The following is a 72089-nucleotide window of genomic DNA, read 5'->3' on the forward strand; positions in this document are numbered from 1 at the left end:
TTATTAGTTTGCTGAAGCACCAGAGCACTCTGGCAGACAAGGCTCAATGTCTCATGAAATTACAGTTCCCAGAATTCCATAGCACTTAGCCAGGACAGTGAAAGTGGAGTTAAACCGGAAGCAACTGTTACAAAAGGAAGGAGAGTGGATTGGATTCAGGGAGGTGGTATTTTAGGGAGCATGGAGAATAAGGGAAACTGGATCATTTCTGCAGTCCTCCAAAATGGGTTTCCTTCAGATCCAAAGGATTTACTTCCAAGTAAACCTGCAGCTTCTACACTGATTATTTTACAGTGAATAATAATAATAATAATAATAATTCCATAATAATAAAAAATGGATGGGGGTTCTGACATGGAGGATAGATATAGATGTGGCTGAAATAGATGAGGAGAATGACAGGAAAATAGATGTAGATGAGGCTGAAATGGATGGGGGTTCTGACACAGAGGACCCTGTTTGAATTTGGCTGCCAGGGATGGGAAAATAGAAGGGAGGAAGAAAGGTGCAGCTGTCATTCATGTGAGGCTAGCATTCACATGAAAGTGGAACCAGGCTCCCTTCTTCACCCCGGAAGTGCAAAGGTTCAGGATGCCTACTGAGCCCCACTGAGCATGCGCAAGGGTCCAATCCAAATCAAGTTGAATCCACATGGTATGCATCGGTGTGATAATACAATGTGCACTCACTCTGCTTTGCATGAATCCACATCACGTGACTTGCCTTGGATTCAATTTCCCCTCGATTTGGAAGGGCAACGGAAGGGCAACCAGGTGTGATAAAACATTCACATTACAACATGAATTCGTATTGCTGAACCAGGAGTCACCCTGGATCTGAGCTGCATAAATCTCAGTGTGATAAACTCCCATGACTTCATAATATGCTGGCCGGAAGGGAGGGGGGTAGACTTTGATCATACAGTCAGTGTAGAGAGAACAGATATATTTTTTTGGATGTAGGGGCAGGACAAGGCTCACGAAGGACTCACAGGACTTTACGTAGGAGTGAAATCACAAATAGTGATCTGTTAGATAGATGAGACCACCTGTAATTTCATTATAATTCTGTATATAACAACATAAACAATATTTTTCCTCAGGAAAAGATTTTGTCTTCAATAGAACTACTTTTGTGACAGCAGAATGTGTTGCTTTGACACCTCAGACTCACTTGACTGCCTAACAGCCCAACAGTCTTTTTTATTAGCATACGGATATCAGCATGTTTATGTTAAATTGGCCCAGTGTTATAATTATCTTTTACTGTATTTGATTTCAGTGTGACTCCATCTTCACAACTATGGAACTCTGCACACATACCTTAGGTTAGAATACTGCACTCTGTCTATGCCTGTGAGGAAGCCAATGATAGTGAAAGATCATTCTGAAATAAATGTGGTAGTCTTAAACAGGGAGAGCTAGTGTGGTGTAGTGATCTGAGATTTGGACTACAACTCTGGGGACCAGGGTTGGATTCTCCAATCACCCCTGAAAACCCACATGCTGATCTTGGGTCACTCACACACTTTCACCCCAGAAAACTCAGTGATAGGGGAGGCTTTAGTGTTTGGATAAATTAGAAATGACTTCAAGGTACACAACAACAAAGTCTTAAAATGGCACATGGTTTCTCTTCCCTCTGCCTTTAATATTGAGTCAGAAAACAGCTATTTCCCTGTAAAATACTGTGATCTGTTTATTATGGTGTACAGTATTATAAACTGTGCTTGTTTTCAATTTTATCTGCCTTGGATCATGTATAGGGACAAATCAATTAACAAACAAACAAACAAATTTAACCTTCCCCCTTTCACTAGGGTTGCCATAAGGCAGGACCTCCAAACCGGGACAAATGTAGGACAAATGTAGGGCCACATTTTCAAATGTAGGACACGTTTTTATAAAAAATGGAGGACACATGAAAAAATTGATAATTTTTTTAAAATGTTAATATAAATGCATGTTTCTTAGGCATGCTCAAAATGGAGGACATTTTGGCATTATTCCTAGACAGAAGGCTGAAATGTACTTCTCTTTCTGGCCAAACACCCCCCCCCCCCATTCTACAAGAACATTTCCCACTCCCAAGCAGGCATAGCATTTAAAGACCACAGGCAGTCCCTTGTGCCATTGCAAACTACATTTCCCACTCCCAAGCAGGCATAGCATTTGCAAGATCACAGGCAGTCCCTTGTGTCATTGCAAACTACATTTCCCACTCCCAAGCAGGCATAGCATTTGCAAGATCACAGGCAGTCCCTTGTGTCATTGCAAACTACATTTCCCACTCCCAAGCAGGCATAGCATTTGCAAGACCACAGGCAGTCCCTTGTGTCATTGCAAACTACATTTCCCACTCCCAAGCAGGCATAGCATTTGCAAGATCACAGGCAGTCCCTTGTGTCATTGCAAACTACATTTCCCACTCCCAAGCAGGCATAGCATTTGCAAGATCACAGGCAGCCCCTTGTGCCATTGCAAACTACATAGAATCATAGAGTTGGAAGAGACCACAAGGGCCATCCAGTCCAACCCCCTGCCATGCAGGAATCCAGATCAAAGCATCCCACTCCCAAGCCTTCTTAGCAATTCCCCCCCCCTTCCTCCTTTTCCTTGCCCCCTCCAACCCCCCCAAACCCCTCGCCCCCTCTTTTTCCCAGGTATGTCTCAACTTAGGAGGGATTTATGGGACAGATCCAAAGCCTTTTTTCTTTTCTAATGGGGGCAAAGCCTTGAGAAGCCCTGAACCCCTGAGAAAAAGAGGAGGGGGGCTTAGAGAGAGGAAGAAAGAGAAAAAGAAGATGAGGAGGGGAAGAAAGGAAGAAAAAGGAGAGGAGGAAGAGGAGGGGAAGAGGAGGAGAAGAAAAAAAACGGAGTAACAAGAAGAAGAGAAGGAGGGGAAAGAGAAAGAGAAAGAGGGGAAGGACTAAAAGAAGCTTGCCTGAGTGCAAAGCCCTCCCTGCTTCGACGTTGGAGCATGCCAAATAAGGAGGCAGAGGGCTGGCCAATAGAGGCAGGGCAGAGCAGCAGACCCCGCCCCTGCTAGTTTCAGTCGTCCTGCTGCTTGCTCCAAACATGCTGCACTGCACAGCACTCTATAGAAGGCAGGCAGCAGCCCTGGGAGCTCAGAGTTGGGCAGCCACCCGGGGGCGGGGTCGGGGGCGGGACGGGACCGGGCACGCCCCCCAGGGGGCGGGAAAGTCCCGCCCACCACCGTGAAATGGCAACCCTACCTTTCACCCACCCACTTCTTTGTTTTTTCAAGACAAAATCCAGATAGAAACTATGGAATACATGGGACCATGTTGTATTGCCTTATTCCATTATTAAACCACAACAGAATAAATACATAAAGAAATGTTTAAAAATTGATGACAGAGAGGAATAATGTCAAGAAAGTATGAGTATACATGTCAGTATAATATTTCAGTTTAAATGTAGCATTAACCATAGCACTAAATATAGTGGGCAATATTAAATATATATAAATGGCTGCACAATGGGCTTCCATGTAATACCTATTTCCTGTATGATCTTAATGTGGCAATGTGTCCAAACAACACTAACAGTACTTAATAGTGCCCACAAACACATGTAGAAATGCTAAGACCAAAATCAGTCAAATTCAAGGAAGGAATAAAAGAATCACTCCATCTAATCTAATTACTCTATCAATTTCTGCAAGCCATGGTATCAGTTTTATTCCTGGAAAACTGCCTTTGAATTTCTAATAGGTATTGTACATTGAGATATTTAAAATAAAATACCACATGTCTCCTTGACATACTTGCTTTCTCTGTTTCAATGCATTTCAAATATATGGGTTCCTGCAGATTACATTTAGGGTTTGCCTGAAAAGATGTAAATTTGAAACAGGAAATCTGTGTGTTCCACCAGCATTAAGGAACAACATCTCATTTATTCAAATAACATCAAAGCTTATATAATCCTTTGCAGCACCAAGCTCCCCATCTCTCAAACAAAATTATGTTTCCTCCTTCTAAAGAAAGATTTTTTCCTACATAGTGGGATACAGATACATTTGAGTGGGTTAAAATAAAATGTTAGCTTCATAAGCAACTGGGCTCTTACTAATGGTTAGAATTGTCCAAATTTAAGGAAACAGCAAAGACAATTCAGAAGTTAAATAATACAGAAAATGCAAATGTTAAATAACAGCCTCTATTATTTCCTACATACACGTTTTCCCACATACTATTATTTGTTACATACACTTTTTCTTCTATGTGAACTGTTCACTCTACATTTCCTTACTCTATGGACTCTGCTGGATGGGTAACGGAGCTCAGTCTTCTAAACTTGTGCTTCAGCAGAGTCCTGTAACACAAACCCAGGCCAAAAGCCATTAGGGCAGCAGACAGGCCAAATAAAGTTCCTACAACAGTTCCTGCAATTATAGCACTCCTGTCTTCTGAAGGAGGTCCACTGTCAATGCTGCCACCATAGCCTTTACTCAAACAGTCAGGAGGTGCCCAGCCATGATCACAATGGCAATGTTTGCGAGAGTTGCACGTTCCCCGATTATGACACTTGGTGAAATTACAGTCATAGTTCAAGAGGGACACTTCCAAACACTCTCCACCAATACACATCATGTCTTTGCCACAAGGGGTGCCATCTCTCACTGTTCCGGTATCAGGTATTTTCATTCCAGTGTGGTAATCTAGACCCCAGCACTCCATATTACCAGCATACAACTGAATAATGGTGCTGTGCTCCTCAAAAGAAGGGAGATCATCCACATTGTCGCACTGGAGCCGTCCACACAGGTTATTCGGAATATTACATTTCCTATAAACCCCATGTAAAAGGCCACAGTTGCCAAAACGATCACCCCGAGCATTAATTATTCTGAAACAATCATCTGAGGCCACTGTTGCTTTGGAGCCAAAGATCTGTTTGCACTGCCTGTCGTGTGTAGTACAGTTTCCTTGATAACAGTATGCTCCATCTCTACACGGAGCCCCATCTTGAACATAAACATCTTCAGGACAAAATTCTGAAGTTCCATGACAATACTCAGGAAGATCACATATACTACTATTTTTCCTGCAAACAGAACGAGCTGGAGCGTATTGGCAGTTTTTGCAGCATGGTCCAAAAGCACAACTGGACCCTGGACGCAACATACAATTAGACTGACAACATGGATCAGATTCACATTCAGCTGCTGAGCCACAGTCACATTGCTCTCCGTTTTCCACAACTTTGTTTCCACAGTAGCTGAATTCATACAATTTTTCAGGATCTGGGGAAATTAACAAGCACTTTCTGTTCCTTAGGTTGAAATACTTCCCATAGCTACAATTGCTAAACCTATCAGTGCGGGCATGATATTCAGACATAATGCAGGCATGTTTATCACAACGACAATGTACTCCATCATGACTCATGCCAAGAATATGTCCGAGTTCATGTGCAAAATTGACCGAGAAATCTAATAAATTGTTTGTTATGTAAGAATTAACAGCATCTGCCCAATAGTTATTACAGATTGTTCCTACAAATGCCAATCCAATTGTTCTTCCAAAATGCTTATATAAAAATAAGTGAGCAGCATCATTCTGTAGACGCTTAAGAAGTGAAGTTCTTGTCCAAACAGCAAAATTCTCAAGCGTTGTCGCGATTTTGTCACTAATTCGTATGAGGTTTCTTTCTGACCAGATCTCTAGTCCAACTAAAGAAAGTTGAACAGAAAGTGGGTCATAGAATGAATTAGCAGTATGAAAAACATCCAGGACATGCAAAACAACCACAGTTTCATTTCTGCCAAACTTCACAAATCGTTCATAGTCCACAACAATTGCCACCTTTGCATACCGGACGTGTGTCCACCATGCATTTCCAGAATCCCTTTTGACCACTACTTTTTCTGTGACCTGCTGCATCAGAGTCTTTTGATGTCTTTCCTCTTCCTCTGTGAGTCCACACCTCATTCGGACAGCACTGTCCTTTTGTTCCAAACGATACACTGCATGATGGAAGGAAGCAGATGCCTCGACAGGTTCAATTTCATAAGTCGTGTTTTCAAACTGAAAGATACCCCTGAGTCCTCCTGAGCAAGTGCTGAGGGTGACCTGGGAGGAGGGCTGGCCCTGTACAAAGCCATGATAGAAACAGTCGTCCCTGATGAAAGGGTAATCTGCTTGGAGTTTCCCCACCTTATTGTATGTGAAGATGGGGAAGTGTTTCAGGACAAACCCTTTCTTCTGCTTCAGATGGACCATGCGGCCCTTCCCCTCAATCTGAAGTAGGTAGCTGATATCCTGAGGGTCTTCCTGACCATATCTGGGTGTCAGTTTTCTTGGGATGGTCACCTCATAAGAGACATATCTAAAGCCCTCTGGAGGTGTCTGGCCAGCAATCCACACATTAATTAAGGTCAATACTACTAAATAGGTGGAAAGAGTAGTCTTTCCTCCCCTCAGAGTAAGAATTCCCCTGAAGTATATACTCTGACACCACATTCTTGAAGACAGGAGAATTTCAGCTGCTAACAAGTTAGAAACTGAATGAGAATGAGGCAGTACATGGATTAGCAGAAGGAGAGGAAGATTCTGTATATAGCAACAGTCAACGGAAATTCTTTTAGAATAGGGATGGAGCTTAGAATCATAGAATCATAAGAGTTTGAAGAGACTACAAGCGTCATCAAAGTCCAACCACCTGACCCACATTCAAAGCAACCCTAACAGATAGCCATCCATTACCTGTTTAAAAACATCCAAAGGAGGAGACTCCATCACTCTCTGAGGCAGAGTATTCCACTGTTCAACAGCTCTTACTGCTGGGAAGTTCTTCCTATTGTTGAGGTGGAATCTTTTTTCCTGTAGTTTGCATCCATTGCTCTAGGTCCCATTCTCTGGAGCTGCAGAAAACAAACTTGTTCCATCTTCAGTGTGACAGCCTTTCAAATATTTAAATGGGGCTGTCATGACATCTCTTCACCTTCTCTTCTCCTAGCAAAACATGCCCAGCTCCCTAAGCCTCTTCTCATAGGGCATGGTTTCAGTACCTTTTCCGATTTTAGCCGCCCTCCTCTGGACACATAAGAGCTTGTCAACATCCTTTTTGAATTGTGGTGCCCAGACCTGGATACATTATTCTAGGTTACACCTGTCAAAAGCAAAATAGAGTGATACCATTACTTTCCTTCATTGAAACACTATACTTCCACTGATGCAGCCTAAAATTGTTTTGGTTTTCTTTGCTGCAGCATCACAGTGTTGACTCATGTTTACCTTGTGGTTTACTGAGTGCCCTAGGTCCATTTCACATGTACTGCTCTCAGGCCAGATGTCACCCATCCTATATTTTTGCATTTTATTTTTATTGCCTAATTGTGTACCTTACATTTTTCCCTGTTGAAAGTCATTTTGAATTCTGTTCTCATCCTCTGGGCCATTAACTACCCCTCTCCCTAATTTGGTGTAATCAGCAAATATGATAAGCATCTATTCCATTCCATCATTTACATCACTTATAAAGATCTTAAACAACACCAGCCCTGAGCAGCCCACTTGTCACTTCTCTCCATTGGTGAGCACTTTCCGGGTTCAACTTGTCAACTAATTATAGCTCTACCTATAACTGTAATACTGTCTAGCCCACTGTTAATCAGCTTGCCTAAAAGGAGATCATTGGGGAACTTATCAAAAGCTGCAATGTGATCCAGATATACTATAGTAACAAAACTACTCTGATCTACTAAGATTTTGAACTCTATAAAAAAAAGAGATAAGAGTAGTTTGGCATGACTTATTTTTTCCTAAACCCATGTTGGCTCTAAGTAATGACAGCATTTCTTTCTAAGTGTGCAAAAATTACTTCATAATCTGCTCTATTTTTTTTCCTGGTATCGACATCAAACTGACTGGTTGGTTGTTGCTCTGATCCTCTTTTTCCATCCCTTTTTAAAAGATGGGGACATTTGCCTTTCTCCAGTCTGCTAGGATCCCTCCTGTTCTCCATGATTTCTCAAAGATAATGCACATTGGCTTTGAGACTACATGAGCAAGTTCCCTTCATACTCAAGGATGCAGTTTATCTCAGACTTTTATTATTCCTTATACAGAGGTTCCCCCATATCCACAAGGAACATGTTACTGGACTTAACAAGTATGGTAATTATTTCGGGTAGTAGTAAACCATCCTGAAATAAATGACTTCTGCCCCAAGCATACTATGGAACCATACTGGAGGATCTAGGAATGCTTTAGGCATTCCTACATCCTACAGCATGATTAGTAGTATGCTAGGGGGAGACTGTGAGAATAGTATCAAAGAACATATTTTTTTGGATGGGGAGCAGTGTGAGGCACTATGAGGGACCCACAGCTCTCTGCAGATAAGTAAAATTACAGTGTTATAATTACTTTTTTCTTATTTGATTTCAATGTGATCCCATCTTTACAACTATGGAACTGTACACACATACCTTAGGCTTGAATACTGCACTCTGTCTATGCCTGTGAGGGAGTTAATAATAATCTGTGAAGGGACATCTGGCTGTGGAGGCAAGTTTCTGTCCATTTTCCTCAACTTTGTTTCCACAGTAACTGAATTCATACAATTTTTCAGGATCTGGGAAAATTAACAGTTTGTGTTCCTTTTTTAAAAAAATAGTCTCCATAACTACAATTGCTAAACCTATCAGTGTGGGCATGATATTCAGACATAATGCAGGCACTTTGATCCCATTGACAATACTTTTCATCATGTTTCATACCACGATTATGTCCCAGTATGTGTGCAAAGGTGACAGAGAAATCTAATAAATTGTTGGTCATATAGGAATTAACACCATCTGCCCATTAGTTACTTCAGATTGTTCCCAAATATGCCATTCCAAGTGTTGTTCCAAAACACTTATATACAAATAATTGAGCAATTTCATTCTGTAGACATTTAAGAAGTGAGATTTTTCTCCAATCAGCAAAAGTCTTAAGTGTTGCTCCCATATTGTCACTAATGTGTATGAGGTTTCTTTCTGACCAGACCTCTAGTCCAGCTAAAGATAACTGAACAGAAAATTCTCATAAAATGAAATAAGCTGAGTTGGTGTATTATTGAAACCAACAAGAACATGTATAAAAAGGCAATTTATAAACAATTAGTAGGACATGTCCAGCAAAAGATACAGTATGAAGCTGTCTTGGGGTGTCCTTGTATTTCTGAGCTGATATAAATTTCCCCTTTCCATCAAGCTTCCAAATTCTTACTTGCTTGATATTCCACATCAACAATGGACAATGTGTCTGATACAAGGGCAATGAGTAGGAATAGGATGTTGGACCCTGGGATTTATAGTCTCCAAGTCCTGCTATAGGCAGTAATAGGCAGATTTTCATAACCTCCCAATATGTTGAATTAAATGCCAATGTTTTTCTACTATCCTCTTAATTTGATGAGCCAATGAAGAAAATGTTAAGGACCACACAACATTGTTTTTGGAAGATTTACATTTAAGTTTAAAGAGGTCCTTCCATTTAACTTTATCAGCCCTCTGTAAAGCATGATGAACAACATGTGAAGGACAACCCCTATAACAAAATTGTTTAGCCATGTTATCTGTTTCATGATTGTAGTCATTTCCTCTTAACCCTTAAAATCTGTGAATAGGGCAAATTAATTTTCAAGGAATGACTATGACAACTAAGGAAATGTAAGGTGGAGTTTTAATCTGTGGGTTTTCTGCAATTACGTACCTGAATGGTATTATTGTTATTACATACAGAAATGTCCAAAAATGGAATACACATATTGTGTGTGTGGCTGCTAAATTTAATGTGAGGATTGATGTTACTAATCCATTTATCAAAGGGCTCAATGGAGAGGGGATCTGAATATATTAAAAAAAAATACCATCAATATCTGCTCAGAAATACAAGGACTTCATATTGTAGCTTTTGCTTGGCATGTCTAATTGTTTATAAATTGCCTTTTAATACATGTTCTTGTTGGTTTCAAATAATACACCAGCTCAGCTTGTTTCTCTGCATAGAGCCTAGGGGCAAATCCTTTCTTCTGCCAGATGGACCACGTGGCCCTTCTCCTCTATCTGCAGTAGGTATCTAATATCCTGAGGGTCTTCCTGAACATATCTACGTGTCAATTTTCTTGAGATGGTCACCTCATAAGAGACATATCTAAAGCCCTCTGGGGATGTCTCACCAGCAGTCTCCTTCCACATATTAATTAAGGTCAGTACTACCAGATAGGTAGAACAGGTAGTCTTTTTTTTTTTTTGACTCAGAGGAATAAGTACCCTGAAGTATATCCTCTGACACCTCATTCTTGAAAGAGAAGGGCTTTTCAGCTGTTAACAAGATAGAAACTAAATGGGAATGAGGTTGCATCTGGATTAGCAGGAAGATTCTGTTATTAGCAACAGTCAATGGAAAATCTTTTTACAATGGGGCTGGACCTTAGAATAATAGGATCATAGAGTTGGAAGAGACCACAAACGTAATCAAAGTCCAACCCCCTGACCTGCAGGATTAAACAATCAAAGTGATTCCAACAGATAGCCATCCAATGCCTGTTTAAAAACTTCCAAAGAAGGAGACTCCACCACTGTCCAAAGCAGAGTATTCCACTGTAGAATAGCTCTTACCATCAGGACATTCTTCCTATTGTTGCTGTGGAATCTCTTTTCCTGTAGTTTGCATCCATTGCTCTGGGTCCTGTTCTTTAGAGTTGCAGGGGGGAAAATGTTCCATACTCAGAATGACATTCTTTCAAATATTTTGATGCAGCCTAGATTTGCATTGGCTATTCTAGCTGCAGCATCCCATTGTTGACTCATGTTCAAGTCTACAAGGACTCCTAGACCTCTTTCACTTATATTTATGTATGTATTTATTTATTTTATCTTTAATAAATAATAATAATAAAATAATAAAAAATTTATTTCTATCCCACTTTTTGCCAGGCAATCAAAGCGCCGTACAACAAGTTAAAATGCATCCATATTCTGCATTTCTCCCAGAAAGGTACTCTAGGCAACTGAGAAGTTAAAAAATTATCCATGATGTATAAATGCTATTCACCCTTCATTCATGTTTGGCCTATTTTTCTTTAAAAGGTTATACCCCTCTATTGCTATATTCCAATCATGAGACTCATCTTACCAGGTTTCAGTGATTACTATTATATCATATTTACTTTGCTATGCTAGAAGTTCAAGTTCATCTTGTTTATTTCCCATGCTCTCTGCATTAGTGTAGAGACATCTAAGACCATGGGCCACCCTGCCAGCTGCCTATATAAAGTTTTTTCCCCTCCCACTGTTGAGTCCTTGCATTATTTGCCTTGTTCTCTCTATAACAATTTGACTATTATCTCCAGCTGTTTTGTGTATAACATGGATCACAGTCTGAAAGTAACCAGCATAATTTCACGTAAGAGCTCTCACTCTGTAAGGAAACCAAAGTCTGTCCCAAGAATCTTTTCCTGTGGTTTTGCTAAACCTGGCAATAGGAAAAATAGTGTGAAATATCCTCTAGTTCTCCCACACCACACATGCAGAACTTTTAATTTCTTGAAACGGTTCCATATCTCCCAACCAAGACAGACATTGGCCTAATTTGGACATCTAATTATGTAAATGTTGTTCTCAGAGGGGCAAAGGTAAGTGTTTGTAAATGTTGCATTCTTACGTGATTTGATTTCAGTAGATGAGACTGTGACGACCCTTTATTTTTAAACACTGTCCTTTTTGGCTGACAGCACCCTGGGTCTTTTATCCCACCGCTGTCACCAAGTTATGTCAAGATGTTTTGTTTGTAATCACTATTCTATTTGATTTGTGATCCTGCCACCTCTTTGTGACTGTTACTTTAACCCCAAAATATGTTTGAATTGTTAGTAGCATGGTAAATATTCAAGTTCCAGACAGGTCTTCCTTAAAAACAATAAAACTTTATTTAAACAATGGTTTGACAATGTTTTACTTATTGCTCGGTTCTATACGCTTGTTACTGTTATGGTTTACTTTACACACTCTCTAGAACAAATTAGTTATTTTTAATAAAAAAAAACCTCACACAATCTTTGTATTATGTTTCCTTTCCAAAACAACCAGGCTAACTAAATTCTACAGGATATCTCACTCCAGCAATTCTCTCTCTCAGAGTTCTGGATGTGCACCGGTAGGGAGCCCCTCACTTTTGGACTCTACCCCTAACCTCCCTGTCTCACACTGGAACCTTCACTACAACTGTCCCTCTCTGGACATGACAGATCCCGTATCTGGACATAACTCAAGCCCTATCTGGCCCTCTCTCTCAGCCCTATTTAAACATCCTATTGTCTGTCACCAGCTAACTCCTGATTGGCTGTCACTACACTGGCCCATCTATGTCAGCTCTCCATAGATACCAATGGGAAAAATGGAACATTGGATTGAAACTAAATCCAGATCATTATTCACCTTGAAGATCCAGTCCCTCAGCTTGTTTTTAACATCAGGCATTTTTTAAAAATCTATTGAAAGGGTTTTAAGGGTTAGTAAGTTTTGAACTATTTTAGCCCAGCCACCTTTCTTCCATTGTTCATCAAAACCAGGCCTGAACTCCATATGACCCACAGGCCACTTGCGACCTGCCAAAGTGACCCTTGGGGTTGGGGAGGATGGTGGTTTTCTTCCCACTTACCCTCCATCTGCCTGGCCCTCCTCCTCCTCCAAAGGCACCACCCCCTCCCCCAGTCCTCCAGAGTCCCATATGGTGGCCGCGATAATGGTGGCACCAGCATCAGGCAGCCACAGCCCTCTGGCTTCCTTAGCAACCACCCAGGGAGAGGAGGAGAAGGAGGAGGGAGGCTGGGCTCCTCTTTCACCTGGTGCTCAGCTATGCTATGTTGGGCAGATGAGGCAGGAGGAAACAGCGGCAGGAGGAGATATCTGTTAACTAATAACAACCTCAGTTGTGGCAATATTAGGGGAGCCAACTGGCAGCTCCACGGGGCAGGAAGAAGAGAGGAGAGGCTGAGAGAGTGGTGAAAGCAGGTTGAGGGGCTTTTTCACCCACCCTCTTTCCTTCAGCGCACTCCCTGGTGGTTGGGACCACGAGCCTTTTGCCCCAAGAGGCATCAGACTGAGGCTGGGTCTTAAAAGCAGAATTTTGTTGTTGTTTATTGCCTCCAAGTCGACTTTGATTTATGGCAATCCTATGCATTATTTTTATGTTCCTTTCAAATCATTTCTGAGTTATGGTGACCCTATCATGTTTTTTTTCTTTGCGGGATTTATTCAGAGTGGGTTTGCCTTGTCTTCCTCTGAGGCTGAGAGAGTGTAAATAGCCAATGTCACCCAGTGATCTGAGAGGGGATTCAAAACCTGGTCTCCAAGTTTAAAACTTTACACCAGCCTGGGGCTTTGTTATTCTTCTTATTGTTTTGTGCCTTCAAGTTGTTTCTGACTCATGGAGACCACCAGAGGGCACTACCTCACACACCCCCAATGTTGAGGGCACCAATTCACACATCTCCAATGCCCTCTGGACTCTAATCCCACGTAGTGTGCCCACAGCATGTCTGATGACTGCATCCATTGTCAGCCTCCCCCTGTAGTCCTCTGTGCTCCCCATGCACCAGAATGGGTGCACCCGAACACATGTGTACATCACTTGTCACTGCCCCTCCTGCCACCCTCAGATCTTGGACAAGTTTGCTGAGATGGGATTCCTGCAAGTAGTGGGCATAGTGGGGTCACTGTTTGATCGTGCCGACAGTGCAGAAGGGAGGCCAGTTCAACAACCGGAAAGACAGCTACTCCATCCTACTATAGGGGATCTGTGATCATAGTGGGTGCTTCATAAATACGGAGATCGGTTAGAGCAGGAAAAATCGCAACCCACATGTCATATGCAACTCTGCCATCTTTCAGACCACAGAAGATGACAGAGAATGTGCCTATAAAAGAAGGCTTTGTGAATCATGATAATCACCACTACCACTGCTACAGCTACTACATACAATGAACAAGACCTGAAATTCTCAGAGAATTTGTTTCTTGTGTTTATTTATGTATAATCCAAACATTTCTATTTCTAAGAAGTCAGGCATATGCAGGATTTCTGTTCTGCTCTGCTCTTTATTTCTGAGTGCACTAGACATGCAAAGAGATCGTTTGGGGAATTTTCTGTTAAGATGCCTTTTCGATGTGCTTTCCTTTGAGTAAAACATAGGGTAACAAAAAAAGTCTTCCTAGATTTTTCTGCAATCTTATGCATTTTACTCAGTGATAACATCTGAGGCAAACATATCACAGAGGTTTTTTGGCAAGAATTGTTCAAAAAGGGTTTGCCTTTGCCTTCCTCTGAGGCTGAGCGTGTTACCTTGCCAAGGGTCACTCAGTGGCTTTCCATTGCTGAGCAGGGATTTGATTCCTGATCTCCAGAGTCATAATCTGACACTCAAACCACTATACTTAGAAGCAAGCTCTCTTGCTTCTAAATATTAGGACTTTTGGTCCATCTGCTTCAGGCCACTAGTTTCCTGGCACACTACACATATTGTAACATTGGATACTCATAGCCAGTCAATATATCTCCTTTCTGGTTTCAAGCCTGCACACACAAAATGCCCAAACTCTTCACAATTCACATCCATCTGCCAACATCTTTATTGCTGCCCTTGTCCCTCAGTGACAAATGTTAAAACTGAACTTGTAACCTCACCACCATGCCCACAAATTTTGCTTTTCTATGGGTATTTATACAGTCTTTAAAGATCCTTCCTGGGCACCACTCCACTACATGCATCTGAGGAAGTAGACCAATTGTACGAAAGCTGGTGCTCTAATTTTTTTCTCATAGAAAGGAGATTATCACATGGACAAAAAACCCAACTGCACCCTAACAGGATGCAGCCAGGATGCAGCATGCAGGTGGGAATTATTGCATATACAGCCCGGCAACATCCCTGGTCCTAAGTGCACTTCGGAGGCTGCTTTTCAAAGCCAAGAGCTTTCCGACTTTGAAAAGTGGCCAGATAAGCAAGCCTGGGAAGCGGAATGCAGATGGGCTGTACTCCACCAGCGTAGGGTTGCCATTTCCTGCTTTTGGGTGGATTTTCCAGGGTTTTAGACCCTTGGGAAGGTCCCATCCCGGCTTTCCAGGTTTCCCGGGTTTTGGCCGCTGCCACAAAACCCATGGCCCCCTTCTGCTGCAGCAAGGCTTCCTTCTCCCTCAGCATCTTCCTGGACAGTGTGCAACTGGAGAAGGAAACCTCATGGTCCTCCTTCTCCTTCGGCTCTGCACTACCCCAGGATGGAGCCGATGGAGAAGGAAGCCTTGCCATGGTAAGGCCTCCTTTTCCTTCGGCTCTGCACCTCCAGTGACGAGCTGCGGGGCCTGGCCGGCTGGCTAGGCCCCCAGAGAAGGCCACTGCTGTGGCAAAGGCCTTCTCCAGTGGCTCGAAAGCCGCGTGGGGCTTGGCTGGCTGGCTAGGCCCCTGGAGAAGGCGGCTGTGGCGGCAAAGCCCTTCTCCAGCGGCTCAAGAGCTGCACGGGGTCTGGCCAGCTGGCTAGGCCCCCGCAGAAGGCCGCTGCCATGGCAAAACCTTCTCCTGTGGCTGAAGAGCCGCGTGGGGCCTGGCCAGCTGATTAGGCCCCCTCAGAAGGCCGCTGCCATGGCAAAAGCCTGCTCCAGCAGCAGGAGAGCTGTGGGGGTCTAGCCAGCCAGCTAGGCCCCAAAAAAGGAGGCCACCATGGTAAGGCCTCCTCTGGCAGCAGCAAGGCCACTGCAGACTGCAGCAACTAGTTGGCAGCATGAACTTTCCTGACTAAAGTCCACTTCCTCAGATGCATCAGTCTCACAGGTACAATCTCGATATCTTTGTATTCTACTGATGTGTGCCTTTTTATAAATAATTAATGTTTTTGGCTTGTAGTTGGTTGTGTCCTCCATTTTTCTTGAATGTCCTACATTTTCAGGCAATTTTGTCCTACACTTTGTCCCGGTTTGGGGGTGGCAAATTATGACAACCGTACACCAGCAGAATCAGTGGCAAATTATGTGCAATAATTCCTGCCTGCATCCTGCATCCTGGCTGCATCCCATTAGGATGCAGAATCTGAATCTGTGGATGCAGAATCTGTGGATACAGAGAGTGAACTGTAATATTTCTCTGTTACACTTGGGACTTTATCATACAAGCCCCAATCTCACTGCAATCATGTTAGAGAGAAGAACTGAATACATATTGGTATGGGAGCTCTCCTTATAATATGGCTGCCATCAATGTGACTGGAGCTGTTTCCTGGCATGGGTTCACTTTCTCAGTATGCTCCTTAACCCAACCTCCTTTTCCATTGCCTTATCATTGCCTTAGCCAGCATGCCTTTCAGTTTGTTTGTTTTTGTTGCTTCTTTCTTTCTTTCTTTTTTACTGAATCCAGCAATTATGGCAATGCAGTCTGGGGAGAGGGGAGAAAAGAAAGGAAAAAAAGTAAATAGTCTGTTTGGGAATAGCAGGGGAGGGGGAGAAGAGTGAGGAGGGACTGCCCAATTCCAGTATTGCAAATTAATATTCAGAAAGTAAAACAGGATGATCCAATGCACACACATGGAACAAAAAATGAGAAACAGCTAAGACACAGAGATATACCAAGGAAGTGCACACAAAAAAAGAAACTATATAGATGAATCTGATAATGAAGAACAATAGATAAATGACAGAGAACAACAATACAAATAATGGGATGATGATTCAGATATGGTAGAAGATACAGAAGTCATTGCTGACATGTTATTCCAAAGAGATTTATTTCGAAACTTGTTAAAGTGATTTTTAAAAATGTTAGATTTAACAACAGCCATAAATAACAACACACAAATGAAAAAAGATAAAGAGGGCAAAGTGGCATCAGTCCTAGTCAAAAAGATACCACAAACTGAGGAAATTACAATGCCATCTATGTTCAGAGATATAACAGAAACTGAATGGAAAACCTCACTAAATATTAAAAGCATGTGTAAATTTGCCAAAAATCATATACATTTACTAAAAATGAGATTGATTTCTTAAAGGTTCCTCTTATTGATGGCCCTATAGCGGCTCTGATATCGGGAGCAACTGCCCCTTATCACACTTTTTTCCTTAGAATTCAAGTGCAATTGGGAGGCATTCACAGAAGTTCCCCAATTAATGGCTAGAGATGCCCTAACCACACTTGAGAGACACAGCAGCAACTGGACAAAGATGACATTATCTGATAGTTAATACGAAAGGCACTACTTTCCTGCTTTAATCTCAATTCAGTAAAATCCTTGGATTTTGAAAGAAACATCCCTAGAGATTCCTTGCAAGAGAAGAAATAGTTACTAAGTTCAACAGCTTTTTCAAAAATTCACATGAGGGAAATAAATGAACATAAAACAGTTCTCTTTTTGAAAAAATGAAAGGTTTGCACATTCTAAATGTATATTTTTACAATACAACAACAATAATAACATATTTGATGTCCAGTATTTCTAATGTAAAGTTTTGGCACTTTGTGTATTGTCATCTTCTGTCAAAGACTGGTTTCTTTCTTATGCCAGTTCTGTTGGGTGGCAAACTGGACTTACTCTTGTACAGTAGTGTCTCAGTACAGTTAAACAACTCACACATAGCACAGTACCAAAACAAGCAGCAAATATAGCTTCTACAATAACTCCTGCTCTGGACCCAGGTTTACTTTTCTTCTTCATTGGAGGGGGGCCACTATCAATGCTGCCACCATACCCTTTATTTAGACAGTCAGGAGGGGCCCAGCCATAATCACAATGGCAATGTTTGTAGTTGTTACATACTCCCCGATTATGACACTTGGTGACATTGCAGTCATAGTTCAAGAAGGACACACTCATGCATTGGCCACCAATACACATCATATCAGTGCCACAAGGAGCGCCATCTATCACTGCTCCAATATCAAGTATCTCCAGCCCACTGTGGTAGTCTGTACCCCAGCACTTCCTGTTGTCAATGTGTGTTTGAACTACAGTGCTGTGTTCCTCCAAAAGTGGTAAACTATCAATATTTTCACACTGGATCCGACCACATAAGATATTCTCACTTTTACATCTTTTATATTCTGTGCCATTATTAATACCACAATTTCCAAAACGATCCCCTTGACTATTCACTTTTCTGAAGCAAACCTCTGAAGCCACTATTGCTTTCTTGCCAAACATCATTTTGCACTGTTTGGTGTGAGTAGTGCAATTCCCATGATAACAATATGCATCATCACTGCATGGGGCACCGTCTTGTACATAAACATTTTCAGGACACCATGCTGCTTTTCCAGTACAGTACTCAGGAAGCTCACAGGCATTAGTGCTTTCTCTACAAATTGTCCCAGCTGGAAGATACTGACAACTGCTGCAACATTGTCCAACAGCACAACTGGCTCCTGGTTTCAACATACAGTTAGACTGGCAGCATCTGTCTGATCCACAATGAAATTCTGAACCACAGTCACATTGTTCTCCATTCTCTACCACATTGTTGCCACAGGATTTTATTCTAAATTCATGGTCCGGTGGTATTCTCAAACATTCCGTATTACCCAAAGTCATGAGCCTGTAATAAGCAATGTAACTGCAGTTACTAAACCTGTAAGAATGGGTGTGATGTTTAGCCATAATACACATTGTTTGATTACAAGTACAATATGTTTTATCATGGACCATACCAAGGTTGTGGCCCAGCTCATGAACAAAAATTGAGGCAAAAGCAAACACATTAGGTTCATTATCTAATTCAATAGCAGATGAACTTTCAGGATTACAAATTTCTCCAACAAATGCTAATCCTAGTGTTTCTTCAGATACTTTATAAATAAATATGTGGCCTGCATCGTGCCCTAGACGTGGTGCAAGGTTATTTTTTCTCCAGTCATTGAAATTTTCAAGTGTGAGTTCCAAATCATCATCAATTGTTATGAAGTTCTTTTCTGACCATATCTCTAGTCCTGCAAGGACCACACGAATACCAAGTGGCTTATAGAGAGAGTTAGCAATATGAATAACATCAAGAACTCGCTCAGCAACAAGAGTTTCATTTTTGTGAAACCTGACATATAGTCCATTTTCCACCACAACTGCAATCTTTGCATATCTCACGTGTGTCCACCAGTTTCCTCCAGAAGAATCTTTGGACACTTGTTTCTCTGCATTCTTAATAATGGCTTCTTGACAACTTTCCTCTTCTTCTGTTACCCCACACTTTATGTGGGCACCACTCTCCTTTTCTTCTAATTGATACACCACATGTTGAAAGACTGCAGATGCCTGAACAGGCTCAATTTCATAGGTTTCATTTTCGAATTGAAACAGACCCTGGAGTCCCCCTGAGCAAGTCCTGAGGATGACCAATGAAGAGGGCTTGCCTTGTATAAAACCATGGTAGAAACAGTCATCCCTGATGAAAGGATGGTCCACCTGAAGTGCCCCATCACTGTAGGTGAAGATGGGGAAGTGTTCAAAGACAAAGCTACTCTTCTGTCTGAGATGAACCATGTGGCCTTTCCCTTTAATATGCAAAAAGTAGGTGGTATCCCAGGATTCTGCTTGTCCATATCTAGATCTCAGTTTCTTTGGGATGGTTACCTCATAAGAGACATACCTAAAGCCCAGAGGTAGTGTCTGACCAAAAGTCTCATTCAAGACATTACTCAGAAGCAGTACCGAGAGCCAGGAAAAAATGCTAGTTATTTTCATAGAAGGGCCAAAGAAGCATCCAAAGTGCGCCCACCCTGGCTTCTCATGTAGGAGTGGGAATTGGGTGCCCCATTCAGGAGCTGGCAGGCTATAAAGTGACATGGGTACAGGGCTGTAGATTCTGTCTACATCAACTGTTAGTATCTTTGGAATAGGGGCGGAGCCTGGTGAGTCAAGGATGGAACAGAATGCTTTCAGAATGGCAAGAGAAAGACAGGAAGGGAAAAACTCTGGAGGTTTGGCAAATCAAAGGGTAAAACCAAAGTGTTAAGAAATTGAAGACAAACCAGTAAGAGAGAGGAAGAAGGGGGGGGGGGGTAACATATGTTTAGAGCGACCATGTGTGGGCTCACGGGGAGTGGTTGGGAAAAGAGGCATACCTATCTACAGTTTCTTCCATTCAAACAATTAGACAAATCTGTTATGTGCCGTATATACTTGAGTATAAGTCAAGGGAAAGTTTTGGGGCCAAAATCATGGATTTTGAGATGACCTGTGGATATGTTGAGCGTAAAACCTAAATGCATGTAATAAGGGATGTAGAGGATGAAGCAAAAACAGAAAACAATGCCAAAGAACTTGCAAAATTCTATCAGGAATATCTGTTTGTACTGATAGTAGAGGGGAGATCAGTGCTTTCAAGACAAATTATGCTCTCAGGGTCAATTTTTCAAGTAAAAGTTCTAGACTTATACATATACAGTAGTTTTTGGATTGTTCCATAGTTTCTTCCCATGAAGAAGGGGGAAGAAAGGTCTCTGGCCAGAACTGTATAACAGTTGTGTCTAAAAATGCAAAAATTGTGTGTGTGTGTGTGTGTGTGAGAGAGAGAGAGAGAGAGAGAATACTTTCAAAACTAACAAGTGCCTTTTTTTTGTTTGTCTAACTCTTGTGTCGTAATAAAAATATTTTGCATCTTCACATTGTTGAATATCTTGTGTACATCAACTGGTAGTAATGCCAGTTGAAACTATTTCAATTCCAGCTTGTAACACAACAAAATGCAGAAAAGCCAAAGGAAGGGGTAAATACTTCTGAAAAGAACTTTATGGAAATGTATTAGGAGGCAACAGTCACACTTGTTGTATGTCTTCAAGTCTTTTCTGACTTGTGATGACCCTAAGGCAAATGTATCATGGGGTATTCTTGGCAAGTTTCTTCAGAGAGGTTTTTGCCACTGTCATCCTCTGAGCCTGAGAGAGTGTAACTTGCCCAAAGTCACCAATGGGTTTCAAGGCTGAGCTGGGATTTAAACCCTGGTCACCAGAATCCTAGTCCAAAACTCAAACCACTATGTCACACAGGCTCAACAATCACACAGAGTGTTGTAAATAAAATCAACTAAGAGCCTAAACAGACAGGCCAAAATATAGTTGAAGTGTGGCTTTGGTGCGGGTTCCGGACTCTTAGTACGCATGCATCATTTAAACAGCATACCTCCAAAGTGACCCAAATTGGCTTTATTTTGGGCTGTCTGTATGGGGCCTTAAACTACCTGAATGAATACATTTTATTGATATAAATATACACTCGTACCTCCACATTCGATGGGGTTAGGAGTACAGGACCCCCGTGAATGTGGGAAAACTGCAAATAACAAAAACACTATGTTTTTACCTGGGAGTACACCTCTCTAGTCCTCCAGGACAACTCTATGGTCAACATCTGCCAGACATTGACCGTAGAACTGTGTTGGAGGAGCAATAAATGCCTAGTGTCTATCTAGGAATCTCTAGATCCTTCAGTGAGACTTTTGGTTAAAGTTGACCATAGAGTTGAGCTGGAGGACCTAGATATTCCTAGAGAGAACATATTAATAAAATCCGTGAATAATCAAATCTGCTAAAGTGAAAGCCACAAATGTGGAGAGACAAATGTATTCATAAATATATAAATACATTCATAAATACTTCTTGGACACATCAGTGAAGTACAACCAGTCATGAAGAATAGTAGAGCCCTCTCACAAGTGCTGGAAGGCAGACCTTTAGTTGCCTACAGACAGCCCCCAAATCTTAAACAACTACTCACAGCAGGATACTAACATAGATGGTAACACGGGACAAGACCCTGCCACAAATCCATATGCCAACTCTGTTTCCACATCTACTCTAGGAGTAATATTACAGGAGCCAATAACATCACCCACAACATCAGAGGCACATTTACTTGCTTTTCCTCCAATGTGATATATGCCATCCTATGCCAGCAATCTCCCCTTACATTCTGCATTGGACAAACAGGTCAGTCTTTACGCAAGAGGATTAAAGGACACAAATCGAACATTAGACAGTCCTCACTAACTGACCACTGTAAAGGTCTGAAAGACCTGTATGTATTACCTTACTCAGCCCTTTGTAATCTTAGAGCAAGGGACATGATTCACATCTTCTGGATCCTATTACAGTACATTCTATTCCACTATCACAACTGTATGAATACATATTTTAACTTGAGGCTTTAATATCACTCTATACTAGATCTGAACAAGTGGTTTTAAATCCACAAAAGCTTGTGTTAAAACAAAAATAAGTTAATTTTAAAGGTGCTGTTTCATTCTTTTTTTACTCTTCCTCCCTCTTCCTCCATTTTATATTTTATTAAGTAATCTGAAATCATTCCTATGTAACAGGAATTCAGCCTTAGATGGGGTTAAACTCCTCCTTAAAACTCAGGTTCGTAGTTTGGGGGTACTTCTCGATTCAGTGCTGGAAGCCCAGGTTTCGGTGGTGACTAGGAGTGCTTTTGCAAAGCTAAAACTCGTGTGCCAACTGCACCCGTTCCTGGAGAAGTCAGATCTGGCCATGGAGGTAAATGCCTTGGTTACATCCCAACCGGATTACTGTAATGTGCTCTACATGGGGCTGCCTTTGAAAAGTGCTCAGAAACTTCAACTGGCCCAAAGAGCTGCAGCCAGGCTGTTAACTGGAGCTGGCTATTGTTTTAAATCTGCTGTTCACCACCTTGAGTCCATATATTGGGAGAAAGGTAGGATAAAAGAAAATAACAACAACAACAACAACAACAACAACAGTTAACTTGACTGTGCATCAATAAAGGGCAGTCTAAAGTTCTATATTGTACAATGGGACAAATTGAACTGTTATGTGATTTTTAAAAAATACATTAAACTCTCTGTTCAGATATCACTGCTCAGATCTACAAATCAACTCCTAAAAGAAAACCAGGTGTATAATCCATACAGTTCTGAAGTATTGATTATAAACATATTCAAAAATAAATCTTTTGGGTTAGATTAGTATGCAAGGCAGACTAGGAACGAGTCAAAAGGCAAAATCTGTAAATCAAGCTTTTTAATCAAATAAATTTCACTATAGTAATTCTGTTGACACCAAAGAGATCCACAAAGCATAACTGCTATAGCATATACAATATAAAGCACCACTAGTCTGCACTGTTGTCTCTTGTAAAATCATACAAGCAATCTGACTGAATTAACACTTGCCATTGCAAATCGCAAATATGTGTTGCTTTTGTGCTTGTGGGAGCATTTATGAATAGATGTAACACACCAGAACTATGTATAGAATAACAGTGTCACTTATTCCAATAGATACTGCGATTCCCAGCCCAATTAACACATGATTAAATATCACTGCAGTCAACGGAAGTGTTGGTCTGACTATAAAAATGTTTCCCTGCTACTCAAAAATTACACACACACACACACACACATATATATGGGGGTGAGCAGCAAGTTCAGCATATGAAAAAATAGTTATGCAGTAATTCTATGAAGTATTTGCTCTTGTGACTAAGACTTCTGTCAAATTCTAATGTTGATTATACATCAAAAAAAACTGAGAGAAGATTGTGAGTGTGCAGTTTTTGAGATGTTTTATGTTGTCTCTATAAGAACTTTCAGATGAATGGAGAAGATGACTGATTGTATTGCCATTATTTTGGTTAAAAGAACTGTTCATTACTCTATGAAAATGCATCCTCCAACTAGGTTTGTCTTGAATAGCATTCAAGTTAGTCCCAATATAAATGTTGCCTCCACAAAAAGGCATTTAGGAACCATCTTGTGGATTCACACATGTGTAAGTAATGTGTTGGAATGCATCACACATTTGCTTGAAGATACATACGTGTGAAAAAGATCTGTCCAGGAATCCAACTTAGTTCTTTGAGCAAACTCTGTAAATGCCCATTTCCAATGAAACTTTATCACATGCCTGAAGTCATGGAAATCATTTCAAGAAATACGCAGCCTCAAAATATTTTGTCCAAAATGGTTTTGTTTCTTAAATATGAATATACTTGACATTCAACAAGAACCTTTGGCCTCTCTATTCAGAGGGCAGCATTTATAAATAAAAATATATACAATTACTAATTAAAATAAGGGACAAAATTTGAACCGTTTTCTATTTTTTTAAACTAATATATCCCCAACAGCTGATTTATGTTCCCTCCATGTGACCTTCAAGTAATAACAGTGACACAGAACCCATTTAAGTAAGTGGAGCTGATCTATCTCAGAGTGTTATTCGTGATGAAGTAATTGTCCTAAGAAGCCTTGTGTGAAGGTATCCTCAGACATTAACAACTGCATGCCCCTTGTATTTCCTAAGCTGACACATCTACAAAACTAATTAAATGCAGAAATTGCTTTTTAAAAATTATCAAGCAGCCACTTTTATTTACAAAAAACAAAAATGCATTATTTACACTATAGTACAGTGCAACTTTTATATGCTAATTATTTTATAAGTATTTGCAATTTCAGATTAGGCACTTCGGGGGTTGTTCTCAAATGAGAACTTACTGGAGTTTGTCATCTAAGACATCATCGAGTGAACTATAGTAATTCCAATAATCCCATCAGTACATTTCTTACAAAATGCCAACTCAAGCAATAAGAAGAGCAGAAGCAGCAAAAATAACTATTACAGTGCTTCTAGTCATCCCAACATTGCCACTGTTGGGTGGAGGGGGTCCACTATCAATGCTGCCACCACAGCCTTCTTTTAGACAGTTTGGTGGGGCCCAGCCGTAATTACAATGACAATTTTTATGAGAATTGCATACCCCTCTGTTGTGGCACTTTGTCTGGTTACAATCATAGTTCAAGAGAGACACTTTGATACAATCCCTACATATCATGCCATTGCCACACTGGGTGCCGTCTTTTACCTCTCCAGTATCATTTGGGTCATTTGTACCCCAGCACAAGTTGTTATCAACAGAAGTCTGAATTATGGTGCTTCTCTCATCAAAATTAGGCACTTCGTCAATGTTTATGCACTGGAGCTTCCCACATAACACACCACTTTTGTCACATTTCTTATAAATATTACCAGCAGTGCCACAATTCCCAAAACGGTCACCTTGAGTATTTATTTCTTTGAAGCAAGTTAGTGGGGCAACTGCTGCTTGTTTACCAAAGATCATTTTGCACTGTTCATTGTGAGTAGAGCATTTTCCATGATAGCAGTAGGCACCATCATGGCATGGGGCTCCATCTTGTACATAAACATATTCGGGACACCATTCTGTAACCCCAGGTGCAGTACTCAGGAAGATCACAGATGTTAGTTCTTTCCCTACAAACTGTTCCAGCCAGAAGAAACTGGCAGTTGGCACAACACTTTCCAAAAGCACACGTGGCCCCTGACCGCAACATATAATTCGATTGGCAACAAGCATCCGATTTGCAATGGTTGCAATTTGCTGGTTGCAAATGCAGCCCTTCTCGTTATCTTGCATGCCGAGGCTGTGGCCCAACTGATGAGCAAAAGTGACAGCGAAAGAGAACAAACTGGACATAACAAATGCCTCGACGGAGGATGCCCAGCTGGGATCACACGCCACTCCTACGAAAGATGTCCCGAGCTTTGCCCCGAAACGCTTGTAGATGAAGAAGTGGCCGACGTCATGCCTCAGCCGCCAGGCAAGGACCATCCTCCTCCATGTATTGAAAGCGTCAAGTAATTCGCTCAGGCTCTCCAGTACGGCAATGAGGTTCCTCTGGGACCATATGTTCAGCCCAACGAGGTGCAGGCGGATCCCAAGGAGCCTGTAGAAGGAGTCCGCGATATGGATGGCCTCCAGCACTTGCCCAGCCGCCAGCGTTGCGTTCCCACCGAACTGGAGGAAGCGCTGGTGCTCCATCACGACGGCCACCTTGACGTACCTGGTGGGCTCCCTCCACAGAGCATCCTCACCTGCTAGGCCCTCTGTGCTTTGGGCCACAGGTTCACTTCCAGGGATGCCCTCCTCCCCCTCCTGGCCAGAGTTCAGCCCACAGCTCCCGGGCCCTCCTTCGCCGCCCTGGCCCTCTGGACGGAAGACCAGGTGCTGGAAGGTGGGGGAGCCCTGGAGGGGCTGGATCTTGTAGGCCTCCCCTGCGGCGACTTGGAGCAGGCCCCAGAGGCCCCACCCTCCACACAGGTGCTGAGGGTGGCCAGGGAGGCGGGGTGGCCGTGGGCCCAGCCCTGGAAGAAGCAGTCCTCCTGGAGGGAAGGCAGGTAGTCCCCCTGCGGCTCCCCGTCGGTGCCCTGGCTGAGGACCGGGAAGGGCCTGCGGAGAAAGACCCTCTCCTTCTGCCTCAGACGCAGCACCAGGACTCGCCTTGCCACCTCCAGCAGGAAGGCCAGCTCCTCACCGCCACCGCCTCCATGAGGTGCCATCCGCCTTGGGATCACCACCTCAGGGGAGGCCCAGGCCTTCAGGCCTGAGGCCCCGGAGGCTGCCAGCAGCAGAAGGGCAGCGGCGATTGCGATGAGGAGGGCGCCCTTGGGGCTCTCCTGGCCCATGGCTCCCCTCGGGGGCCTCCTCCTCACGGCGGGGGCCAGCAGCGGCAGGTGGCAACCACGAGGCTTCTCTTCCTCCTCCTCCTCCGCTGCCGCCGCCATCAAAGCCGCAGGAGGGCAGCCATGGAGCTAGGCCTCGGCCTTCATCCGTGGAACCGAGGGGCGGCAGGGAGGGGGCCGGGAGGAAAGGGTACGGCGAGAGGGAAAGGAGACACACGTCGCCGTGATTTAAGGGCATCCCGTGTTGTATTAAGTGGGCGAGGGTTGGACAGTGAGGGAGCAGAGGAGCAGGAGGAGGATGGCCTCGGGCCCAGGAGACGAAGAGGGAAGGAGGGAAAGGGAGGGAGAGGAAAGGCACACACACCATGGAGCCTCCACAAAAGCAGCCGAGCAGGAACACTGAAGTCTAGGGGAGCTCCTGCTGCCAACCTCCTCAAAAGGGCTACAAGAGCTCTCCACACACAACTCCTCTGTGAAACCCTGTTCTGTGCATCTGAGGAATCGGATACACATGAGGAAACAGACTGAAGTCTAGGGAAATTCATGCTGCCAACTTCTTCCTTTCATTTACTCCCAAAGGGGCTAAAGATCTCTCTACCTACAAATCCCTTGTAAAACCTTATTCTTTGCATCTGAGGAAGTAGACTGGAGTCTAGGAAAACTCCTCCTACCAATTTCTTTCAGTGAGTCTCAAAGGGGCTACAAACACTGAAATTCTGGACCATGCCAACCACTACCATGTCAGGATGCACAGAGCAGCCATTGAAATCCATACACATCTGGATAATTTCAACCAGAAATAAGAAACCCTTAAAGTGAACAAAATTTGGCTACCAGTCCTGAAGAATAGCAAAATAAGGACTCGGCAAATGGGAAACCATTCAGAGTCAGGGGCTTTCCCAGGAGATAATGATCACCAATTAGCAGACATTAATCCTTGTTTGCTTTAGCCTCCCAACCTGAGGCCAGCCATCAGCACAGAAGAATACACATGCAAATCACTCCTACATTCCCAGGCTCACACAGTATATATACATCCAATTTTTCCAGGCAAAGCATTCTCTGAAGATGCCAGCCACAGATGCTGGCGAAATGTCAGAAAGAAACTCTGCTAGAACATGGCCACATAGCACAAAAAACCCACAAAAAACCAGGGCTACAAGGTCTCTGTACATACAAATACCTTGTAAAACATTCTGTGCATCTGAGGAAGTAGACCTAAGTCTAGGACAGCTCCTTCTGCTTCCTTTCTTTCAGATAGTCTCAAAGGGGCTACAAGAACACTCCACATACTGATCCTACAGACTAACACAACTATACCTTTAATATTAAAGATAGGCTTGTCCAATGTATTATATTTCCCATCACCATGTAGGGATGTGAGAGCTGGAGAGTGAGGAAAGCAGATAGGAGGAACATCAACTTGGGCTCAGAAAAAGGTAGAAAGGGAGGGGGAGAAAAGACATATGTAATTGAACATTAATGATTGTCCAGTGTATTGTATTTCCCATCACTGTGTATGGATGACAATGTGGAAAATGAGGTATTTATAGAATTCCCCTGCATTGGATCAAACACTGATCACAGTGGAGATTGCAATCAGGAAATCAAAAGACTAGAATGGGAAGGGAAGTTATGAAAGAACTAGAAAAGATCCTGAAGAGCAAAGCTATCCAACTGAATACTAAAGTTAGGATTATCCAGAGTATTGTATTTCCCATCACCACGTAGGGATGTGAGAGTTGGACAGTGAAGAAAGTGGATAGGCGAAAAATAAACTTAGCTGGGAGGCTGAAAAAGGTGGAGAGGGAGGGAGGGAGGGAAAAGATGTGTACAACTGAAGACTAATGTTAGTATTGTCCAGTGCATTGTATTCCCCATCATCATATACAGATGACAATGAAGAAATTGAAAGACAGAATTCTCCTGCCTTCAATCAAAGACTGATCAGAGCAGGGACTGTAGTCAGGAAATCTGATTAGGAATGGGAAGGGCAGCTATGACAGAACTAGACAATGTCATAAAGGGCAAAGATATAAAACTGAACGCTAAAGTTGGAATTGTCCTATGTATTTACCCATCACCACATATAGATGTGAGAGCTGGACAGTCAAGAAAGCAGATAGGAGGAAAATCAACATATGCTCAGGAAAAAGCAGGGAGAGGGAGAAAAGACATACAGTTGGCCCTCTGTATGGATTCTTTATCCATGGATTAAACCATCCAGTTTGGGGGGGGAGGATATTTCCAACAGCAAATCCTGATTTTGCCATTCTATATATGGGACACCATTTTAGTACCCCATTTTGTTTAATGGGACTTGAGCATCCATGGATTTTGGTATCCATGGAGATCCTGGAACCAAATCCCAGGGGATACCAACTGTACAACGGGGCATTACACATCAGAATTGTCTAAGACATTATATTCCCCATCACCATGTATGGATGTGAGAGCTGGACAGTGAGGAAAAAAGACAATGAGGAAGTTGAAACACTGTGTGTGTTGCGTGCCTTCAAGTTGTTTCCAACTTAAGGCAACTGTAAGACGACCCTACCATTGGGTTTTCTTGGCAAGATTTGTTCAGAGGAGGTATGCCATTGCCTTCCCCTGAGGCTGAGAGAGTGTGACTTGCCCAAGGTCAACCAATGGGTTTTTATGGCAGAGTGGGGGATTCAAACCCTGGTCTCCAGAGCTGCAGTCCAACACTTAAACCACTATGCCACACTGGCTCTCAAAGTTTCCTTAACTTGAATCAATCACTGATCAGAATGGAGACTGCAGTCAAAAAACCAGAATATTCGGAAATGGGGAGGACAGCTATGAAAGAAATGGACATGATCCAAAAGAGTAAAGGTATACAACTGAATACTAAAGTTAGAATTGTCCAAGCCATTCTATTCCCCATCACCATGTACGGATGTGAGAGCTGGACAGTGAAGGCAACTAAGAGGAAAATCAGCTCATTTGAGATGTGATGGAGAAGAATGCTGAGGATACCATGGATGGCCAAAAAGACAAACAAATGGGTCCTAGAACAGATCAAGCCGGAACTATCCCTGGAAGCCAGGATGATAAAAATGAGGCTGTCATACTTTGGCTACATCATGAGAAGGCATGAATCACTAGAAAAGACAATAATGCTGGGAAAGGTGGAGGGCAGTAGAAAGGCCACACACTGAATGGCCAGACTCAATTAGGGAGGTCACAGGCCTGAATTTACAGGTCCTAAGCAGAGCAGTGAAGGGCAGGACGTCTTGGACATGTCTTATTTTTCCAGACTAATAGGTAGTCTTTTAATTCTGCCTGCTTGATATGTTCAGTGTAGAAGTGAAACCAACTGGGTGATAAAACACAGCCTCGTCTGATCCTTAAAAATGGGAAACTGTTCTGTTTTCCCACGTCAAGGGACGTTAATCACTTGGGGTCATTATTTTTATTTCATAGCCCACACAACCACACCCCTGGGTGGGCTTCCCTGAGCTGTCCTTGCCCCTTTGCTCCCTCTTGTTGTTAACTGCCCTCAAGTTAACAATGACTCATGGGCTGCAGCTGAATCTCCGTTCTGATCAATCCAAAGTACGGGAACTCTTTTTAACTCGTTTGATTTTCCTCATTATCTAGGTTGCATATATATAATTCTTCCATGGTCATTATTTTTATTTTCTTTATGCAGCTGTAAGCCTACCTACCTTTGCACTTTCTTCTTTGACCTTTCTTAGTAATTGTTTCAAGTCTATGATATTTTCTGCTAGTAGTATGGTGTCATCCACATCTTAAGATTGCTGATGTTCCTCCCTCCTATCTTCACTCCTCCTGCCTCTAAACCTGCTTTTAAGAGATTTCCTGCATACAAGTTGAACCAATAGGATGTTACTATGCAGCCTTGCCTGGCCCCATTGCCAATTGGGAACCATTCTGTTTCTCCGTATTCTGTTATAACTGTAGCTTCTTTCCCTAAATACAGATTTGCCATCGGGACTATCAGATGGGGTAGCACTACCATGTCTTAAAAGCATTCCATAGCTTTATGTAAGCTAGGCAATAAAAGGCTTTGCTATATTTCCTTCATCTCTTTCTAAATAATTCACACAGGTACTCAACAACAAAAATTGCAGACTGTAAGAATGACTTATTACCTTGTTATTTGTGAACAGCTCAGCTAAAATCATATTTCAGACTCAAACTTTATTTTGTTTTGAAGCTGGAATTTCTTACAAAATGCTTAAACACATTTTATTTTGCATTGATACAATACAGATATTGAATAAGAGAGAGAAGGAAACATAAGCTGCCAAAAACACAGCTGTATTATTTAGAATAAAAAAGAAAAAACAAAAACCAACAATGTAGACATCCAAACAGAAGACATTTAAAAATAAGATTGATTCCTACACCTGTTCAATCAAACCAGATACCAACTATCTTATGAAGCAAGTTTCTTCACTGTAACTAAAGTTCACATACATAGACTGTCGCCACCCATCTAAAGAATCACATAAGAAGGAAAAGTTCTGAACAACAGAAAACATAATTATAACATTTTTTTTCTTCAGGGTCACCTCTCCTTAAATTATCAGGCTCCAAGGTTAAATAAAATACCCTTACATAATGCTGGTGAAATTTGAGTGTAAAACACTCTTATGCATCCTGTATATATCCATGTAGTTCAGGAAACTATCACTGTGATAAATGGAGGAATGCCAGCCTCATGAAACATTACTGCAGCCTCACTGAACTGATTGTGTTTACTATCATTCCCCAATAGTTTGATGCATGTCTCAAATATGACAGAATAAACAGCACTTTATCACGTGCCCATTAAAAAATGGACAACAATTAGATGGCCTATGATATGGTGCAAATCTAGCATAACTTTTTTTTAAAAAACCCACATCAATAGAAATAAGAATCTCAGTGTGTGTGTGGGGGGGGCAGTTAAATCTAACATTATGTGCCAGTATTCCCTTCTCTGAATCCCTGGCCCTAATACATTTTACTGGGTCCCCCTCCCATGGGGGTGGGGAGGAAAAATTCTTCCTATCCACTGACAGAAGCAGTAGCATGAATGGGAAGACTTAACTGGTTGTCAACCAAAGTCAAGAAAAATAATGCAAGTTGAAAAACACTATGAGAGGATCTAGACTTAATTCTGCATTATCATGATGAATTATTAACACACACAAAGAGTACCGATCTGCAGCATTATAAACTGAAACTGGAAGTTCCAATTTTGACATATGGCAAGGAGATGTTAAAGAAAATGTGAAAACTCACCCTGCATTCTAATTCCATGGATTTAATAAAGCAAATATGAATACATTTTCATCAGTACTTAACATCTTTTACCTACTACTTTTTTTACAAACTCCTACATTATAAGGGCAGGCATCCTGTTAGTGAGTTATGATAGCACAAGTCAAGCTTACACTACCATAACCTACATTTTTGTTCATTGTGTAGGTCAGAATTCTTTATCAACTGCACAATGACAAAAATCTCACTAAATCTACCTTTTAAATGACACAGTCCCAACACAGCCATTTCTGTTTCTATTCACAGATAGGTGGATCAGGGGATGCGTCCCATTTTCTGTTAACTGGATGCTCTACAAGCACATCATCTGGAAGAACCTCCCAAGGACCCTTGGGGGGAGGGTCCCTCTGTATGCCTGTTGCAGCAGTCCAGATACAGGAAAGCAACTACACATATCTCTGTCCTCATGCTCTCAAATGACACAGAAATGTGTATGGGGAGGCACTGATCACTTGAAAGGTGGGTTGGAAGGGGGGTAGCACTGGGAGATACAGTTAGGAAGATATAGCTACATGGAAGATACACATCTTCCCAATGCTGGATTCCAGCCAATACTGTTTATCTTGTTCATAGCACAATCATAATTATGGGAGTGAAAAGATGAAGGTGATCAAGGAATGAGCTGGGGGGTTTTTGGGGGGTGGTGGTGTTTTTGTTTGTTTGTTGTTGTTGTTGTTGTCTTTTAAAGTATTTCCCAAAGCAGAATTCTACAAGATAAATTTGAAAACTACAGTCCAAATACCTTTGGAGGACATCAGGTTGCCTACTCCAAAGCTTTACAAAAGATAAGAACAGAATTTTCAGCAAGATAAACAAAGTTTCAAAAGAAGATTTCAGACAGCAATGTGAAACTCAGCCTTGAACATTAAGATTGGAAGCCATTCCTTCTTGTATATGTAAAGGTTTGCAAATAACAAGTCTGTAAAATTCAGAGAGGAAAACAACTTCACATATTTAGGTAATATTACAAATTTACACCCCTTTGTTTTATAAATTAATGCCAGTTAACAATGTTCTTTCGGTCACTGAAGTCTCATCCGTTTCTCTGGTGGAGCCTTAGTACTAGTGCTCTGTTGTGTGATCTTGGCAGTCTCCTTCTCCTCTTGTTTTACCATTTCAGGGGCTGGTTCTGGCTCCTTCTTAATCTGTTCCACTGCAAACAAACAAAACAAAACAAAACAAATCATGAAACTAATTCCAATGCGTTTTAGATGTCTAATAGTTCTGCAGGATATTTTCCAGGTTACTAAAGAATTATGTAGAATTTGACAAGAGGCATCCCAGGAACAGATTCCAATTTTACTTTTGCTGGAACAGAATATTTTCACCAACTGCACTATAAAGGAATGGTCCTGACCTAGAGGAAAGAAGCCCTTTGAACTTTCTAGTTTGCAAGCATCCTGCTATGATCCCCAACTTTAGGCCCTAAGGCTACCACAACAATACAAAACTATCAGAACACAAAAATCACTTGAACTGCTGTATTCTGATTTTATATTTTGACAGGTGAACCAAATTTTTGATAAGGAAGTGAGAAAGCATGGCTAGATGAATTTCTTTCCAAGTCCCTGTACAGAAGAGTTATATATATACAGACTTGTGGTGAAGAAGATGACCTTGGACTTAGGCATTGCCAATTTTCCTGAGAGTCTCAACAAAAGCTAAACATACACAATCTCTTGATGTGACCCTACTTAAAACTGCTGAGTAAATTCTTACCTGGGATGGGTTTTTCTCCTGACTTTTGCTGTGAAAGAAAAAAAAAGGGGGGGGGGTTTGAGTCATGAGTCAGAAATATATACTCTGCACTTGGCATAGCCTTTGTTGTTTTCCAGAAAAGCAAAAGAATAAGAGAACAAAGATAAAACTGCTTTATCACACATATTCCACCCACCCATGACCATATCTGCAATGGAACAGAATGACAGCCATACACAGGCAAAATTTTCTACAGTTTTCAAAGACTAATATTCTAGGAAGGATACCAGCCACAACTTTGGAATAGAGACACAGCTTGTCATATAAAATTTCATTCCACTTTGCATGTATAATATATGAAACAAATACAAATTACATAGACCGGGATTAGTCCAGATTAATAACCTCAATAGACAAAATTCAACCACTCTTGGAAAGCAAGGCAGTGTCCAACACACAGTTCTGATGGTCTGTGACTTTTTAGTGTCCTGTAATTCATCTACAGGGGTGATGCTTGAAAAATTTCACATGCAACACAATCCATCAGAAGTGTCCTTGAAGTATTATGCAACAGCAAACACTAGGCTTGGACTTGTGCCTTTCATCACACAAGAGTTCTTCCAAGGACAAAAGTCAAAATACTTCATCAAATAACCCTATCTTTAACCAAATATATGAATGTATGTAACCAGTTTTTTTTTAATTAATGAGGTTAATGGGTGTTAATACACAGCCATAACAAAACATCTTCCAAACCTAACTTTTATCACCTGCACAACAGAAATTGAATGGACCCAAGGGAATACATGCTGGTGGCAATAGTCTGCAGTTTAACTGATACCTGCACAAATTTAGGAGGGAATTTGTTTCTAAGATCCAGAAGCAATGCATCCACACGTTGTCTCTGGAAAATAGAACTTGGTTCTTCCTTCTTCTTGGCTTTTGGTTTGGCCTTATCTGAAAATAAAATCATAGCAATCATAAGAAGTCATAATTCCATCAGAATATTTTTTTAAAAAAATTAAACATATTTTTCATTAGACTTCTAAAATATTTATGGGTCATATTTTAGGAATTGAAATGTGATAATATAGATGCTAACATCAAGGAGAAAATTGAAACTTTTTGCCTTGTCCACCAGAAAGAGAAAAAAAAATCTCTTTTCCAATTCCTGTTTACAGAAAACAAATAAACAAAAACCAGAAACTAACAGAATTAAAGAAATGTTGGCAAAGTATATCTATTGAACCCAATACTAGAATTTTTGCCAAAGAAAAGTGAGATAATGCATGTTAATGTAAAAAATGTTTAGTAAGCCTACCTCGTTCTTCTTGATCTTTGAAATGCCACCAATAGCCTTTTGAAGGATGATAACGACAGTAAGACATAGCTTCCTCAAAAGCTGACTGGATTCCATGTACTGCAGTTAGCTGGGAAAATACATTCATGAAATTTATGATTTTCCTTCTTGTACAATATATAACCCAGAAAAGCAGCCCAATTCACAAAACAATTTTTCTCTATAAATACATAACCTGGTACAGTGGGACCTCAGTGTCTGCGGACTTGCTATGCATGGATGGCAAGCCCATAGTGTACCCAATGGAGGTGCATCCATGTGGCCAGGTTGCCATTAGGGACAGCCCCCACTTTCCCCCAGTGACAGCACACGTGCGACTGTGCCACCATTAGGGACAATAGGACTTCACCTGAAGTCTCGTCCCCAATGGTGGCACGGCTGTGTGCACACGCCACTGCTGGGAATAACGCAGGCATGAGCATGCACGGATTTTGGTTTCTACGGGGAGGAGGGGCATCCAAAACCAAGGTCCCACTCTGTTCTGAGCTTGTTTGGACTACAGTCTTCATGCATATAGGTTTGAAGATAGGCAGTGATAGAAAAGGGGGAATGGAAAAGGAGAGTAATGTACTACAACTAGACTAAGTCAAGTGCAGCCTTCCATATGATGTGAGACTGCCATTCCTATCAGCTTCAGCCAAACACAGTCAGTGGTAATACATAGTGGGAAATGAAGTCCATCTGGAGGGCAGCATTTCATTCCCCTTATACAGTGGTGCCTCGGGTTACGAAATTAATTCGTTCCGCTGTCAATTTCGTAACCCGAAAGGCTTTCGCAAGCCGAATTCCCATAGGCGCTAATGGGGAAAAGCCGCGATTTGGTGTGAAATCGCGCCGAAAAGCACCAAAAGTTTTTTCGTAACCCGAAAAAACTTTCGCAACCCGGAACAATGTTTTCCAATGGGATTTTTTCGTATCCCGAAAATTTCGTAACCTGGGTATTTCGTATCCCGAGGTACCACTGTACTAGAACCTTTATTCAGTAGATAAATCATTAAGGTTCCTAAGAGACATGGGAAATGGAAAATGCAGTCTTGAGTATGCTCAAGAGACTTTTTTTTTACACAGAGTTCACACATACATCATCCTAAGGGCCTTTATCCAGATGCCTCCCCCTTCTAAGTTCAAAAGGAGGTAATTACTAAAATGGCCACCTCAGCTACAGTCCCATGTTGTGGAACATTCTCCAGACAGAAGTGGAGAACTAGAATTGATGTTCAGAATATTCCAGCTTAAATGTAAAAGCTGTACACCACACAGTAGTCCAAAGCAACTCCAAACCTTCCTGTTTTTCCTTAGGTATATATGTTAGTAACAGGAACAAGAAGAACATTTTCTAATAACATTTCCCCTAGGACTTGAGGACAAAGAAGAAGAAAACAAACAAAAGTACTGCACTAATCATTTGTTTTAACAAAACATATACCACAGAGACTTACCACTCTAGAGTTTACAACAGATCCAAGGTCAGGTGCCTGATAAATCACTCCCGCAATAATGTAGTAATCAGCCAGTGGAATAACTGTAAAAGAATGCAACTTTAATGCACCATCCAAAACACTCTAGCCAAACAATGAGTAAATCTGCTTAACTACTGCTCACAGACAGTAGTGAAAGCTAATTCATATCCAAGTGGGATTTATTTATTTAGTATGTTATTTATATCCCACCTTTCGTTCAATGAGCTCAATAGATTATCTCCTTATAAATGATCTCTCCTTCATCCATTTTTTCCTTACCTTCACCCTGTATAGCTTAAGATGATAGCTAGTCCCTTGCCCAAGGTCATCCAGAGAGCTTCATGGTCAAATGCAGATTTGAACATGGTCTCCACAATCATAGTCCAGCACTGTAAACCACTATGTCACACTATGTTCAGAACAAGACCAATATATAATGAAAGTGGTTTTGTCCAGAAGATATGTATGATATTCCTGTGCACACTATTTTAAAGATAAGAACTTGAGACTTGGGGGTGGGGGGTTTAGTTATTAATTCTACAACTAACCCATCTTTCTTTCCACTGTGTGATAAGTCCTAGGTATACATGGGTATGGCTTTAAGGCTACTGCAGCCTTGTGCAAACATCTGGCTATTACTGATAATGTGTTATCATTAGACAAAATTTGAAATGTTAGTTCAGTTCCTAAGACTGTGTTTGCACTATTTAATGCCATAATTAGCCTTTGATAAAAATAGTGGTAGTGATAACATGCAGAACATCTGAAGATATTAAATAAATATGCCAAGAAGAATTATAAAAGAGTTTGCAACTGGGAACATGGGAAATGATTGTAGACAGGGTTATCGTTGTTGTTTTACTAGCACTATTAGCCTTTTACCACAAGAGGGCATCTCATTATTACCAAAGGGAAATCAGATTTTAGAGCAATGATTGTCAAACAGCCCTGAAACTGTTTGGAATTAAGAGTTCCCAGTATCTCAGACCATTCACCATGCTGACCAGGGCTTCTGGGATTTGAAATCCAAAACATCTGCAGGACCAAAGACTGAGAGGTAAGGGCTGTTGGTTTTCCACATAAGATAGCTTAAGAATCACTGCTTTTGTGCACATCATGCACATTTGCTGAAGGGTGCTTTTTTGAGCCCTGTGAATAATCTACATGTGAGCATTCCAGGTAAGGATTTTTGTTCTTCTGCAATAGGAATGCTTACCTTGGGTTGGACTCTGTCTTTGCTGCTTGCGAATTATAAAAAGAATTGGTTCTTGTGCATGGAGAAGAATATACTCAACTCCAACCATTTGACTGAAATAAAAAGGACAAGACTATATTGGAAAATACAAAATAAATGAAAGGACAAGCTTTGCATGGATGGAACATTCTTGCAAGTATAAGAGTCAGTGGCACCATTCAGAGCAAGTCATCTAAGAAATCATTAGATTGCATGTCTCTCTTTTCTGGCATTCTCCAGCCGAATTGCTGTTTGCTCAAAATACGTTAGGATTTGCTGGTTTTAGTACATTTGTTGCTGGACTCCTCCAAGTTTGGAAGCCCAATATGTAATACCACTCAAAAATTCCAGGTGCAAATTGGGTAAGAACATCCAATAAAGACTTGATTACAAAATTTCAGAAGATGCAGAAAGAAAATAACAGGTGTATTATTAAGTATTTTCAGCATGTGCAAAAATAAAAGTCCAGGGAGTTTTCTAGGTAACTGCTTATTAATGAGTTCACTGAAATTGTCCTCTAGGGAACACCAGTTTCAAAATAAAAACAGACAGTACTACATTTCTTGGCCTCATTGGCATGCCCTTCCAAAGTTTCACCTACATTCATTGTTCATTTGGAACTTCTCAATAGGCTTATGTAATAATAATACTACGGGTGATGAAGTGCTCTGGAATTCCACAATAGTTATATATTTGCTAGTTTCAATTTACAACCTAATTAAAAAGATACTTTACTGCACCGATTTAGCAATGCTAAAGTATGCAAGCATTTGAGTTATACAGAGTTGTGCAATCAAGAGAAAGGTAATTAATTCCTTAGTAATACGCAATGAAGCCAATAACAAAAATAAACTGTTTTAATTACTTTTGGAATACAACAGCTTAGCCATTTGACCTCTACCATTTTTAGGGCATATGCCAAAAAAAAAAAAAAAAAAAAAAAAAGAAAAAGAAAAGAAAAGATTAAAAACACTGATAAATCAAATTTTACAAGATTTAACACAAATGCATTTAGATTTAGGAATAATTTAATTTAAAGGGGGGAGACAAGATAAAAACATACAATCATACATTCCTTCATATACTTATTCTACTTCTATTTATCTTATCAAATTATAACTTGTTCAACTGTCAACTCATGGTTGCTAACTTGATAAACCATCAGTTCATTAGCCCAAATGAAACATAAACAATGTATAAAATGTCTTTAATTCACCTGTTTAATTTAATGTTTAAATTCTATCCACTACCTATTACATTTCATAATGTGTTCCTATTACAATATTCTAAAAACAAATGACAAAAACTGCATTCCAGAGTCTTCTTTTGTTTTCATGTCCTTCTAAAAACTTTCTAAAAATAGATGAATTAAAAAAATTAAAATTCTATGTCGCATTCCCAATCCTATATGGTTCCAGGATTTTATTTTTCTTTTCCGACTTTGAGGCTCCAGAAACTATTACAATCAGATTGTCGACTCATACCCAACCATGGATTTTCCCTAAAAATAAACATACATTTGTATAGAAGCAAATAAACTAGAAGAAGCACACATAAACACTCATTCGGGTGATAATCTTACATATTTTTGCAGCTTTCAACAGTCTTAATGGCTGTCATAATCTTTGCCTATAAGACAAATACTTCATCCATCAAACATAAAGCAAGCTGTTTTCTGTTGGTATTAAAAGTCAACCTGAAGACATATGCAGTCAAACTCAAGACAAACCAGGAAAACGGAGAAAAAAGTAGAATTCCAAATGATCCCTAAGTTTATTATCACAGATGTTGGCATTATGAATCCTTCACAGAAGCTGTTGGGTACAGTTCTGACAGTGTAACCCCTATATATGTCTATGGGCCCGAACAGACAGGCCAAATTAAGTGACATCTGGATGCTTTGGAGGCTTGCTGTTTAAACGATGCACACCTCCAAAGCAGCCAGAAGCCATTCCAAAGCCACGCTCTGGTCCTTAGGACAGGAGCAAAAAGGAGCTGGCATAGTCTGACTCCTGAAGGCGCCAGTTGGCTCTGTGTCCAGTACGTGCCTTGGGAGCAGGCCATATGTACAGTGGGGTTCTGATCTACTTCTGGACAGAGTGAACTTGGGCTGCTCTTTCATGCCTGTGTGTTCCACTCTCATGACATAAATCCTACTGCATTTAATCACAATTAGGTCTGCAACAGACAGTTCTGAAGTGACAGCTTGAAGCTGCCCTTTCTGAAGACAAATTGGGGCTGCAGTGAACACACACCACAGCCCAAATCCACTTTGCAGCTGGCCAAAAAAGGAGAGGCAAAGAGCTGCTTCTTTTTTGGGCCAGCAAAAAGGCAGCTTTTTCACCCCGCTTCAGCCCATGGGCGGCTTCAAGCTGTTCCGATGGCAAAGAGATGCTGCACCATGGGGCGCCTGGAAGGCAGCCCATGGCTAAGCACTGGCGCAACCTTCGGGTGTCTTGGGAGTGTGTGGAATCTGTACGCCATGTCCTCAAGTCAGTTGGAAGCCAGCTTTTCATGCCGGTCTGTTTACTCCCTTACTCTGTTAAGTGAGTATATGATTACATCCTACAAACAACTTTATAAGATTACCATTACATATGTGTTGCAGTAACTTACTTCAAGTGGTCCAAGGTTAGCCTTTGCATCTTGACCATTTCATTGTTACACGTTCGATCATAGAAGGGGTTACTGCGCTCTGAGAAATAGTCCAATACACACCCACTGTTTAATATTGGAATCCATGAGCTGTCAACCCAAGAAATTCCCAGGAGGTTATCTAGGCATTAGCGGGAGGAGAGAGAAAAAAAGTATTTAGCACAAGAATAGCAAGTTATTCTCAAGTTAAACACTTATTTAACTATACATAAAACAGTGTAGTTCAGAGACTTACTTTAATTCAGCCTACCTGAAATATCCACATCTTGCAAACCATAACTTACACAACTAGATCATTATTAAATACTGTACTTTAGATGTTTTTTGTTAAGAGCAAAGATTTCTGACATCACACAACAATAAAGAAGAAAGATAAAACTCCAGAAACAGTGTGTCTACAATATAAAATTTAACTTTCTTCTAAATAAAATATAAGCTTAAATACACCTTAAAGCAGAGGGGAGCAACCCTATTTATTTAGTAATTTATTCCCAAGATTTATACCCCACCTTTCTCCAGCAGTGGGATTCAACCCTAACAGGAAGGTCAGTTTTCATCCCCAGCACCAGCTGTACCCTGCATTAAACTGGAAGTGCCCAGAGTACTTTAATATCATCAAAACCTTCAACATTAATAATCAAAAACAGAAGTAACTGGACACCAATTTTCATTTTTAGGAATTCGAGTGTGTGGCTTGGAGAGCCTTGCAACATGCCCCATGTAGCAAAATGCCATTCCTTTAGCTCATGGAAGAAAGGTAACAAAATGATAAGTGAAACCCCTCAAACCATTTTTTAATTCAGATTTCAAAATTCTCTTAAAATAATTAGTAAAAAGGAATATAGGTCAAAGCTATGATGAATTACAGAATGTCTAATTGTATCACATAATTATGTTAGCTTTGGTTTATGAAACTGGGAAGTAAACTGTCAGTCCTTTTTGCAGGTATACATGATTTCACACTCACTATCGTTATTTCTGCCTTGTCTAATTGCAAAGACAGAGAAGGTCAATGAAGAGAAAAATTAGGGATGTGGAGCAGATCTGAATGAAGAGGAGGAGGCTGGATGTGTGTGTGTGTGTGTGTGTGTGTGTGTGTGTGTGTGTGTGTGAGTGATTCCAATTTTGATGAACTGTAAATTATCTGAAAAAAATCAGAATAATTGCTTAACATATACTTGACTTCTAATCAGACCTATATCTTTGAGTATTATTATTAACCTTTATTTATAAAGCGATGTAAATTTACACAGCGCTGTACATACAATCTTTTTAATTGGACGGTTCCCTGCCCTCATGCTTACAATCTAAAAATTAACAATAATGTACCTCTATTTTTTAAAAAAAACATTATTATAGTTTTCCTCACTAGTGATTTAAACTGTATGCAAAGGGATCTTGTAGCACCTTTGAGACTAACTGAAAGAAAGAAGCTGGTGGCATGAGCTTTCATAGACTTCAGCCTACTTCCTCAGATGAATGATTTAAATCATAATTTAAATAATTAAAACTGAGTCCTTTGGAGAAACTATTTAAATCAGGATTTAAGTCAATTTAATTCAGATCAAATCAATCTTGCTGCTAATATTCTTGAAGGATAGGAAAATCTGCGACCTTCAGCAGAACATCAAACAACCTTCCTGCCTCTAGGATATAGTGATTTGGAAACAGGAAGATATAAAGCAGATACACTGAAAGGGTGCAAAGAACACAAAACCAATCAAAGGTGTAAGCAAATTTACAAGAAGGCAGAATGACATGTGAGAGAAAAGTATACAGTGAAGTGGCAAAAGTGATGAGCTTCATAAGGGCACGGACCACTACTAAGCAGAGTCTCCACAGAGCTTCACTGTAAAGATGTATCTACCGTATATACTTGACCATCAGTTGACCTCATGTATAAGTCGAGGGCAGGTTTTGTGGCCAAAATGATGGATTTTGATATGTCCCATGTATACGTGAGGGTAAAATTTAAATGATGATGCAAAGAAGAACAATGCCGAAGAACTCTTTGTGCTCAGACTAAAGGCTGGATGGATGAGGGGGGGGGGGGGTCAGTGCTTCCAGGACAGATTACACACTTGCTTCACCAGAGGATGAGTTAAGTACAGTATTTACTTACAATGACCCGTGGATAAGTCGAATCAGGTTGTTTGAGTCATTTTTTGACTAAAATTTCTAGACTTATACCTGAGTATTTACAGTATTCAAATGCTGGCAAACTCCTTAGAAGCTTCAGTGAAAAGACTATTTCTTTTAAAAGAGGAAAAGTGTAAGAGGAGTACACTCTCATATGCTGAACAGACCCTAGACCCAGCCAGCACAGCGGACATGTAGCAAGGCAATAACAAGCAATCCTGTATTTCTAAGCACTTAAGAAAGTACAATTGAGGAAACAGAAAGCTTAAAAGGAACTGGAAGCTCAGCAATTTTAAACCACAGTGGAAATCTTGAACGTCACTCTAATGCAGGAAATTTCGCATCCATCTTACAAGACAAAAAGGTATGAGAAAGAATACAGGTACATAAAGTGCTGCCCCATCACTTCCCTCAAGCCCAAAACTCCCACTGCAACAACTCTAATGGGGATGTATGTCTGGAGAGGAAGTTTTGAGTGAACAAGTAATGCAAACTCAGCTGTGATATATGGCAGCATAAAATATGAACACATTGTTCCAAAAATCTTTTAGGAAGCAAAACCCAGATGCTTTGGAAACCATGATTAATGCAGCATAAATAGGGCTATGAATAATGCATATGCTGCATCAATAATCTGCTCCTTTCGAACTCTTGCATAAAAAGGAAGCAAGCAAAGGGACAGTCTTATTACTATGTAAATGTGTTCTGCTCTGCTTCTATACAGGTAGGGAGTTGTTGTTTTTCCCCCTCAGCATAATATTTTTCACTCTTAATAAAATACTGATTGAAATAAACACAGGTATTAAAGATATAGAAACATGCAAAATGACACAGCTTTGGTTAAACTCTTCTCTGACTTTATTCTTTAGCCATATGTATTAAATGTGGGTTGCTACCCATATTACAAATTGGAAAAAATACAGGAACATTTCCAAACATCACTCCTACAACTTCAACTGCCATGCAAGAAAAGGAGAACACCTCATGTTACTGAGCAGCCGGTAAAATCTCTCCCACAAAATTAGATAATAAAATGGGAAGTTGCCTGTAGATCTTCAAGTACTGGAAAATATTCACAGACAGAACATTGCAAAAAGCCACAGGAACCATAGGCTCCTTTAGAGGAACAGGTAATTCAGGGTCAAATTACCATTACACCCACAAAACATCAGCATCAAATGCAATTTCCTAAGAGAATTAATTCTGGTTATGATACCTTACGTCTTGAAGTAGTGTCTGCAAATCTAAGTAATATATAACTCCTGGTCAAAAACCATTATCTCAAGCAAGTGTCCTAGCATCAAAATGTAGTTATTATTCTTTTACAAAATTAATACATTAGTTAAACATACGACACAGTTGGACACTTCTACTCCAATTCCCTAGGCAGTGATAGACAAAATATATCCTTAGAATCCCATGCTGCTCCGATTGATTCAACTCACCCTTTTCTAGCTGAGAAGGGGGGAAATGTCACTTCTGGAAGCCTGCAGGAAAGATATCACTGATGGATTTTGGTTTGTATTTTTTAAGTGACACCACACAAAGGTATTTGCATATGTAATAGTAAGGGCCTGACAGACAGGCCAAAATAAAGCTGTTTCTGGTCTCTTAAGAGGCCAGAAGTTGTGCCAAAGCTGCGCTCCACTCCTTAGGACTGGAGCGTGGCTTTGGCACAACTTCCAACCTCTTAGGACTCATGCATCATTTAGGCCCAGTACAGACAGGCATGTTGCGGCGATATTAAGACTCGATAGGGTTGGGTGTCCAGATACGCCCAGCCCTAGTGACGTCACAGGTGCGTGTGCCCGTCCACACAGCAGGCATCACAACTGCACAGCTGTGGTGTTGCGTACAGATGCCTCTTGGCAGAAGTGGCATCATAGGGCTGCATCTCAGCCCTTATGACGCTGCAAAAAAGGAGCCGCCTAGATTAACTCCATTTTTAGTGCACATCTGTGCAACAGCATGTGGTGGCTGCTACATAGCAAAGTGGAGCAGCGTTTCGCCACCTGTGTGTACCAGGCCTTAAAGAGCATACCTCCAAAGAGACCTGAAGCAGCTTTATTTTGGCCTGTCTGTTCGGGCCCTTACTATGACACAAGCAAAGAACTTTGTGTGGTGTCACTTAAAAAAAATACAAACAAAAATCAATCACTGATACCTTTATTGGCCAGTGATACCTTTATTTGCCTGTTTGGGCCCTACATTATCTGTTTCAAAGGCGTCAGATAAAGCTTTCCAAGTACAATAGCTATTACAGTCCAATAATTTGTAAACTCCAAACATACATTTCTCTCTTCATGGTTCATGTGTGGGGTTTTTCTGTCTTGCTCTCAATGCCTACACTAGCATACTGCACCAATAGCATTCCAGTCCAGATGTTTTTCTGCGATTTTCCAGATCCAGACAGGCCTTTGAGGCGCCCTCATCACATGCAAGGCTTGCCTGGTGGGTGGAGCGCCCACACAGCCGGTAACCCTTGCACGTGATGAGGGCGCCGCAGCTGCAGCACACCCACCAGATGCAGCGCGTAACGGTGATGCCGCAGCTGTGCCGCCTCCAAATGGGGCGGTGCAGCTGCGACATCTCTGTGACGTCGCTTGCGCTTTGGGGCAGCGGAAGTGCACCGCAAAAAGGAGCTGCTTCCCAGCGCTCCTTTTTTGCTGCGCAGGAGTGCTGCGCAATTTGGTTGCTGTGGCACTCCTGCGGAGCAAAGAGAGGCGCCAGGGATGTGCCTCTTTCTGGTGGTGTGTACCCCGCCTAAGTTATCAACAGAACTCTCCTCCAGCATTTCACTTCAAATGAGCTGATTCTCTTCCCATCAATTTTCTTCACTGTCCAAGTACTCCTCACTTAACTGTAGTTTATGAACAATATTCAGCAGCAGCCATTTATATAGCACATTAACTGACAGAAGCTTTGAAATTTAGGAAGGCACAAGTGAGAATTGCTGAGTTTCAACTCTTAAGAGAAATATACTTGGCATTCTTAACAAACGACAACAATGAAACATGCTCTTAACCACCAACTTTATGTTTCAGTGAATGAGCATACCACATAACTGACCAGGGAAACAGGTGAACCCCATTACTGGCAAGCACACACTATTTGCACCTGTTTGTGCTGGAACTGCTTTAATGGCAAGTAAATTCTTAATCCCAGTATTGAGATTAATATTTGGCATTTTTTAGAAAAGTACAGTTGAAACCAATCTACGTAACAGGGCAAGGCTAACAACTGCACCCTCTTGTAACATACTCAGAAATTAAGTATCGCTGAATTCAGTGGGACAAACTTCCAGGAAAGTATGCTTAGGTTGGCAACACAGTACAGTCATCCCTTCCCTTACGCAGGGGATCCGTTCCGGACCCCCGGACCCCAGCATAAGGGGAAAAACATGGATGCTCAAGCCCCATTTAAGTGAATGGGGCTCATGCCCGGAGTGGCACACACGCCATTGCCTTTTCCGGCGCATGGTGCTGCTCCTTCCGGCACGGCTTTCCACTGTAGTAATAGTTTCAAGTGATAACAAAAGAATCAAACCAGGCAGTATGATTATGGCTCCATTAAAGGTGATTTAGGGGTTTATTACACTGGGGCTAATTTCGGCATTAAAGAGAGATTAAAGCACATTTAAAGCATCCTACAAATAAAGTGAAAATGGTGAGTAATTGTGTGCATGATTATCACACGCAATTGCGCAAATAAAGTGAAATTTGAAATGCACTGTCACTGAAATCCCAAAAGTAAAAAGATGTGCATTAATGCTTGTTTGTGACCACTTTAATGGCGGCTTTTGTGCAATGTTGTGTGAAATGTTTTGCGTAATTACTCAATTTTTCCGGGATATTCACAGGATAAACTCCCGATCCCCTTCCTGTGATAAAACTCCTCAGTAAACAGCATTATATTAAGCAGAGAAACAGCTAAGGTATCTTGTACTTTCTGAAACAGCTATACTGGATTATATTTGAGAAATGTTATGTTGACAGAGAAATTGTTTGGTGTCACTGCTTCAACAAAATTTGCCTCTTGGGGTTATATATATATACCATCCACACTGTATCAGCTTCAACGTAAGGTTAATGCTGTGCCCAGCCTAGTATCTATTCTTGCATTTTAGCTGTTTCATAGAATCATAGAGTTGGATGAGACCACAAGGGCCATCCAGTCCAGCCCCATTCTGCCATGCAGGAACTCTCAATCAAGGTGTCCTCGACAGATGGCCATCCAGCCTCTGTTTAAAGACTTCCAAGGAAGGAGACTCCACTACACTCTGAGGAAGGAGTGTGTTCCAATGTTGAAAAGCCCTTACTGTCAAGAAGTTCCTCCTAATGTTGAGGTGGAATATCTTTTCCTTTAGCTTGCATCCATTGTTCCGGGTCATAGTCTCTGGAGCAATGGAAAACAAACTTGCTCCCTCCTCAATATGATGGGTTATCATATCACCTCTTAACCTTCTCTTCTCCAGGCTAAACATTCCCAGCTCCCTGAGTCGTTCCTCATAGGGCAAGGTTTCTAGACCTTTCACCATTTTAGCTGCCCTCCTTTGGACACATGGCTCCAGTTTTTCAACGTCCTTTTTGAACTGTGGTGCCCAGAACTGGACGCAATATTCCAGGTGGGGCTGACCAGAGCAGAATACAGTGGCACTATTACTTACCTTGATCTAGACACTATACTTTTATTGATGCAGCCTAAAATCGCATTAGCCTTGTTAGCTGCTGCATCGCACTGTTCACTCATGTCCAACTTGTGGTCTACTTGGACTCATAGATCCCTTTCACATGTCGTCTTGTTCAGCCAAGTGTCCCTCATCCTATATCTGTGCATTTCATTTTTCTACTGTAAGTGGCACTATTACTTCCCTTGATCCAGACACTATACTTCTATTGATTTGGGTCTATGTGCGCACACACACACACAATATTGTGTACACCTATCTTAGTTTTATTAGCTCAAGGTGACCAGACTCGGTCCTCCTTTTCCAAGACATGGCCTCCACTTCAGCCTCCTGTCCAGGAGGATTTTGAGTATCCCTAAGAAGAACGGATTTACATTCATATGAGTCTTTTAAAGCTTTGTAATGCCTTCCATTTTGCGGTGCCTGGATCCCCTGCTTTTATAAAACCTGGTTCTACTGCGTTTTGAATTCAGCTCTCCCAAGGCTTCCCTCCAGGGCACCATCCCTTCCCTCTTCCCCAAAGCCACCGCAGGGCTCCTGATAAGCCTGAATTGCAGCAAAAGGGAGACACAGCCAGAGAAGCCCGGGAGCGTTCAAGGGGCCCTTGCTAGTCGAGAGCAGGAGCCACAAAATGGCGAAAACAAGGGCCAGCTCAGTACCTCGTATATCCACCGCCGCCATGTTTCCGGCTTCACCTGGCGCGCCTGCCCTACCTCCGCGCGGGGTTATGACGTCACCGGACCACAGAGCAGCCGCCTAGAGCGACGAGTGGAAGGGATTTAGCGCATGCGTACTTGCCACTCCACGTCGCTAGGCAACGGAATCAACAACATAAACACCCAAAGGCCCCAAAACAGCGAAGCCTTTCATGACGCCGAGCAAAGAGCACAAAATACACGCTTCAAGCTTCCGAAGCTCCTCTGGCTTCTTCAATGTGTCTCAAAGCATTTGGTGGAAGTAGACTGAAGTCTTAGGCTGCATCCACACTGGAGAAATATCTCGTTTTGGCACCGCTTTAACTCTTTTCTGGCTCTTTGCTATGGAATTCTGGGAGTTGGAGTATGTTGTGGGGTCCAGAGCAGAGCCCTTCCCCTTCAAGTATTATCACCTCTTAATCTTCTTTTCTCCAGGCTAAACATCCCCAGCTCCCTAAGGCATTCCTCATAGGGCTTCATGGTTTCCAGACCCTTCACCATTTTAGTCGCCCTCCTTTGGACTCATGGCTCCAGTTTCTCCACATCCCTTTTGAATTGTGGCGCCCAGAACTGGACACAATATTCCAGGTGGGGCCTGACCAAAGCAGAATACAGTGGCACTATTACTTCTCTTGATCTAGACGCTATACTTTTATTGATGCAGCCTAGAATCGCATTGGCCTTGTTAGCTGCTGCTTCGCACTGTTCACTCATGTTCAGCTTGTGGTCTACTTGGACTCCCAGATCCCTTTCACACATACTGTTCTCAAGCCAGGTGTTCCTCATATCTACGGATTTCATTTTTTCTCCCTAAGTGCAGTACCTTACATTTCTCCGTGTTGAATTTCATTTTGTTAGCTTTGGCCCAGCTTTCTAGTCTATTCAGGTCATTTTGAATTTTGATCCTGTCCTCTGGAGTATTAGCTATTCCTCCCAATTTGGTGTCATCTGCAGATTTAATAAGTGTGCCCCCTTAGATAACCAGGGGGAGGGGAGGAGAAAGGGGAGAGTTTCCTCTGGAGCTTCTTTGCCAAGGAAGAGGAAGGGGAGGCCTTAGTTGTGAGCAGAGCTATGGTGGGCAAGGGAACAGGGTGAGTGGGAATATGAAACTGATCCCCTTGGGCAGCTAAAAAGCAAGTCTGGAGGCAGAGAGTTGAAGGAATATATTCAAACACACGCTTTATATTGTATATAAATTATCTCCCTCTCTCTCTCTCTCTCTCATACACACACACATCCCTCTCTGTCTTCAACTGTCTTTCCTTTACAGCAGGGAGAAGGGGCTTCATGCAAAATTAATGCCAGAACCAAAGAAGAGCCAAGCTGGATCAGAGAAGAAATAATGGCAATGTCCCGAACTGTGTGCACATCAGGTTGCCTGCAAATTAAGCCAGACCATTGCAAATATGCCATGCAAATCTGGTGAAAATTTAACACAAAAAATGATAGGATGGACTCTCAGGGCCATATTTTAATTCAGATCAACTCCATATGTCTCTAAATTTGATTATAATGACAAACAGAAACTTATGTTTATTTATATAAATAATTAAGCCTAATTATTTTCCAGACAGCCATGATAGACAATAGGACAGAGAGTGCTGTTCAGAGTAGTGAGCCCAGGACTGGTGCTGAACCAAGAGCCATTGGTTGACAGTCCAGGGAGAATATCCAGGAAAGAAAGAAAGAAAGAAGTAGCCAATGGGCTCAAATGTGGTACTGACATAATATCAGCCTGAGAAGGATTTGCCTACAAACTACCCATCAGTTTCTGGACCCAGTACAAGGTGTTGGTTATCACCTTTAAAGCCCTAAATGGCTTGGGTCCAACGTACCTCCGGGACTGCCTCCTTCCATACAATCTGCCCTGGACACTCGAGTCCTCTGGGAGGAATTTGTTGCAACCTATAAAAAGTAGACTGTCTGCAACTGCCCAGAGGACCTTTTCAGCAACCGCTCCCAGATTATGGAACAGTCTGCCGGAGGAGATCTGTCTATTACCACCGTCAACAGCTTTTAAAACGCTGTTAAAACAGATCTCTTCCAGCAGGCCTTCCCTGAATAGATACCCACCCACCAAAAAAAGCCTAATTTGTTTACCCCTAAATTCTGCAATTGCTATTGTTGATCTGTTTTGTCTTTATTTTAAGTTATGTTTTAAACTTTTTAATCGTATTTTGGGGGGGTGGGATTGTGGGATATGGGAATGTATGTTTTAATCTTGTAAGCAGCCCCGGTTGTGTTGCACAGAGGAGCGGGATAAAAATAAATGTTATTGTTGTTGCTATTATTATTATTATTATTATTATTATTATTATTATTTATACAAAGTAGTGCCTTAAGGGCTAATACTTTTTATTTGGCTTTAAAAATAGGTTGTAGTCCATAAAGGCTTAAGCCAACGTTATATTTGGGTTTTCCCCTCTCCTTCACCCCCAGAAGTTCTCTTAAGTTTAGTGAATTTAGGATGCAATCTTAAAGCATTGCTTCTATTAAAGTAATTTCCATCTAAATCAGTGTGATCTATTTCTGAGTAACAGCACATCAGGTTGCATGGCAAGAATGCTTCACAACTTTTAATTTGTTGCCAAGCTAACATCAGAGGGACATTTCATCTAACGCACAAAGGAAATTCCTAGAGTATGTAGAAATAGCATTGAGACGATGTTGCAGCACCTAACTCAGGGAGCAGACTAGTTAATTGGAAGGAGGTATGGCCAGATTTGTGAGGGCATTTCCAAAACAACGTCTCAAACGATGCCATGCAGCTGTGCTCTGTCTTTCCCTCTTTAATGATCTTCTGTGGTAAGGAGAAGATGGAGAAAAGAGAGAATAAGCAGCTGAAGACAATATTGTCTTTAGGCTAACATCTTGATGCCTCTTGGCTTGTCTTTCATCAAAGAATATAAGAGTTCTTCTAAAACAATAATTATATCCTGCATTGCATATGAGAGTCAATTTAAGCCTATATTGCTTTATATGTTTTTAAAGTGCTGTGTCAACAAAATTTAAATTACAGACCTCAAAAGACACAGAAACACCTGGGCATTAGTGGAAAAGTAGAACAAAATTAACTGTATGAGAAATATTTTGGGATAAAGTAGAATTTAATTATAGCATGCCTGGTGTATTTTTCCCAGTGTCTGCTAAAATGGTAAAGAGAGGAAATAAAAAGGAGCAGCACACTTATATCTATGCTGAATACCTAGTTGCCTCTTCTCATTTCTACTTTATATCACAGTGTCTGTGTTGTATTTTCATGGCCCTCAATATCTGGTATATATTTTCAACATACTGTATTTCCAACTCTTCTGTAAAATGTTAAAATAAGTTAATCATTTTCTCCAGGAATCTAATTTACTCAGCCAGTTCTTTGACTGGAAGCTTTCCTTTCTGTTGACCTTTTATGTTAGTCTTTACTACTTTTGGTTGCCAGGTAACCTCAACCCTTATCTTTCTCTGTACTAATTTCTTTCCTGCCCCCATCCCAAACCAGTTTCTTGTAATACATGATAATATTCATACACACTACAGTATGTTTCTTCTCCATCTGTGCCCCTTTGATGTTATCCCCGGAACAGTCTGCCAGATGACCAACATATGGAGCACAGCCTGTTGTGTTGCTTTTGTGGTAGATTAGAAAGCTGTTTTCATGACCTTTTCTCGTTACAGAAGGAAAAAAAATTGACACAGCTGTCGAGCCAGAAGGTCCCACCCTTTATATATACAGTACAAGCATAGTGCCACATCAACTTCTTGTTTCTGCTTCCTAAAGACTACAGCTTTGCATTCGCAGTTGGATCTTCCTATCTCATTTTGTTTCCTCAGTAGCATCTGCATCAGTCATAACCATGTCTTCTAGTTGTCATTTTTGGCATTCACCTCCAACTGAATATATCTGTAGGTTAACTTGCCATTTTACTGGGTTTAGCTAAATAGTTTTCTTTCCCACAGATGTATTTATTTACTTATCTAAGTTTGGATTTACTTGTCACCCAGCTATGTCCTTTTAACAATTTTTAATGATCACCTTACATTTCACACCTGGCAACATCTTGTGTGTATATATGTATTTGTCTTCGGTGTTGCACTCAGTCCCTCTGAAAAAATAGTTTGTAATCTACAAAAGTGTATGCTGAAATAAATTCTTGCATTGTTATGTGCCATCAAGTTGGATTCAATTTATGTTTACCTATGACAGGCCTCCGAAAGATCCTGGTCTTGCAAACCCCAAGTTATGGCTTTCTTGACTGAATCAATCCATCTATAATGTGGTCTGCCTCTTTTCCTGCTTTCTTCAGCTTTAGCCAACATTATTGTCTTTTCCAATTAGTCAACCTTTCTGAGGCCCAAAACATGAAAGCCTCAGTCTAGTCATTTTGACTTGTAGAGATTTCATCCTTTATGTGCTCAAAGACATTTATTTGTCTTTTTGGTAGCACATGATATCTGTAAAGCTCTCCTCCAACACATTTCAAATGAATTCATTCCCCCGCACACCTTGACTGCATATCTGCATATAGAAATCAGACATACTGTGGTTGAGATAACCTTGACTTTGGTGTTCAGTGTCATAGTCTGGATGATCTTGGAATTAAGTGGTTAGCCTTAGAGATGCTATGAGACTTTCCCCGTCTTATTACTTTCTTTTTAAACATAACTTGTTGTCAGTGTTGTATTAGATCCATCAGTGGAGGTCAGTAGGAAAACACAAACAGATCAAAACACAGTAGCAAAACACAGAAATCCTAAATCCAGGTATTGGTCTTGAATAACAAAAATAAATAGAGGTCACATTTTTTCACGCTCTCTCACCTACCATCAATTCCTCCTCTCTCCAAACTTTGACTTCTTCCACATAGGCTAAATATGCCCAGAGGTAGTGGTATTGTTTTTTAAAAAACAAACAGGTAAACAACATATCTGCTGTTTTGGAAGATTTTCTGGCACTTCCCAGCACACCCCTACAACACTCTACTCCAATCCTTGAGTGGGTTTCTATTTAACTCCAAGAGATATTGGAACAAAAAAGTATCACTCACACCATTCTCTCTCTCTCTCTCTTAATTATAAGAGAGTGAAATGTCAGTGAAATGACATTATGGTGCACTATAGCAGCATAATTGTTTAAAAAAAACAAAGAGAAGAAAATTTGCCCATCAGACCTTAGAACCATAAACTACAGCTCTTTTAAAACAGCTATGGAGGAGCCCTAGCGTAGATCAAGAAATTGCTACAAATGGCAAATCTTGAACCTTCAGCAGCAGCAGCAGCCTCACCTACATGGGTAGAATCACCTCTGTGCAAACATCAATGGTGATCTAGGGTCCAATCCACACTGTAGAAATAATCTGGTTTGAGACAGCTTTAACTGCCCTAGCTTAATGCTAGAGAATTCTGGGAACTGTAGTTTTGTGAGACATTTAGCCTTCTCTGCCAGAGAGCTCTGGTGCCACAATAAATTACAATTTCAAGGATTCCCTAGAATTGAGCCAAGGCAGTTAAAGCAGTTTCAAACTAGCTTATTCCTGCAATGGGGATTGGATCTCTTGAATATTGCAAGTTCAAGTCCAAGCAATGCCCAAAGAAAAGTAGTGGGCCCTGCAAAGGCTGTTAAAATCTTCAGAGGAGATATAACACAAACAGTGGTGTAGTAAACCCAGGGCTCATAGGGTCTAAGCCCTGGGACATTCTGACTTGCCAGGACTGTGACATCATCTGCCACCACCTTCCCCCTTGAACTCCCTTGTTTCCTCTGTTTCCTCTCTTGTTCCCACAGTAGCTAGAGGGAGGATTAATTTTCCCAAGAACAATGTACAGGTATGACATTGTTAGGAGCTTTGTCAAGTAAAGTGGGCCTGTTGTTATGAACTAACCCTCCTGTAGACTGATACGTCAGTGCTGCCACCTGAACTTTTTACCCTCTTTGGTGGTATTGCTATAAGGACTATTATGATCAGGACTTAGATTTTACTACAACATGGATTTACCCTTGTGTTGACTCACCATTCAAAAACTGATTCAGTACTCTAGTTAAGAGAGTCAAAGTGGTGTAGTAGCAGTCCAAATGTTGAATCAGGAGTGCAGGAGGATTTGGCAAAATTTAGTCAGAGGAAGTTTGCTGTTGTCCTCTTCTGAGGCTGAGAGAGTGTGACTTGCCATTCATTGGGCTTCTATGGCTGAGTAGGGGATTTGAATGCTGGTCTCAGAGGCCTAGTCCAACACTCAAACCACTACTACACTATGTTGGCACTTGAAACGCAGGCAAAATAAGAACCATCAATTCTACAGCAACCTTCTGGTACTGAGCCCTTAAATTAGCCTAAAGCTATAAAGGCTGCTACTGAAAGACCTGGAATAGGGAATAGGGATGGGATAAATATAAATATACTTCATTCTTTTATATTGAAACAAAGGAACCATACCCTGCATACCCTGTTACTTATTCATTACAGAGCACTGGAAGGCACCTTTTGGCTTCCCAGGGGCCTTTCCCCCCACCTCCCATCTTGGCTTGATCGTTCCTTGGTCTTGGTTTGATGCCAGCTCCTTATTTGGTGGATCTCTACCTTCAGTTGCATTCCTTTAAACTGAAACAAAGGAACCATACCCCACAGACCCTGTTACTTATTCTTATTCAAGTAAGAACAATCTGTGCTCCAAAACTGCAACACAAAAATTTGCCTTCTTGGCATGCAACTGAAGACAGAGATCCACCAAATATAGAGCTGGTATTAAGCCAGGATGGGAGGTGGGGTGAAAGGCCCCTGGGATGCCAATGAGTGCTTTCCAGTGCTCTGTACACATAAGCAAATCTCCATGTGGTGACATTTTCTCTGCCAGGCCAGATGGGATTACTTGCTTAACATTTACAACACGATTATTTGGTGTGATGGTAGGGAGCTGGAAATTAATTAGGCTTGCAGCACACAGAAGAGAAATGCCTTCCAAGTATATAACTAACCTGCTTTTATGAAAAGAGCCTAATTGAGATAATAACAGTTCCATAGTGATTATCTGTTTTCCATAGCAGATGAAAACCAGTTCTTATGTGTGAAGAGCAATTGTTCTGTGTCCAACAAAAATCAGCAGCCTTTTTCTAGGGATGAAGATTGAAGCACAGAATGTGGTGATGTGGGACATTATTTATACAAGCAATCAATTTTTATACACATCAAGGTTTAATGTTCCTCTTTAAATAGGAAAAATTAGAAAATATAAGATCATCATCATCCATCTATCTCAGTAACCCTTCATGGATGGTGGTACCTGAGTCTGATATACTGGGGCTGGACTAAGGTCACTGAGTCAGTTCATAGAAGGGATGCAAGATCTGAACACACACTTCTTAGTTCACAGAATAATTGCTCAGTCATAACACTAAACAGGATTAAACAGAGAGGAAGGACATATGGGAACTGCAGGAAGCAACATCAAGAATTTAAGGTATGCAGATGCCACCCTTCTAATAGCAGAAAATAGCAAAGACTTGGAATGACTATTTAATGAGCCCTGGTGACGCAGTGATTAAATACCTATACTGCAGCCACTCACTCACAAACCACAAGGTTGCGAGTTCAATATCAGCGAAAGGGCTCAAGCTCGACTCAGGCTTGCATCCTTCCGAGGTTGCTAAAATGAGTACCAAGATTGTTGGGGGCAATTAGCTTACACTTTGTAAACTGTTTAGGGAGTGCTTAAGTGCACTGATAAGCGATATAGAAATGTACTTGCTATTGCTATTGCTATTTAGGAGAGTTAAGGAAAAAGTGTGGGGTTACAAATGAACTAAAAAAAATTACAACAAATTATTTACATAACTCTAAGGGGATGATGAAGACATCAAAATTGTCAAAGGCGTTAATGTAGAGTATAATCCAGGAATCAGAGGAAGACTAGGATTTACAAGGGCAGTTATGAAGGAATTATGTAGGATCCTCAAATGTAAAGATATACCATTGAATACTAAAGTCAGGATCATCCATGCTATAGTATTTGCTGTTTCTATGTATGGTTGTGAAAGCTGGACAGTGAAGAAAGCTGACAGGAAGTAAATCAACTCATTTGAAATGTGGTGCTGGAGGAGAGCTTTACAGATACCATGGACCACTGTTACCATACTCTACTCCCCCTTACACATTGGATATGGGTTTTTCATAATTAATATCTAGCATCCAGCCATGATGACCTGAGGAAACCAGGCAAGGTGTCAGACTGACATAAGGAAATGTGGAAGACCTCACCCCAGGCTGTGTTTCTATTCATGATTCCTATCTGGCTATACCAGAATTATCTCCAATCAATGTTTGATTACTCTGGAATTACAGCCATCAGCCATTCTGGATTCCTTTTGTCAGTTCCCTGGGGAAACCATCAAAACCTTTGCTACACTGTGGAATAGCAAAAAGCACCCTTTAAGAGTATGAAATAGGATATAAATAACAGCTCAGCTCTAGCCTTCTGTGTGTGCAGAGGGTCCCTCTCACTCACTGTTGTCACCCTCAGGCACCACTTGAGCCACTCTCCATCTTCTATGGACTGGTAATTATTACTCTCCCTAGTTCCCAATTTCTAGTTACCCAACCTTTCACAGCTTTATTTATGTTAGCCTTATATTGTTCTTAAGGTTGCATTGGTTTTGTATGTTTGTGTACACCTTTGCATATTTCTAAATAAAACTGTTCTATTTACTAAAACCAGAGTCTCTGCAGTTAGTAATGGTACAGTTTAGCCTTGCCTTACACGAGGGATCCGTTCCGGATTCCCCCCCCCCCCTCCGCATAAGGCAAATTTTGCCTATGCTTGAGCCCCATTCAAATGAATGAGGCTCGTGCACGTGGCGGCGCGGTGGTGCAGCAGTGCACATGCGCCATGGGTGTGCGTCCCATTCCTTCAAATGGGATGTGCCACTCCTTGCATCACACATGCTCCCTGCGGCTTGAGCACATATGCTCAAGTCTGCATATAGCGCACCCGCATATAATGCGGGCGCACTGTATATACAGGTGAAAAGATCCCTGAAGTTATGCTTCTCTTGCAGGCTTCTTTTTAAGCAATAATCTCCCCCCCCCCCCCCCAAATACCAAGTAGATGCTGACATTGCTGGTGGGGACCCCGACATCCCCTTACCTTTTAGGGAAACACCAACAAGCCGACCAGTAAATAGGCCATACAGCAAAAAACTCTCCGTAGAAACCAAAATGACCAAAGTGAGGCTATCATGCTTTGGACATATCAGACAATATGACTCATTAGAAAAAGACAATAATGCTTCTTTTTAAAAACCTCCAAAGAAGGAGACTCCACCACAAGGGAATGTGTTCCACGGATGAATAGCTCTTATCATCAGGAAGCTCTTCCTAATGTTGAGATGGAACCTCTTTTCCTGTAGCTTGGATCCATTGCTCCACCTCTGGAGCAACAGCAAACAAGTTGCTCCATCCTCAACATGACATCTCTTCAGATATTTAAACAGGGCTATCATATCACCTTTTCTTCTCCAGGATAAACATACTCAGCTCCCTAAGTCACTCCTCACACGGCATAGTTTCCAGATCTTTCCCCAGAATTATTGTTGAAATAGGATTAGTAGTTTCAATTAAAATAAAGAATACTGGAGCAAGTGGCTATCTCAGCATTCTCAAGCTGCTTGTATATGCATGTTAATAATCTGAAAGCTGCAAAAATGTCTCAAAATAATCGGAACTTGGAAAAGTTACTTTTCTGAGTGATAATATACAGATTTCTATATTGCCTCATGATTCTGGTAGCTGCAATCCAAATAAGTAAATTTTTCCAACTCTAGGAATAACAAAAGGCCCAGAAAAATTTTCAGTATAACCATTTGTCTCATCATTGCCCAAAACATTGTATTGGCACTTTTCCCATCTCCATAGAAGCAGCCAAGGCATTCAAGTCATGTCAAATGGCTTGTTGTCTCCCAAGATGGATTTGAAGAAACTTGGAAATTAACTGCCTTTCACCCCCTCCCCCATCTGTTGGCAAGCACTAAAAGATTGGCGTAGTTCAAAACGCTGGTCTGATTCTGCCAGGCCATATTTTCTCATTGCATTAATGAGCTTTGAAGGTAGGGTAGCCAGATTCAAAAGAGGACAGGACTTAAATAGTAATATAGAAAGGGGAACGTGACCTGTTCACCACCTCTTCTGCCAAAGTATTAAAGGTGCAGGGGGCCTGTCCACTTTTACATTTGGCCACCCTACTTAAAAGGCTGTCAGTTCACACAGTCCTTCCTAATGCATTATACTTTTTTATCTTCTTTCTGAGGGAGGATACAGATGGGCACAAAGGGGTGGCGAGACGCCGCCCCTTTCTGCCCCAGATGGAGGCTGCAGCAGACAAATGCATTGGCCTCCAGCAGGCCTAAAAAGAACCCACTCCCGATGACATCTGCACAGCGCTGTTTGGACACTGCACCGTGTGGCTGTCATCGTTGCACATCTCGTATGAACGGGCATGTGGAGTGATGGTGCCTGCGCACCAATAGTAGGACTGGGTGTGTGTGGACACCCAGCCCTACATAACCCTAATTTCAGCCCCAGGCTGGCGCAAAACACCAGTCTGTACCGGGCCTTGGTTTACAATAAACTGCTATCTTCTGTTCTGGCAGCAGCCTGTAAATGACCTGGCCTGTAAATCACCACCAGGATTGAAAGGTAGAGTAAAACTGTGCTTTCCAGTCCTGATTTGCAAGGTAAGTACAGTGTGTCCGCATTATACACCCACGTTGTGTGCTGGAAGAAGCCTTGGCGTCCCCGGAAGAAGTAATGGGGTGCATGCCCCGCAGCATGCCGTGGGCACAAGCTCCATTACTTCTAATGGGGCTCCAGCATACAGGGTTTTTCCTTACGCGGGAGGGGGGGCGGAATGGATCCCTTGTGTAAGGAAAGGGTGCACAGTACTAGTAACAGATTTAGTAACAGCCCTGGTGACACAGTGGTTAAATGCCTGCACTGCAGCCACTCACTGTTACTATATCTGTTACTAGCACTTGCCTTGCAAACCAGGACTGGAAAGCACAATTTTGTGAGTTCAATATCAGCCAGGGGCTCCAGGTCAGCTCAGCCTGGCATCTTTCTTTACGTCACTAAAATGAGTACTCAGTTTGTTGGGGGCATTTAGTTTACACTTTGTAAACCACTTAGTACATCGGTAAGTGGTACAGAAATGTACTTGATATTGCTATTGCTATTTGTTCACCTAGTGCTAAATCACCTAAGCACTGCTTCTCAGCTTTTCCAGCCACTGAAGTGAGAATCATCCTTAGTGTTCCTTATCAGTGTCCTAGCTTCCAGCCTATTCCAGCCCTTCTATTACTGACTTTTGTACTCTATTTATATCTATTGATAGTAATATTGAAGAGAGCTGAATGTTTTTTTTCTTCCCATAGCTTTAACTGCGCCTTTAGAATTTCTTTCCTCTTCCTTTTCTTTCTTTTTTAAAAATGACTCTAGTCTAAAAGAGGATTCATATATGCAAACAAATACTTCAGACTGTTCCTATAATTAAATCTGCTGGTTATCTTTAAATTTGTTCACCAATTTTTTAGACAGCAAATTCACAGAAACAGGAATATGTTTTTTTTATGGCCAAAAAGAACCTGGTTCATTTGTAGGTGTCAAATGACAAATGTTACAGGAAGATAAATGTTTTTACTCCATTTTACGAGCCTTAAAGTGGGAGAATTATCCACCAAGTATAAAATATTTATGTTATTTTAAAGCTGAATACACTGATGGTTGGGATGGAAGAACCACTACCTCTTAAAATGCTTTGGCATCCCCTAAACTGCAGATTGACAATAACAAAAGAAACCTTGGGAGTTTCTGGCTTCAAAGTACAAGGATTTTCAACTCTTAGGGGGCGTTTCCACTTGCGATTTAAAACGATTTTAAATACAGCGGTTCGTTTTAAAATGACTCAAAATACAGCTAGTGTTATCCCGCTTTTCAAATCGCTTTATTTTTATTGTTTCCATTTACGTAACGTTTTATTTTGATTTGCTGTAATTGACACAGTATCGTTCCCATTCATGGATGAATCGGTGTATATTTAAACTGGTTTTGTTACTTTTTCGTTCACATTCACTTGTTTCGGCTGTGAATGTCATGTCAATCAAAGCGACATCATCATGACGTCACAATAATTTGGAGTAACATGCATCGATGTAGCCTGTACCTGCGTTCCTACTACCTGGCCGTTTTTAATTCTTTTTAAATTTCGCAGTGTTTTTTTTAAAAGAGCCAATGAGGAGGCGCTTAAGTGCCTATGAGCCTGGAAGGTGCAGGAAGGGCTGGTTTAGGCAACCTGATGTGAGGGAGAGAGAAAACTGCCTCTCCCAAGAACTTTTGTTTGGTTGATTTGGAAGGAAGTTCATGGGGAAGGATGGTTGAGGGAGAGAGAAAACTGCCTCCCCAAAGCACTTCTGCTTGACTGCCTTGGAAGAAAGACCCCAGAGAGGCTGGGGGAAGTTCCTCGAGCAAAGCAGTCATCCTTCTGGCTTGGAGATTTGGGGAGTGATTTTTTTTTTTTGGAGGGGTGGCAGCCAATGAAAATCATCTGCATCCGAGGCTCTTCTGTTGGGTCTCCCCAGACAAGAAGGAGCCTTATTCATCCTCTTCTGTGTCTCCCCATATTAACTGCCATAACTCAGTGCTAGGGAATCCTGGGAATGGTAGTTTATTATGGCACCAGCACTCTCTGGCAGAGGAGGATAAATGTCTCACAAACACAACAGTTCCCATAATTCCTTAGTATTGAGCCACAGCAGGTTAAGGGGTCTCAAACTGTATTATTTCTACAGTGGGTTTTGAACTGCAGATGAGGTTTCTTTCCCCATAAATTAAAAAAGTTGTTACTTTATAATTTACTTTAGAAATACACACACACATACAAATATACATTCATATGTATATATATGTGTGTGTGTGTTCACACAAACATACAAATATGTATGTGTGTATATACCTATATGTTTGTGTGTATGTGTGTGTGTATATATATGCATGTGTGTGAGAGCATTCATATATAAACATGTGTGTGTATAAATAAATACACACACACCTACCTACATATCTATCTATATAGTGTGTGTGCCTGTGTTTTCGCCAAATCAGATCAAGGAGGAAAAGGCACAGGGCTTCATTGGGGAGAGACTCTTTGGGAAAGATTGTTCCCTGGGCTGTCTTGGGAGCGATGAAGCAGGGATGTCCTGCAAAACCCATCCCATAGTTCCTCTGGAAAGAGCCTCGATTCCCCAAATTCGCTTTGCCTGCCCCATTGATCTCTGGGCTGTCTGGGGGGCAATCAAGCAGGCATGTCCTCCAAAGTCCATCTGCTGCTCAGGTGCTCAGGCAGAGGTGAAAAAGAAAAAAAGAATAGTTAAAAATGGTGTTCAATGGCTCACTTCACACATCAGTCTATAAATGAGGAGCAGAGGGGAGGTTGCAATCCACCGGAGGAAAGGCTATTATGCGAATGGAAGAAAATGGTGCTGGCGATGCAGAAAGAGACCAAAGAGGGTGACACCCCCAGTCCAGCCCCTTGAGCACTGCTCCTCCTATCTCCAGGTTCCCAAATCAGACACCCTTTCGTTCCCATTTAAATACAGCGATTCGTATATCGGCATAAAGGATAACCCGGGGTAAAACCTACTATTTTTTTGTGCTGGTTTATAGGCTTCTGATCCGGTTTAAATGTTTGGATTCGAATCAAATTCAAATCGCTATGGGAATGATAGAGGGTAAATCTAGAACTGTTCTAGAGTTAATTCGGGATTGAGTGGGAACGATACACCCTGGATTCGCTTTGTAAACCGGTGTATAAGTGAGTGGGAACGCGCCCTTATTGTCACATTCTTTCCTAACAACATGACTACCCCAAAGAACAAAAAAAAAATTGTTTCTAGAACATCATCCTAATTACAGAGGCAGACTGATAAAGCAGGGTGTGTGGTGCATATGCTCTAAGGTCCACCAAAGAAGAAATCCAAAGTCCAGAAAAGGAAGAAAATGCAAAATTTTAAAACAGAAATTGTCCTACATAAGGGCCCTAATCCAAATATAATTAGGTGCTACAAGGAGTAATGAACAATTAGTTGTATGCAGGATCTCTCAGACTAGGCACATTGGGTTGCATGACAATGTACATCTCTATCCACATGTCAAACACATGGGAATTGTATACATTAACTTCTGTTTTTGTTCCAGCTAACATGTAATGGAATGACAAAATTTGTTAATTTGTTAAAGCATGTAATATATATATATATATATATTACTCTCAAGTAAGTGATTTTTTAAAAATTAATCTTTAATAAGAGGCAGTTCATCCTATGTGAAACATCTATCATGAACACCTCTCTATGTGGTTATGGTATTTTAACTTGGGACAAAGACATTACTTCTGAATTGATAGAAATCATAATGGGATGTGTAGGAGTCTTTCTCTTATGAGATATGGGGCTTTAAAAATCAGCTTCGGGTGCTGGGGGGGAGGGAGGAAGCAAATGCAGATGCTGGAAGCAAGTACATATGTTTCTTGTGCACAGGAACAAAAATAACTATTATAATAATCTCTGCAGAGAAACAAAAGATGACAACCAAAAAAAAGGAAGAAAAAGAGACTTCTTTCCCAAGATCCGAGAAATCAAAGGGAAATTTAAACCAAAAGTGGGGATGTTATACGACCAGCAGGGAAATACATTACATAACCAAATAGAAATAAAAAGACAATTGAAACAATATATTGAATAACTATATAAAAGAGATAAAAGGAGGACAGATTCATTCAAGGAAGAAGCATTTGAAGATGAATTTTCAGTTTTAAAAGAGAAGTTGAAGCTGCACTCAGAGCACTTGGGAGAAATAAATCACCTGGAACAGATGACATACTAATAGATCTGTTTCAAGCTACAGAGAAAGAATCCATTCTAGTTCTAACTAAGGCCCAGTACATACCTGCTTGAAAGTTCGGAGCGGCAGCGGTGTTTTTTCCTCTGCAGGGAAGCCGCAGCTGCCAAACCACATGGCTTCCCTGCAGAGGAAAAAGAACCCTTTTTCTGCCGCGCCTGTTACATCCAAGTGCGCCAATGGCACACTCATGACGTAACTGACACAACGCAACATGCGGACGCTGTGCGTCCATTACGTCATAATGGTGGCACCCGTGTACACAGGGTGCCGCCATTATGCCACCACCAGTACGTACTAGGGTTAGGGACTGTGCGGTTGCTATGTGGTTTCGTAACCCTAGCACGGCATGAGCATGGTGCTTTTGCGCCGTCTGTACCACGCCTAAAATTCTAACAACAAAAGAATGGTCCACAAACTGGAAATTCTCAATATACATCCCAGAACCCAAGAAAGAGGACACCAACAACCACTGAATCATTGCACTGATTTACCATGGAAGCAAAGTAATGCTTAAAATTCTACAACGAAGACTTTTACCATATATAGAGTGAGAAATGCCAGCAGTGTAAGTTGGGTTTAGGAAAGGAAGAGGCACTAAGGATCATATTGCAAATATACATTAGATAATAGAAAACATCAAACATCTTCCAAAGAAAATCAGCCTGTGCTTTATAGATTATAGCAAAGCATTTAATTGTGTGGCTCATAAAAAGAACTATGGATCATGCTCAAAGAAATGGACGGGAAATGGATGTGCCACAGCATTTAATGTGTATGTGATTTTATCTTGTTATTCCTGTAATCTGCTTTGATTCTTTTGAGAAAAAACGGAATATAAATAAATGCTATTAATAATAATAATAATAATAATAATAATAATAATAATAATTGTCATGATGCATAACCTGTACTCAGGACAAGAGGCTACTGTCAGGACATAATAAGTTTCCAATTGGCAAGGGGGTTAGGTAAGCTGCATTTTATTACCTTATCTGTTTAACTTGTACCCTGAATGCATCATACATAAAGCAGGATTAGATTCGGAGGAAGGAGTGAAAATGGGAGGAAGGAGCTGGAACATCTACAATTTTAGGTATGCAAATAACACCATACTACTAGTAGAAAATAGCAAAGACTTTTAAGAAAGTCAAGGGGGAAAGTGCAAAGGCAAGTTTAATGCTGAACATTAAGAAAACAAAAATAATGATCACCTGATGATGAAAATATTCTCAGCCATTAATCAGAATGGAGACTACAGTAAAAAGAAATCATAAGAAGGCTAGCACTTGGAAGGGCAACTGTGAAGGAATGAGATAAGATTCTGAAGTGTAAAGATATATTATTGAATACTAAAGTTAGGATGGTCCCTTTTATTTAAAAGGCAAATAAATGGGTCTTAGATCAAGTCAAGCCTGAACTCTCCCTAGAAGCCAAAATGATGAAACAGAGACTGACATACTTTGAAGATATCATGAGAAGACACGACTCACTAGAAAAAGCAATAATGCTTGGTAAAATAGAATGCAGTCGGAAAAGAGGAAGACCTCATTACAGGTGAACAGTCTGAATCAAGAAAGCTTCAGCCCTGAGTCTGCACTACTACACCAGGGCTGTTGATGACAGGACAAGGTGGCGGTCTCTCATTCATACTCAAATACTGAGTACAAAATTACCTTCAGGCTTTGTATAAAGTGTATATGAAACATACATTAATTTAATCCTTTGATTTGGGGCGCTTTTCCAAGATATCTCATTATGTATATGCAAATATTCCAAAATCCAAAAAAAAAAAAAAACCCTCCAAAAACCAAAACACTACTGGTTTCAGATAAGGAAGACTCAACCTGTATCTTGTTTGCTGCTACACTGCAGAACATGTTAAAAGAAAAGACAAAATACTATGCAGTTTCCAGTTGGAAATGAGGAGAACCATGTAGATTAAAATATATTGTTTGACCTTGTATCTAGAGCAGGCACAAAGATGACAAACTCTAATTTTGTGTTTTCTGATTTTATGGCACCAGAACGGTATTGTGTTTGGTAGGGTTTTTTAAACAGTAATACATTCTGTGAAGATCATGGCGGGGGATATGAAGTCAACAGAGTCCTATTCTTTGCCAAGCAAAAACAAGCTCAACAAGATGGATTAGGCAGGTGGCAAAGGCAGAACACAATGGAAAGAAAAACAAGGAGGGAAGCAACAGGATATGATGTAACAATGCAAATTTAATATGCCAGTGTCTGGCTTTTATGCTCTCCATTGATGAAGCAGACTGAATTCCTAGTCTTGCTTTACTTAGATTTCAGACAAAATATAATGTAATATGTGTAGATCTGGTAGAAAGTAACTGTTTCACAAAACCAGGCTGGGCCTTTCTGGGAGAAACAATTATCATCTTTATCAGGGAATTCATTCTCTAGGGTGGGGACAGTGTATCTATTTTTAATCTAGATGTAAAAAGGGAAATATTTCTTGGACTCAGAGGTTAGTATGAAAAAAAAATTACTTTAAACTAGATATGGATAGTTTCTGTAAGTACCATAATCTTAAAATTCAAATTTTGTCAGCAGTGTTCTTTTAATTTAGTTGTTCTGAACAACTATACTTGTTACCTGATTCAGCATCCTGAAAATGGGGTGTGAGAGTTTTAAAACTCCCCTCCCCCCTAAATCTGCACTTTCTAGGCCTTTCTACAACCAAGAAATTTTCATGACATCTGAGAATCTTAAGTTATGGTGAAGGTTTTCCATAGTCAAGCAAGGGAAGTCTGTGTTCTCAAAAGTTCCCTATTGTTGTTAGTAGTAGTAGTAGTAGTAGTAGAATAGTATTTATTTATATCCCATTTGTTTATTTCTACCAGTTTTGGACTCAGGATGGCTTACAACAGCTAAAACAAATATTGCTAAAAATCCACAACATATAAAAATTAAACGTGTAATTAAACTACCAAAAAATTAAAACCTGTTATAAACATAAACTATTCAAAGCAAAACCACACATACAAAATTCAGCACATACTGGCACTTCTGGGCTTTTTTCAAGGAGAAAATGCAAAGGCATCCCACAAAATCTTTCTTAGTAGCTGCCAGATGGGTAATCACTTGATTTAGGAAAGATTTAAAATAGCTGTCTGTGACAAGGTATAACAATCAGTTCTGATTGTTTGAAAAATTAACTAAGGGGCAAAACAGATGGCGGTAAGGGAGTGGCTGTACACCACCCCTTTGAGCGCCGGATCAGGGCTGCAGCAACCACACGCTGCAGCCCCAATCTGGCATTTTCCTGGTGCAAAAAGAAATGGCAGAAAACCACTCTTTTTTGCACCAGTAAAAAGGCACCTTTGCCACCTTGGTGATGGTTTTCCGTATTTTGGTACCGTGTGGCATCTAAACGCCATGCTGCCACAACGCCATCACCATATGGTTGCTCAGGGTGGCTTCACAGCACGTTCCTGGCAGTTTGGGGGCATGCGTCATGCAGCCGCCACACCCCCAAGCCACCAGGAACATGCTGCATTTTGCCCATCTGTTTTCCCTGTATCAAAATTCAAATAGCCAAAGGAAAGGGGAGGGGGAATTATTATGACTCAAAATTGTTTTGTTGAATATATTGTCTTCCAAACATGGTCAAATCTTTTTGGCTGACTTTGTAAGGAATTTTTTTTGACATATTTTATTTTGATATTATGACTGTGTAACAAATTAATTGAAAAGTAATTTTTGTATCACTGTCAGGAGGGAATCACGACGGGGGAGAGTAAATCCAGCAAATTCTACAAGGACTGTTCCCCTTGATTAACCAGTCTCCCAAGGTCTGTTGAAAGTCTTTATTGACCTGTGGATAGATAGCAAAGAGAGTACCAATCTAACCGTTTTAGAGAGAGACTTCAAGGGCCTGAGAGCAGCTTCTAAATAGACCCTCTCCAGTGTTCCCACCAGATGCACCTATGAGGATGGTGAAACAGAGAGCAAGACTTCCCCAGGAGATCTCAAAACACAGGTAGGTTTATGTAAGAGTATACAATTCTTCCAAGAACCTGAACTGTATAGGGCTTTATAGATGATAAGCAGCACTTTGAATCCTGAGAAACAAGCTGGCAGGCAGTGGAGCTGCTACAAGGAAGTTACGTACTGTATATGCTCTCTATAGCCAGCTCCAGTTAACAATCTGTCTTCAGCTCTTCGGAATAGCTGGAATTTCCAAGTCCTCTTCAAAGACAGCCCTATGTAACAACAACAACAACAACAACAGATTTATTTATATCCTGCTTCTCTGTTACAAAGACAACCAGCACAGTTTATAATTTAAAATTCCAACAATACACTCTATAAATAACCCAATCTCCCCCTCCTTAAAATGGCAATTAAACATGTGACAATTAAAATAAACTATTAAACAATCCATAAAATAAAATAATCTATAAAATTAACAGTAGAATGTAGAATTTATTATGGTAATCCAAATTAGATGTAACTAAGGCATGTGTCACCAATGCCAAATCTGACATCTGAAGGAAGAGGTGCAGCTGACATACAAGCTGTAACTCTGCAAATGCACTCACCCAAACCAGGCTCAATGATGAATCCAGGAGCACACCCAATATATAGACCTGCATCTTCAGGGGTACTGTAATCCCATGGTATAAACAGTCACCAAGAGATTCAGCAAAACCAGCAGGGACACTGTCCCTCTGTCTAATTCGTGGCATAGATCATCAACCAAGGTGAACAAAACTGGGTTAGGCAAAAAATAAGCAAAACAGAATGGTTGACAAATTGCTTTTCAATAATGGAAATGTATAGAAATGTCCCACCTCAATTACATTTCCTCCCCCATCCCCCTAATGGTAAGGCGAGGCTCCTGTACTCACTACTCTGCGTGCTTTTGGAACTACAGATATGCTATAACAGTGATTCCCAAACTTTGGTCCTCTAGATGTTTTGGATTTTACTTCCCAGAATCCCAGACTATTGGCCAAGCTGGTTGGGGCTTCTGGGAGCTGAAGTGCAAAACATCTGGAGGACCAAAGTTTGGGAATCACTGTGCTATAGTCTTGTCAACAACCCTTCCATCTGCTGTAGTTTAAGCTGTTGTACATCTTTCTATGCAAATTAATCACTCGTTAAAATTATAAGATAAGAACAAAGGTAAACATTAAACTAGGCAACAGATCGTCCCTGTGTTAACTTGTATATTTCCTCTTCTCTGTACCTTTTAGTATCTACCATACACAGAGAGAGAGAGAGAGAGATCAGCAAATAAAGCATTTTTGAAATTTATCAAATATAGAGGCAAACAGTACTTTTGGAACATGTTTTTGAAATCTTGAATAGCTTGTACTGTTTGACCATGCTCATTAATATTCACAATCAGCAAACAGTGAGATTTAGCCTATACAAATATTTGGAGAATGGCTACATCTACATTCACAATTCTTGAAAAAGAATCCATTCATATTTATTTTCTGATATATCTGGTGCTCAGTTCTCTGGTTTTAAAATATAAAGTCCACAATCCTGGTAATGCTAAACAATAAAAATTACCCTTCTGTTGTAGCAGGAAAAAATGGAAAGATAAATTTACACACCAGTGATGTGATGACAAAGTTCAAATAGGATTCCAGACTACTGACCTTTATATCAAATATATAGTAGAAAATATTGCTTGATCAGATCAGTACTCCCATATGCTAGACAGCACAAGATGTCTACTCAGAAATTTGTCTTACTGAATTCCATGGAGATTACTTCAAGATAAGCTGATATAGTTCTGTACCCAAATATGCATCTGAAGAAGTAGGCTCAAGTCTATGAAAGATGATACTACCAACCTCTTTCTTCCAGGCCCCATTCACACTATGAAACAACCCGGTTTGAAAATAATAGATTATTTTAAATGTCACATGTTTAATTGCCTTGAGATCCATGCTCTTGAATATTCACAGAGGAGCGACCTCTGCTATTCTCAATGGGGTGCACCCCTGCGGCACATGCCCTGTGCGTTCTCGTGGGCACACATTCCATTCAAGCCTATAGGGCTTGAATATCTGAAAGTCTCCATTTTTGCAGGGAGGGGGTCCAGAATGGATCTCCCATGAAAATGGAGGGCTGACTGTAGAACCACGAAGTGAAAATGAGTCCCTGCTCTGTGTGTGTGTCTGAGAGAAAGAGAGAGAATGAGTTTATTTGCTTTTCAGGGTGGTGAATCCCAAATTGTCTCTTTCAATTTCCTCCTCCTGCCCAAAATGAGAGGGGAAATTAGTTACAGTAGTATCAAGTCTGGCAGAGCTAATAGGCTAAAGTTATGTCGATCTAGCTGAACAGAGAGGCTTTGGATACATTGAATCACAAATCATATCTACCCTGCCCACAAGATGTCCTGTTTTGGAGCCTTCTATCCACCCAAGAGAGACATCACTGCACTGTCCTAACCCCTTCCAGCCATCATCATTTGGGTGGGTGTAGGTTTGCACTCAGAGTAAGAGATAGCCACATCACAAAAAAGGATGTCCTTCATTTGGCACACTGCAAAATGAAGGACATTCTGTAGCCAAGGGTCCATTTAGGGGAATTTTATTATTATTGTTATGAGCTCAAATATTGCAAGAGGAGGGCCTGCTACGACGGCCCTTACAGAATCGTCTCCCGTTGTGTATACGGAGTAGACCAGGGGATTCCAATAAATGGAGCTGAGACAGACTTCTAGAATTAATAACCAGTTTATTTATAAAGGGAAAAACACATACAATTCACTAGCATACACACACACACATACAAGGCTCAGGAAAAGCAGAGGTTAGCATGGAATAGGATTTTAGGCATCACTGGGGTGATACGTACCAGAATGTAGACTCCCTCCAGGAATCCAAATGGAATATGATGAGGATGACATGAGGCTCAGCCATGGAATGACTGGTCAGGAGCCAGGTCAGGGTTCAAAGGGACAGAGCTTCCCCCTGAAATCCAGACTGGCCCAGTGAACAGGCAAATCTGATGATATTTATAGGCAAAATCTTGCTTCTGGCAAAGGTGCTTGATGGTGAGAACAAAGGTGTTTAATTACTTTCTTTTCACCTGGATGTCCCTGTCTGATTGTCTTAGTGGTTTTAAGCTGCTCGGATAACAGACCCTGGGAGGGGGCAAGAGCCTCAAGAAAAGCAAACATTTGCTCTTCCTGGTCCTATGATAATCCTCTTATGCGACTCCCTAGATATGATGATATGGGTGCCCCTCAGGGGTGTGTGTGCATGTCCTCATGCCTTGTTGGCAATGGTGGACAGGCTGTTAGAGTTCATCCAGGGGTCATTAAGGGCTATCATTTATACCAAAATTTATATGGAGCAGCATGGGTAACAATTCCAGAAAAATGAACTACATTACCAAATAAAAGCTCAAAACATGTCTAAAAATACAAATCCATGCTTCTTAGTTCTGCTCAAAATGAATGACATTCTGGAATTCCTCCTAGACAGAAGGTTGAAATGGAGGACGTTCCTGGAACAGGAGGATTTCTGACCACCCTGTTTGCACTCAAGACTACTGAAAAAACAATTTGTGTTTGTAGTGCACCTACAGCCTGGAGGTATGTGCATCAAAAACAAAAGATCCCCTTTAATTAATATAATATTAGTCACCCTGTAAACAGTGGCAAAACATTACTTTTCAAAACACTCATCTTGATTGCACCTGTTGGCTCAATGAGAGGCCCAGTCAAAACAAAACAAAACCCCACAGATAGAATCATAAAATCATAGGTGTTTATACCTTTTCTGCTGTTCTACTGCTCTCAAGGGACAAGATAAAATAAATGTGAATGGCAGATCGTTGTATAAGATTAGAAAAGAAATAATGATGAGTAACCAGACTGGTGTCGACAGATTGTAGGAGCAGTTGCTGAACACACTGGATTTCAAAAAGAAAGGCCCGAGGATACTGTCTGTAAAGAGCAAAACACTCAGATAGCATCTATGCCAACTTATGACTTGCTCTTTGGGGTTGGGTGAATTTGCCTCTGATGTCATCTCCCCACCTAAAGTGCCTGGCAGCAGTCACAAGAGGATCAGCCTTGACTCTTGGGGAATGGACAGTATTTTTCCTCTCTCCAGTCATAATTGCTATCAGTGTTGGCGAGAGCTTTTGGTAACATAAGTCAAAGGCAGAATATTGAACTCCAACACTGATGCATTGGCTTTTAACAGTACTTTAGCAGCATTGTTCCAGAAAATGTTGGGTGTATCCTAGGCCCAGTTCACAAGAGGAGACCAAATGTGCTATGCAAATGGAGTATGTGTTCTAAGCTAAAACACATTGCAGAATCCATTGGGATATACAGTGGATCCCTGACAGCTGCATAGGAGTACCATAAAACACATGGAGCCAGAAAGGCATAGTAGTTTGAGCACTGGGACTATGAACTTTATCACATGGGGAAAATCAGGGGTTTAACCAGTGATTATTCTGTGAAAATCATGCAATCGTGATTAACATTTTCACATGATGTTGCGATTAAAGTGTCATTATCTCAGGAATAAATAGGCAATAAATAGCAACAAATCATTCACAGGGAAATCCCGTGAATGATTTGTTGCTCTTTATTGTCTGTTTATTGCCTGCAGTTTAAGGCAGAATCATAGTGCTATAAGTGTGGAACAGCCACTTGCCAGATAACATAGTGACCGGAAATAGGGGTGCTAGGTGACATGAGGTAAAACTCCTGTCCTTTTATTAGTTGTGTAGAAGAGGAAATTTCAGCAGATGGTACTTGAAATTCACTCTTCTATATAATCATTAAAGGAACAGAAGCCCTGTTATTTATTTCACTTCGCAACCCTATTCTGAAAGCTATTCAAATGACCATTTTCTATTTGGTAACACACATGCTACTTCAATTTAAAAGCCATCCCATTTAGAATCACAGAATCATAGAATTGAAAAGGGCTCCATAGGCCATCAGATCCAACCTGCTGCTCAGTGCAGGATCCCTGCTAGAGTATTCCCAGCAGGTAGCTGCCCAGCATCATTTTGAAGAGAAGGAGACCCCACCACCTCTCTAGGTAACTGATTCCATTTCCAAACTGCTCAAACTGCTCTTATCATCAAGAAGTTCTTTCTAATGTGCAATTGAAATCTACCTTCCCATATCTTAAAACCATTTGACCTGGTCTTAACCTTTGAGGAAGCAGACACCAAATCTTCACCATCTTCTCCGTACAGTCCTTGAGATATTAAAAGAATGCAATCATGTCACTCTTCCTCATATGGTTTGTTCTCCATACTTCTTATCATCTTTGTTGTCCCTCTCTGAACCCACTCCAAATTCTCTATATCCTACTTAACATGAAGTAACCAGAACTCAGTGTTCTCCAGATGAAGTCTGACTAATCCAGAACTCTTTTCTCG

The 72089-nt window shown here is 41.1% G+C and overlaps 3 protein-coding genes, 1 long non-coding RNA gene and 1 pseudogene across 5 annotated transcripts in view; all 5 read right to left on the reverse strand.

Moving 5' to 3' along the window:
* Nucleotides 1-3930: 3930 nt before the first annotated feature.
* LOC149314723 (disintegrin and metalloproteinase domain-containing protein 20-like) lies at nt 3931-10335 on the reverse strand. Its single transcript, XM_089523512.1, has 2 exons — nt 10275-10335; nt 3931-6414 (listed from the first exon to the last, which is right to left on the reverse strand). Exons 1-2 carry the CDS (start codon nt 10315-10317, stop codon nt 4274-4276), a joined length of 2184 nt encoding a protein of 727 aa, XP_089379638.1. The 5' UTR covers nt 10318-10335; the 3' UTR covers nt 3931-4273.
* Nucleotides 10336-17440: 7105 nt separating this feature from the next.
* Nucleotides 17441-19863, reverse strand: LOC149314724 (disintegrin and metalloproteinase domain-containing protein 21-like). Its single transcript, XM_089523513.1, has one exon. The coding sequence runs from the start codon at nt 19834-19836 to the stop codon at nt 17560-17562; it is 2277 nt and encodes a 758-aa protein (XP_089379639.1). The 5' UTR covers nt 19837-19863; the 3' UTR covers nt 17441-17559.
* Nucleotides 19864-24609: 4746 nt separating this feature from the next.
* On the reverse strand, nt 24610-26615 carry LOC149314725 (disintegrin and metalloproteinase domain-containing protein 20-like; annotated as a pseudogene).
* Nucleotides 26616-30723: 4108 nt separating this feature from the next.
* Nucleotides 30724-47774, reverse strand: LOC149314726 (mediator of RNA polymerase II transcription subunit 6). The gene is made up of 8 exons (XM_089521788.1): nt 47722-47774; nt 40198-40357; nt 37564-37655; nt 36327-36409; nt 34849-34957; nt 34369-34484; nt 33549-33576; nt 30724-32982 (listed from the first exon to the last, which is right to left on the reverse strand). Exons 1-8 carry the CDS (start codon nt 47741-47743, stop codon nt 32852-32854), a joined length of 741 nt encoding a protein of 246 aa, XP_089377914.1. The 5' UTR covers nt 47744-47774; the 3' UTR covers nt 30724-32851.
* Nucleotides 47775-66597: 18823 nt separating this feature from the next.
* LOC149314727 (uncharacterized) overlaps nt 66598-72089 on the reverse strand; it is a 10894-nt gene continuing 5402 nt past the window's right edge. For both annotated transcript variants that reach the window (XR_016281134.1, XR_016281135.1), the window contains exon 3: nt 66598-66913. This is a non-coding gene — a long non-coding RNA (uncharacterized LOC149314727). The remainder of the gene's footprint in view (nt 66914-72089) is intronic.

This window comes from Sceloporus occidentalis, unplaced genomic scaffold (genome assembly GCF_023333645.1).
Source record: "Sceloporus occidentalis isolate IW3139 unplaced genomic scaffold, rSceOcc1.0.p SCAF_4, whole genome shotgun sequence".
NCBI lineage: Eukaryota > Metazoa > Chordata > Lepidosauria > Squamata > Phrynosomatidae > Sceloporus > Sceloporus occidentalis.

What these genes read in the sequence shown, in the direction of transcription:
- LOC149314723 (XM_089523512.1), bottom strand. Translation starts at nt 10,317, where the DNA reads ATGAGGTGTCAGAGGATATACTTCAGGGTACTTATTCCTCTGA. An exon ending in CAGGGTACTTATTCCTCTGA is followed by an intron (nt 6,415 to 10,274) that starts GTCAAAAAAAAA and finishes CCACCTATTTAG; the next exon opens with TAGTATTGACCTTAATTAAT.
- LOC149314724 (XM_089523513.1), bottom strand. Translation starts at nt 19,836, where the DNA reads ATGTCACTTTATAGCCTGCCAGCTCCTGAATGGGGCACCCAATTCCCA.
- LOC149314726 (XM_089521788.1), bottom strand. Translation starts at nt 47,743, where the DNA reads ATGGCGGCGGTGGATATACGAG. An exon ending in CTAACCTTGGACCACTTGAA is followed by an intron (nt 37,656 to 40,197) that starts GTAAGTTACTGC and finishes TTTTTATTTCAG; the next exon opens with TCAAATGGTTGGAGTTGAGT. An exon ending in CAAAGATCAAGAAGAACGAG is followed by an intron (nt 34,485 to 34,848) that starts GTAGGCTTACTA and finishes TTTTATTTTCAG; the next exon opens with ATAAGGCCAAACCAAAAGCC.